The sequence below is a fragment of the Dendrobates tinctorius genome, unplaced genomic scaffold (genome assembly GCF_039654945.1).
Source record: "Dendrobates tinctorius isolate UK_male_01 unplaced genomic scaffold, ASM3965494v1 ptg000028l, whole genome shotgun sequence".
Classification (NCBI taxonomy): Eukaryota; Metazoa; Chordata; class Amphibia; order Anura; family Dendrobatidae; genus Dendrobates; species Dendrobates tinctorius.
The window spans coordinates 48389911-48461999 of NW_027361696.1; the positions used below are offsets into that span (position 1 = coordinate 48389911).

At 46.0% G+C, this 72089-nt stretch overlaps 1 long non-coding RNA gene across 1 annotated transcript; it reads left to right on the top strand.

The window, feature by feature from the left end:
• The first annotated feature begins 14978 nt into the window (after positions 1 to 14978).
• LOC141084916 (uncharacterized) lies at positions 14979 to 46718 on the top strand. The gene is made up of 2 exons (XR_012231168.1): positions 14979 to 15180; positions 46460 to 46718. It is a non-coding gene; the product is annotated as an uncharacterized lncRNA (long non-coding RNA).
• Positions 46719 to 72089: the final 25371 nt, after the last annotated feature.

The following is a 72089-nucleotide window of genomic DNA, read 5'->3' on the forward strand; positions in this document are numbered from 1 at the left end:
ACTCCAAAAAGACATTTTGATCCTCTGACATACAGAGAATTCTCTCTCAAGATCCGGAACACAGTCCGAATATGTTCCACATGAGAATCCCAATCCTTGGAGAAGATCAAAATATCATCCAGATAGATAATCAAAAATTTATCGACAAAGTCTCGGAAAATATCGTTCATGAAGCACTGGAAGACAGAAGGGGCATTAGTGAGCCCAAAAGGCATCACCAGGTACTCAAAATGTCCCTCCGGAGTATTAAATGCCGTCTTCCATTCATCCCCTGCTTAATGCGGATAAGATTATACGCCCCCCTGAGGTCAAGCTTGGTAAACTAGCAAGCACCTCTGACTATAGAGAATAGATCCGAAATCAGGGGTAACGGATACTGATATTTAATAGTAATTTTATTGAGGGCACGATAATCAATACAAGGCCTTAAAGAACCATCCTTCTTGGCCACAAAAAAAAACCGGCACCTAAGGGTGAAGAGGATGGTCTAATATGACCCTTCTCCAACGCCTCCTTAATATAGGACCGCATAGCCTCGTGCTCGGGTACAGATAAATTGAAGAGCCGACCCTTAGGAAATTTACACCCCGGGTTTAGTTCAATAGCACAGTCATAACTTCTATGAGGAGGCAAGGACGCAGACTCATTCTCACTAAATACATCATAGTAGTCCGCCAAATTGTCAGGAACCTCATGCGACTGAGGAGAGGTGGAAAAAAACGGAGCCTCACTAAAGGTACACCGGCAACCCCAACTCACCACAGACACAGACTTCCAATCCAAAACTGGATTATGAATCTGCAACCAGGGAAACCCCAGAACAACGGTATCATGCAGACCATGCATGACCAACTGGGTCCAAAACTAAGGTTTATTTTTAGCCAGAGGGGTAGCATCAATCCCCCTCAAAGGGATAGGCATCTGCAGAGGTGTCAACGGAAATCCACAACGTTTAGCAAAATCCAAGTCCATCAGGTTTAGCGCTGCTCCCGAATCCACAAAAGCCTTGGCGGAAAATGTGGACAGGGAACAGATCAGAGTAATCGCCAAAAGAAACTTAGGCTGAACCCCACCAACAGAAAACATGTGTGCAAAGCGTTTCTCACGTTTAGGACAAACAGAAATAACATGTGAGGCATCTCCACAGAAAAAACACAGCTTATTACGCCTTCTGAATTCCTGACGTTGCGCCTTAGACAAAACTATCACATTGCATAGGTTCAGACGTCTGTTCAACCGGTGGCAACACCTCTCGTGTAATCCTGCGTTCACGTAAATGCCGATCAACCTGAATGGCTAAAGACATAGAATCGTCCAGACCAGAGGGAACAGGAAATCCCACCATAGTATCTTTTACGGCTTCTGACAAACCCTTCCGAAAGAGAGCAGCCAAGGCACTATCATTCCAGGTAGTAAGGACCGCCCACTTTCGGAACTTTTGACAGTACAACTCTGCAGATTCTCGACCCTGGTTCAATGCTAACAGGGTCTTTTCAGCCTGATCAATAGCATTAGATTCGTCGTACAGCAACCCCAAGGCTTGAAAAAATGCGTTCACATTAGTCAGAATAGGGTCATCTGGATTCAAAGAAAATGCCCAATCCTGGGGATCGCCGCGCAGCAAAGAGATGACAATTTTAACCTGCTGCGCGGGGCTCCCTGACGAGTTAGGCTTCAAAGCAAAAAATAATTTACAATTATTTTTGAAACTCAAAAATTTAGATCGATCCCCAAAAAATACATCAGGTGTGGGGATCTTTGGTTCAACAGCATGTGAACGAGCAAGATAGGCGGAAATTCCTCGCACTTCAGCAGCGAGCTGCTCCACACGATCAGACACTTGCTTTATCTCCATTGAGAGAAAAAAAATTCCCCCTACGGCCTCAGAGATATAGAGGAAAGAATATACACACACTTTTTTTTTTTTTAAACACAATTCTTTCCTGCTATTGAGTACCCCAGGATCTGCGGTTGGCGGGTGATTCTGTTATGATTGAGTCACCGTAGGAGGCAAAAACAGAAATGTTAGCTAAGTCCTGAAAACCAGAGAAGTTGGCAACTATCAGATTGCAGACCCCTGAACCTATCAACACAACTAGCAGTAGCCGTGGGGGGTTCCTACGATGACCTAGACCCCTCGATCACAGCCGGAGAGATACATAGGCCTAAAGAAGGAAAGGGGAAATCTAACTGCCCCAGAGCAGACCCCAAAGCAATAGGCAGCCCCCCACATATAATGACGGTGAAGCAAGATGAAAACACAGACAGAAAGACAGGCTAAGCAAAGACGGGCCCAAAAACTACCTAGATAGGAACGGATAGGAAGGCTGCTGTCTGCAATCTGCCAAAACAATATCAGAGACAAAAGCCAACAAGCTGATATAAAAATGGCCCTGAAGCAACTAAGCTTCAAAAACTAAATCAGCACTCAGGTACTTTCAGAAGACAGAGCTCAAGGAACACTGCACACTCCAGCAGGGAGTGGCAGAATCCAAAAAGCAAGAAAAACAAAAACAAATTCTAGATGCAAAAAGGCAAAACAGAAAACTTAGCTTTAGGAGAGCAGGAATCAGACTGGTGTCCCAGAGTCCACAGAGAAATCACCCGCAGGGCAGAAAGGGCGTAGGCTGCCTTAAATCCAGTCAGTGACTCCACTCAGCCAATCGTCTTCTTTAGTCCCAGGTGCCTGATAATCAGGCTCACTACCTTCCTTCACTAGAATAGGGAGTTCACCAGGCCTCAGTGACGGAGGGGAAAATGAACTACAACAGGGATCATTGGTATGGAAGTCAGGGCAAATCCATCCAGCAGTTTGGTTTTGACCCCAGGCCTCTCTTAAAGGGATCATTGGTATGGAAGGTAGGACCGTTCCACTCAGCTCTGTGGTTCTGACCCCAGGGTCTCTTAAAGGGATCATTGGTATGGAAGTCAGGGCAAATCCTCTCTGCACTTTGGTACTGACCCCAGGCCTCTCTTAAAGGGTTCCCCAGTATGGAAGTCAGGGCAATTGCCTTCAAATGCTCTGGTACTGACCCCAGGCCTCTCTTAAAGGGATCTCCTGTATGGAAGTTAGGGCAAATCCCTCAGCGCTCTGATTCTGACCCCAGGGTTCTATTAAAGGGATCATTGGTATGCAAGTCATGGCAAATCCCTCAGCGCTCTGATTCTGACCCCAGGCTCTCTTAATGGGATCCCCGGTATGGAAGTTAGGGCAAATCCAATCAGCACTCTGGTTCTGACCCCAGGCCTCTCTTAAAGGGATCATTGGTATAGAAGTTAGGACTGTTCCACTCAGCTCTGTGGTTCTGACCCCAGGGTCTCTTAAAGGGATCCCCAGTATGGAAGTGAGGGCAAATCCACTCTGCGCTTCGGTACTGACCCCAGGCCTCTCTTAAAGGGATCTTCGGTATGGAAGTTAGGGTAAATCCCTCATTGCTCTGATTCTCACCCCAGGCTTCTATTAAAGGGATCATTGGTATGGAAGTCAGGGCAAATCCACTCAGCGCTCTGGTTCTGACCCCAGGTCTCTCTTAAAGGGATCCCCAGTATGGAAGTTAGGACCGTTCCACTCAGCGCTCTGGTTCTGACCCCAGGCTGACGGGATGATGTGAGATATTAGGGGGAGTAGTCCAGTGGCTGTGATGGGATGATGTGGGATATTAGTGATAGTTGTCCGGTGATATTAGTGGTAGTAGTCTGGTGGCTCTGGCTGACGGGATGATGTGGGATATTATAGTGAATGTGGCTATGAGGAGTGGGCGGGGCTCTACACTCAGCTTTATATATATAGATATAATCATTATAGGTTGTTATAACTAATCGTAGTTACTAACTATGCCCGGGCAGCGCCGGGCTCTTCAGCTAGTATTTCATATAGAAGGATGTCAGTATACTTAATTCATCGGATACCGGTGTGCTGTGTGATCAACTGCTCCTGCTCTTATCAGTAGAAGGTCTGAAGTCATCCATTACATTGCATCCCTATATGGTTCTTTATTGTATAAGAGGGACATACACATTAAAGCAAAGACAATTACATCGCTAGCAACTATTTATTTGGGGGTGTAAGGAAGGACAAGGAGCAAATAAATAATTTTACATTGTTGATATGGGAAGTATAATAAATCACAACCTCCAACCAACTGTCTCCTTCCCCACCATCCTTTAGAATGTAAGCCCACAAGACCAGGGTCCTCTCCCCTCTGTATCAATCTGTCATTAGTTGTTTACTGTAAGTGATATCTGTAATTTATATGTAACCCCTTCTCATGTGCAGCACCATGGAATCAATAGTGCTATATAAATAAATAATAATAATAAATCATAATAATAATAATAACTAACCCATATAGCTTTTATTTGCATCCCTCCCTGTATGACACAGTGGGAAAAAAAGATGTGACAAGGAACAGAGTACATCAAGTGTTTTAATAAGACTTTTTTTTCAAAAAAATTTTGAAAAAGAAAAGAAATTGGTGGATGAGCTAATCAAGTACAATATATATATATATATATATATATATATATATATATATATATATATATATATATATATATATATATATATATATCCCACATAGTTCACATTGAATTACTAGTTGTCCATACAAATCTTCTTGATGTGTGTATATATACATATATATAAGTCCAGAAATAGAAGGCGAGCACCATCACAAAAGTCCACACATCCGAACCATCATGCGTGTATAAAAGAGACGCAGCCGGCAATACAACTGTTTTACCCTTAGGTGCACATTCATGGAAAATAAGCTAATCCGCATAGCAAAAAATAGTAGAAAAGAGCGGCACTCACCGGGTAATGTAGTCAAGGCTTTATTATAAATGCATATCAGCAGATAGCAACGACGATCGTTTCGCACTGCAAAGGCGCTTTCATAGGTTACAACCTACAGTTTTTTGCTATATATACACTCACTGGCCACTTTATTAGGTACACCTGTCCAACTGTGTGTTAAGACTTAATTTCTAATCAGCCAATCACATGGCGGCAACTCAGTGCATTTAGGCATGTAGACATGGTCAAGACAATCTCCTGCAGTTCAAACCGAGCATCAGTATGGGGAAGAAAGGTGATTTGAGTGCCTTTGAACGTGGCATGATTGTTGGTGCCAGAAGGGCTGGTCTGAGAATTTCAGAAACTGCTGATCTACTGGGATTTTCACGCACAACCATCTCTAGGGTTTACAGAGAATGGTCCGAAAAAGAAAAAAAATCCAGTGAGCGGCAGTTCTGTGGCCGGAAATGCCATGTTGATGCCAGAGGTCAGAGGAGAATGGGCAGACTGGTTCGAGCTGATAGAAAGGCAACAGTGACTCAAATTGCCACCCGTTACAACCAAGGTAGGCAGAAGAGCATCTCTGAACGCACAGTGCGTCGAACTTTGAGGCAGATGGGCTACAGCAGCAGAAGACCACACTGGGTACCACTCCTCTCAGCTAAGAACAGGAAACTGAGGCTACAATTTGCACAAGCTCATCGAAATTGGACAGTAGAAGATTGGAAAAACGTTGCCTGGTCTGATGAGTCTCGATTTCTGCTGCGACATTTGGATGGTAGGGTCAGAATTTGGCGTAAACAACATGAAAGCATGGATCCATCCTGCCTTGTATCAACGGTTCAGGCTGGTGGTGGTGGTGTCATGGTGTGGGGAATTTTTTCTGGGCACTCTTTGGGCCCCTTGGTACCAATTGAGCATCGTTGCAACGCCACAGCCTACCTGAGTATTGTTGCTGACCATGTCCATCCCTTTATGACCACAATGTACCCAACATCTGATGGCTACTTTCAGCAGGATAATGCGCCATGTCATAAAGCTCGAATCATCTCAGATTGGTTTCTTGAACATGACAATGAGTTTACTGTACTCAAATGGCCTCCTCAGTCACCAGATCTCAATCCAATAGAGCATCTTTGGGATGTGGTGGAACGGGAGATTCGCATCAGGGATGTGCAGCCGACAAATCTGCGCCAACTGTGTGATGCCATCATGTCAATATGGTCCAAAATCTCTGAGGAATGCTTCCAGCACCTTGTTGAATCTCTGCCACGAAGAATTGAGGCAGTTCTGAAGGCAAAAGGGGGTCCAACCCCTTACTAGCATGGTGTACCTAATAAAGTGGCCAGTGAGTGTATATATATATATATATATATATATATATATATATATATATCAAAAAAAGGGCAGCACTACCAAAATTAAATAGTTGGTGCAAAACCTATTCAGCAGTGTCCCAACAGCCAAATTAACAAAAGTAAAAAAAATAGGCAGCACTCAAATTAAATGTGAAAAAAAAGTGGATACTTTACTGATCCTCAAGTGGCAACGTTTCAACGGTGACCCGTCTTTATCAAGCAATGTGCTCATAGTCAGTACAAACTTAAATAGTAGTAACACATGTGTATACAATTTCAATAATTAATCTGTTTTACATATTCAAAATGGCCATTGCCATAGTAACATTTACAGGTGCTCCATACAACATATGTGCATATGTCCGAAGATCTAGATTACAAAGTGCAACAGTGCATATACAGTGCTTTAAAAAGACTCAGCTTGTCAATAAAAACGATCATGACACAACTTATGAAGGTACTAAGGCTTATATAGTTAAAGAAATGGTATACTTTACTCATATCCATGCAGCTCTCTGTCACTGCTGGCAATTAGCTGTGGTCAGTGTTGTTTGTCGCTGCCCAGCTCCAACATGTGATTCATCACTGCAAGGCCGATCAATGCAGGATGCCTGAGCATGCTCACTAAACATACTGTTCAGAACTGCCATTTTTTTACTTTTGTTAATTTGGCTGTTGGGACACTGCTGAATAGGTTTTGCACCAACTATTTAATTTTGGTAGTGCTGCCCTTTTTTTGATTTATTTATTGTCTTATGGGTTGTGCACACGTTGTTTCAAAATTTTTTTGCAAAAAAAATTTTTGAAAAAAACTTTTTTTAAAAAAATGTAAAAAAAAAATAAAAAAAAATAAATATTTTTTAAAAAAAAATTATTTTTTTTGATTTTGGAGTGGATAATGGAGAATATAAGAGATCCTTTTTCATTTACATACACAGAGGAAGATGGAGACAGGATTGTTGGAGCCATAGGAGGTGATGGGGTTTTTTTGAATACCCCCTCGATTTTGGATCTCAAAAGAGAATATGAGAATGACATGAAAAAAATTGTCACTCAACAATTACATTTAACAACCTTGGGCGAATATTATAAAGTACGTATGATCCCAAGAGGCCTGAGGTCAAACATTAGACCTAATCTCATGATGAATACTGTTCCTTTTTGTACACGGTTTACTCAAATCTCTAACAAATATGCAATGGACACTATGCTATTGTACATGGAGTTTTTACAGGATGAGATCAAACTTTTACAAGAAAAAGTGGATGATGTATGTGCAAAAATCAAAAGTAAAATCAAAGAGGAGGAGTGGAAGGCGTTTTTTGCTGTAATCAAGGGGAGAATTGATAAAATGCGTATAGAACTAGAGGATAATAAACGAAAAAAGTGGATCCGTGACTCTGAAGATTATAAAACAGGAAACATTTATAATTGGCAAAAGGACAATCTAAGATGGAGAAGAAGAGGTCACTGGATTAATAGGACTTATAAAAGACAGTTGATGGGTATAAAAAACGTAACTAATCATAAGTTTATTTCTAGCAGAATTAGATCATCCTCCTCAAGGAAAAGGTCAAAAAGGAGAAGAGGAAGGCTACAATGGAAAAGAGAAAAAAGAGAAAAGAGGCGGAAAACAGAAGAATTACAACCAATCACCGAAACCAGTGACACGATCCAACCACCAGAACTAGTGATTAATTTATCCAAAAAGGTATTGACTGATTCACAACTGTCACTTTTGAATAAGGGTCCCTCTTTTTGTATGAATACACATGTCGATTGGTTTGACTGTAAAGTTGATTTGAATAGGTTTTTTAGAACAGTAAAGTTAAATGAATGGTTTCATAATAAGAGTAAAAATATGATAAGTCAGGAGGCTGAATTATGTATAGCAAAATTGGGTTTGAAAAAGAAAAGTCTATTTGTACCTCCAAATAGCTCTGCAGCAATAGAAACATTTGTTGAAGCAGTTACACGAGATATTGAATCACTGCGGTCAAAAGGAATGGAGTGTTTTACTAAACCAAATTTGAGAACAGAGGAGGTTAAAGCAATGAATGAATTAATCCATGATGAAACAATTATTATAAAAAGGGCAGATAAGGGCGGAGCCCTGGTGATCATGGATAAAGTAAATTATGTGGCTGAAATAATGAGACAGATAGGTGATCAAGATGTATACAGGAAATTATCTCAAGATCCTAAGTTCCAGATTATCAGGAATATTGGGAATATTGTGAAACCTGCTTTAGAGCAAGAATTGATTGACAAAGAGACATTTGATTTTCTGTTACATATTACTCCAACGACACCTATACTTTATATTCTACCGAAAGTGCACAAGTCCATGCGAGACCATCCAGGGCGCCCCATTGTGGCAGGGACTGATTCAGTGCTCAGTCACGTTGGAGTGTACCTGGATAAGATCTTGAATCCATTAGCACAAAGGGCCACTTCTTATGTTAAAGACACCACTGATTTTCTTTTGAAGGTCAAGGAGTTAAAAGTGGGAGAAAGTGATTGGCTAGTATCATTTGATGTAACATCTCTGTATACATCTATTGTTCATAAAGAAGGTTTGGAGGTGGTAAAAGAAGCCTTGTCCAGAACCAATTTTACTAATCAAGCCATAGTGATGATCATGTCCCTCTTGGAATTGGTATTAACAAAAAATTATTTTATGTTCGGTGATGAATATTATGAACAAATAAGGGGTACAGCTATGGGGGCAAATATGGCCCCCTCATATGCAAACCTCATGATGGCCGCTCTGGAACAGAAGTTCGTCTATGTGTCGCCCCATTTCCCCAAAGTAGGGGGATGGTGGCGATACATTGACGATATTTTTCTGACTTGGACTGGATCACGTGAAGAGCTTCAAGAGTTTGACTTTTTGAACTCTATTAATGAAACCATAAAATTTACAATGGAATGCTCCAGAGTAGAGTTGAACTTTTTGGATGTGTTGATAAGGAAGGATGGAGAGAAGTTGGATACTGACCTTTTTTGCAAGAAGACTGATCGAAACAACCTCCTCCATTATTCTAGTCATCACCCACAAAAAATGCTGGATGCAATTCCATATAGTCAATATCTACGTGCTAAGAGAATAGTTAGCAAAGATGAAAAACTAACAGAGACAGTCGACAATATGAGTAAAAAATTCATACAGAGGGGTTACCCCAAAAGTATATTGGCTAAACAAAAAAGGAGACTGGATGAGGTGGAAAGGAGAGATTTGTTTGAGGAAAAAAAACGGGATAATATGAGTAGAATTCCTTTTGTAAGTAATTTCTGTGAAGAAAGTCCACAAATATCTAAAATTATAATGAACCATTGGCCGATTTTGAATAAGGGGTGTCCACAAATAGAGGAATTTAAAAAAAACCCAATTCTTGCATATAGAAAGAGTAGAAGTCTGGGTGACAGATTGATTAAAGCAGACATTGGGTCATTAAAGCAAACTAAGCAGTTGACTCTAACAAATACTCAGCGGAAGGGTTGTTTTCCCTGTTTATCTTGTGTAAACTGCCCATTAACCCCTTCACTACCAAGGGTGGTTTGCACATTAACTACCGGGCCAATTTTTACAATTCTGACCACTGTACCTTTATGAGGTCATAACTCTGGAACGCTTCCATGGATCCCAGTGATTCTGACATTGTTTTCTCGTGACATATTGTACTTCATGTTAGTGGTAAAATTGCATTCAAATAACTTGCGTTTATTTGTGAAAAAAACGGAAATTTGGCGAAAATTTTGAAAATTTCGCAATTTTCCAACTTTGAATTTTTATGCCCTTAAATCACAGAGATACGGCACACAAAAAACTTAATACATAACATTTCCCACATGCTTACTTTACATCAGCACAATTTTGGAACCAAAATTTTTTTTTGTTAGGAAGTTATAAGGGTTAAAAATTGACCAGCGATTTCTCATTTTTGCAACACCATTTTATTTTTAGGGACCACTTCACATTTGAAGCCACTTTGAGGGGTCTATATGATAGAAAATACCCAAAAGTGACATCATTCTAAAAACTGCACCCCTTAAGATGCTTAAAACCACATTCAAGAAGTTTATTAACCCTTTAGGTGCGTCACAGGAATTTTTTGAATATTAAAAAAAAAATGAACATTTAACTTTTTTTCACAAAAAAAATACTTCAGGTTCAATTTTCTTTATTTTACCAAGGGTAACAGGAGAAATTGGACTGCAAAAGTTATTGTGCAATTTGTCCTGAGTACGCTGATACCTGATATGTGGGGGGGAACCACTGTTTCGGCGCATGGCAGACCTCAGTAGGGAAGGAGCGCCGTTTGACTTTTTCAATGCAAAATTGGCTGGAATTCAGATCGGACGCCATGTCGCGTTTGGAGAGCCCCTGATGTACCTAAACAGTGGAAACCCCCCAAGTGACCCCATTTTGGAAACTAGACCCCCCAAGGAACTTATCTAGATATGTGGTGAGAACTTTGAACCCACAAGGGCTTCACAGAAGTTTATAACGTACAGCGGTACAATTAAAAAATCATATTTTTTCCACAAAAATGATCTTTTCACCCCCAATTTTTATTTTTCCAAGGGTAATAGGACCCTAAAAGTTATTGTGCAATTTGTCCTGAGTACGCTGATACCCCATATGTGGGTGTAAATGACTATTTGGGCGCATAGCAGAGCTCGGAAGGGAAGCAGCGCCATTTGACGTTTTTGGCTAGATTTGAGATCGGACACCATGTCGCGATTGGAAAACCCCTGATGTACCAAAACAGTGGAAACCCCCCACAAATGACACCATTTTGGAATCTAGACCCCCCAAGGAACTTATCTAGATGTGTGGTGAGAACTTTGAACCCCCAAGGGCTTCACAGAAGTTTATAACGTACAGCAGTACAATTAAAAAATCATATTTTTTCCACAAAAATGATCTTTTCACCCTCAATTCTTATTTTTCCAAAAGTAACAGGACCCTAAAAGATATTGTGCAATTTATCCTGAGTACGCTGATACCCCACATGTGGGGGTAAACCACTATTTGGGCGCATGGCAGAGCTCGGAAGGGAAGCAGCGCCATTTGACGTTTTTGGCTGGAATTGAGATCGGACACCATGTCGCGTTAGGAGAGCCCCTGATGTACCAAAACAGTAGAAACCCCCCACAAATGACACCATTTTGGAAACTAGACCCCCCAAGGAACTTATCTAGATGTGTGGTGAGCACTTTGAACCCCCCAGTGCTTCACTGAAGTTTATAACGTCCGGGCGTGAAAATAAAAAAATCGTATTTTTTCCACAAACATCATCTTTTAGTCCCCATTTTTTTATTTTCCCAAGGGTAACAGGAGAAATTGGACCCCAAAAGTTGTTGTCCAATTTGTTCTGAGTACGCTGACACCCCATATGTGGGAGATAACTACTGTATGAGGACACGTCGGGGCTCGGAAGGGAAGTAGTGACGTTTTGGAATGCAGACTTTGATGGAATGGTCTGTGGGTGTCATGTTGCCTTTGGAGAGCCCCTAATGTACCTAAACAGTGGAAACCCCCCACAAATGATCCAATTTTGGAAACTAGACCCCCTGAGGAACTTATCTAGATGTGTGGTGAGCACTTTGAACCCCCAAGGGCTTCACAGAAGTTTATAATGCCCAGGCATGAAAATAAAAAAATCGTATTTTTTCCACAAACATGATCAATTAGTCCCCAATTTTTTTATTTTCCCAAGGGTAACAGGAGAAATTGGACCCCAAAAGTTGTTGTCCAATTTGTCCTGAGTACGCTGATACCTCATATGTGGGAGAAAACTACTGTATGGGCACACGTCGGGGCTCGGAAGGGAAGTAGTGACGTTTTGGAATGCAGACTTTGATGGATTGGTCTGCGGGTGTCATGTGCGTTTGGAGAGCCCCTGATGTACCTAAACTATTGAAATTCCCCACAAGTGACCCCATTTTGGAAACTAGACCCCCCACGGAGCTTATCTAGATGTGTGGAGAGCACTTTGAACCCCCAAGTGCTTCACAGAAGTTTATAACGCCTGGGCGTGAAAATAAAAAAAACATTTTTTTCCGCAAAATTATATTTTTGCCCCCAATTTTTTATTTTCCTAAGGGTAACAGGAGAAATTGGACCCCAAAAGTTGTTTTGTAATTTGTCCTGAGTAGGCTGATACCCTACATGTGGGGGTAAAACACTGTTTGGGCGCATGGCAGAGCTTGGAAGGGAAGGAGCACCATTTGACTTTTTCAACGCAGAATTGGCTGGAATTGAGATCAGACGCCATGTTGCCTTTGGAGAGCACCTGATGTGCCCAAACAGTGGAAACCCCCCAATTATAACTCCAACCCTAACCTCAACACACCCCTAACCCTAATCTGAGCCCTAGCCCTAACCCTAGCCCTAACCCTAACCCTAGCCCTAACACTAGCCCTAACCCTAGCCCTAACCCTAGCCCTAGCCCTAACCCTACCCTAACCCTAACCCTAGCGGGAAAATGGAAATAAATACATTTTCTTTTAGTTTTATTATTTTTCCCTAACTAAGGGGGTGATAACGGGGGGTTTGATTTACGATTTATGGCGGTTTTTATGTTTGGTGGCTGTCGCACGCTAAAAGACGCTTTTTATTGTAAAAATAGTTTTTGCATCACCACATATTGAGAGCTATAATTTTTCCGTATTTTGACCCACCGAGTCATGTGAGGTCTTATTTTTTGCGGGACGAGTTGACGTTTTTATTGGTACCATTTTCGGGCACGTGACATTTTTTGATCGCTTTTTATTTCGATTTTTGGGACCCAGAATGAACAAAAACCAGCGTTTCATGAATTTCTTTTGGGGGGGTGCGTTTACACAGTTCCGCGTGCGGTAAAATTGATAAAGTGGTTTTATTCTTCGGGTCAGTAAGGTTACAGCAATACCTCATTTAGGTCGTTTTTTTATGTTTTGTCGGTTTTTTGCAATGAAAACAATTTTATATAAAAAATAATTATTTTTGTTTCGCTTTATTCTGCGAGCTATAACTTTTTTATTTTTTTGCGGATGATGCTGTATGGCGGCTCGTTTTTTGTGGGACATGATGGCGTTTTCAGTGGTACCATGGATATTTATATGCGTCTTTTTGATCGCGCGTTATTGCACTTTTTGTTCGGTGGTATGATAATAAATCATTATTTTTTGCTTTGTTTTTTATTTTTATTTTTTAAGGGGTTTGCTAAAGGGGTTAACTAATGGGACAGTTTTATAGGGCAGGTCATTACAGACGCGGCGATACCAAATATGTGTACTTTTATTGTTTTTGGGTTTTTTTATTTTGAAAAAATGGATTTATTGGGGAATATTTTTTTTTTTTTTTACTAATTTATTTAGCGATTTTTTTTTAATTATTTTTAACACTTTTTTTTTTTTTTTTACTTTATTACCTTGTCCCAGGTGGGACATCACTGTCCTGTGACAGATCGCTGATCTGTCACATCACAGATCACTGTGACAGATCAGCAATCTGTCACAGGCACTGCTGCAGACTTCCTCATGCCTGCGCTTTGCAGGCACTGAGGAAGCCAGCTTCCTCAGGCCCCTGAAGGCCCCCGTCGCCATCCTGGATTCGGGGGCCTGGAGGAAAGGAGCCCCCCGCAGCAGCGCTGCACATTGCGCTGCCGTGGGGGGCTCAGGGAAGCATGGAGGGAGCCCCCTCCCTGCCGATGCTTCCCTTTAACCCCCGGTACACCGCGATCGCGTTTGATCGCGGTGTGCAAGGGGTTAACGTGTCGGGGGCGGTCCGTGACCGCCCCTGACACATTGTGCCGGGTGTCAGCTATGATAATTAGCTGACACTCGGCCGCGATCAGCGGCGCTCACCACGTGGGCGCCGCTGATCGCGATGATGTAATATTCCGTCCATGGTAATTAGGTCCATGGTCACATGGACGGAATATTACGTCAATTGTAGGTAAGGGGTTAATGCTTAAAGGCTCCACATTCCAAAATCCTCGTACAGGACATACATTAAACATCAGACATTTTTTAACGTGCAACACAGATTATGTAATATACATGTTACAATGTCCATGTCCACTTTATTATATTGGAGAAACAACATGTGATCTGAAGACACGGTTAAATCAGCATAGGTGCGACATATGGAAAAAACGCAAAGATCTGCCTGTCCCTAAGCACTTTAATGAACAAGGACATACAGAGAAAGATCTGAGATTTAGAATGATAGATTATGTACTGGTACATAGACGAGGAGGGAACCGTACGGAAGTTTTAAAAAAATTGGAAATGAGATGGATATACGAATTGGGGACATTAAAACCGGCAGGATTAAACGTTGATTTTAAGGTATATATGTATTGAGAAACTTACCTTTTTTGGTTATAACTTTCCATGTAACCTGACTTCTGTGTGATGTATGTGCTATTGATATTTTACTATATATGGATATGTTTATAATTATATCCTTTTTATTTTTTTTCCAGTTCTATGATGCTGTGAAGATAGTGACTACAAGATTATGAAGGGCACTTCATAAAAGGCGTTATGTAAAAATATATATTTTTTCATTTTTCTATAGAATGAGTTTCATGGCCATTTCACTGCAGTGTACTAATGGCTGGTATGTGTGTAATAGAGTGAATGGGAACTGCATAGAGAGTGACATCTGGTGTGAAAGGGTATTCAGGATTGGGTAATGCTGTAAAGAGAGACTATGTGAGGTCGTTATCTCTTGTAAAAACAGCAACACAACCATATTGTCACCTTGGTGGGTGCCTCTAGGGTTTGTGACCATTCCAGTTGTAAATCCGCAACACCAGGCACTAATACATGTATCTACATGGAATCAGCAAAAGGGCTGTGGCGCCCTGAAGGAAAATGGCAGTTCTGAACAGTATGTTTAGTGAGCATGCTCAGGCATCCTGCATTGATCGGCCTTGCAGTGATGAATCACATGTTGGAGCTGGGCAGCGACAAACAACACTGACCACAGCTAATTGCCAGCAGTGACAGAGAGCTGCATGGATATGAGTAAAGTATACCATTTCTTTAACTATATAAGCCTTAGTACCTTCATAAGTTGTGTCATGATCGTTTTTATTGACAAGCTGAGTCTTTTTAAAGCACTGTATATGCACTGTTGCACTTTGTAATCTAGATCTTCGGACATATGCACATATGTTGTATGGAGCACCTGTAAATGTTACTATGGCAATGGCCATTTTGAATATGTAAAACAGATTAATTATTGAAATTGTATACACATGTGTTACTACTATTTAAGTTTGTACTGACTATGAGCACATTGCTTGATAAAGACGGGTCACCGTTGAAACGTTGCCACTTGAGGATCAGTAAAGTATCCACTTTTTTTTCACATTTAATTTGAGTGCTGCCTATTTTTTTTACTTTTATATATATATATAGATATATATATATATATATATATATATATATACACAGTGCCTTGCGAAAGTATTCGGCTCCATGGAACTTTTCAACCTTTTCCCACATATCATGCTTCAAACATAAAGATACCAAATGTAAATTTTTGGTGAAGAATCAACAACAAGTGGAACATAATTGTGAAGTTCAACGAAATTTATTGGTTATTTTAAATTTTTGTGGAAATGCAAAAACTGAAAAGTGGGATGTGCAATATTATACTTAATACTTTGTTGCGCAACCTTTAGCTGCGATTATAGCTGCAAGTCGCTTGGGGTATGTCTCTATCAGCTTTGTACATCGAGAGACTGAATTTCTTGCCCATTCTTCCTTGGCAAACAGCTTGAGCTTCGTGAGGTTTGATGGAGATCGTTTGTGAACAGCAGTTTTCAGCTCTTTCCACAGATTCTCGATTGGATTCAGGTCTGGACTTTGACTTGGCCATTCTAACACCTGGATATGTTTATTTGTGAACCATTTCATTGTAGATTTTGCTTTATGTTAGGGATCATTGTCTTGTTGGAAGACAAATCTCCGTCCCACTCTCAGGTCTTTTGCAGACTCCACCAGGTTTTCTTCAAGAATGGTCCTGTATTTGGCTCTATCCATCTTCCCATCAATTTTAACCATCTTCCCCATTCCTGCTGAAGAAAAGCAGGCCCAAACCATGATGCTGCCACCACCATGTTTGACAGTGGGGATGGTGTGTTCAGGGTGATGAGCTGTGTTGCCTTTACGCCAATCATATTGTTTGGCATTGTTGCCAAAAAGTTCAATTTTGGTTTCATCTGACCAGAGCACCTTCATCCACATGTTTGGTGTATCTCCCAGGTGGTGTCAGGAACACCGCACTGCACTTGCAAACTGAGCCAGTGTGCGTGTCCTGAGTACAAAAACAGTGCCCAAAGATACCTGTGGAGCGGGGCAGCAGCGGGGACAATGCGTGCTTCAGACTAACAGGACCTGAATCATGTGACTGCTGGGGGTGTGGCCTAAGCTCCACAGAGCTAGAAGCTGAGGAAAACTCCTAGAAAGGTAACTACGGGACAAGTTACCAAGGGGCGTAGACAGGGCCGTAAACCAGATCAAGCCGGGGTCAAAGCACGAGATAGCACAACAGTACCAAAGGGTTAGACAGAGCGGATAGTCAGGACGTAGCACTAGATCAGAAAACCAGAATGGGCAATAGATGGTACAATAGGGGCAAACGGTAACAGAGTAATGATAGCCAAGCCAGGAGGTCAGAACCGGAGAAGACAATAGTACCAAAACGTGAGACAGAGAGCAGAGTGAGGGGACAGACCGGGTGTTAGGGTCGGCGGAACGCACCAGATATAAATAATAGGAGGCGCATTCGCCGCCCGGGGTCCACCGTGCGGTAGGTGACAAGACCGCTGCTGGACAATGGCAGATACGCTAGGAGTGCGATACAGCGCTCGGGTTAACGTCACCCGAGAGCCTGAGGGCGGACTCTGTTGAGTCACAGAGATGCCTGAATACACAATAGACGTGAAGGCTGAACCTGTTAGCTGCACAGGTCAGCCGACGTGTGGCGTCGCAGCCGCGAACACCAAAAGCTGCTGCTACTGCAGCGCGGCCGTAACTGAAGCCGCTAAGCGACGGTGTCGGAGGAGCCGGGCGCCGACGGACGCTAGTGTAGGTGAGGAAGGCTCAGTGGCGTGTAGCTTGCCACAATCTGGAGCTGACTAACCCAGCATACTGTCACCATTCGTAATATCCAAGGGAAGGGGTTTCATAATAAGTCAGTCACCAGTCCATGCATCCATCACCATACACACACAGCATAATATGCTACACTAGCGCATGGCCGAGCCGCCATGCGGGCTTTTTATAGCCATGCGCTTCCGGGACCTTCCAGTACCATAGGAAGGACCAATCAGATCCGACATAGGACCTGCACATGTGACCCCTGCTCTCCACTGAGAGGACAAGTTGCGGACATGCCCAGTAGCACGGCACGAGGACTTAGCCTCAGGAGCAGTTCCCTGCAAAGCAGGTTGCGCTATCATTGCTGCACCAGAGGTGGCAGCAACATCCAGGCTCACAGAACGAGTCTGCGGGGAATGCCTGGTTCGCCGAGATTGCTGAGCAGGAGTCCGAGCGGTCAGAGGAGAATGGGAGACCGCAGGATGTCTGGCTCTGGATTCCCGCTGTGCAGTACCAGGAATCCGACGCCTAACATTATCCCCCCTCCTAGGGCCCCCCCCCCCCCCCTGAGCCTCACTGTGCTCAAAGGCCGCGATCAGGAGCGGTGCATGAATGTTTTCCTCCGGCTCCCAGGTCCGAGCCTCGGGCCCATGACCCTTCCAGTCCACCAAATAAAATTTCTTGCCACGGACAAACCTGCGCCCCGCGATGGCGTTAACCTCAAACTTATCAGACGATAAGTCTGATGACCCGGCAGATGACTCAGAAAACCGGACCATGTGAACTGGTTTGAGGAGGGACACATGGAACACGTCCGAAATGGCCAAATGTGGAGGAAGAGCCAGGCGGTAGACCACCGAGCTAAGTCGCTCGAGGACCTTGAATGGTCCAATGTATCGCGGTGCGAACTTGGGAGACTCGACCCGCAGTTTAATGTTTCGGGTGGAGAGCCATACCATGTCGCCATGGGAGAAGCTTGGCGCGGGCCGCCGATGCGTGTCGGCGGACGCCCTCATCCTTTCTTTAGATGCCCGAATAGCATCCTGAGTGCGATCCCAAATGTCCCGGGCCTCCACTGCCCAGTCTGCCACCCTGGAGTCAGTGGAGGACACTGGCATCGGGACAGGGACACGTGGATGTTGACCATAGTTTAGAAGGAAGGGCGTCTGACCAGTGGAATCGGCCACCGCATTGTTTAGGGCAAATTCAGCCCAAGGTAGCAAGGATGCCCAGTCATCCTGCCTGGCAGAGACAAAATGCCGTAAATAGGTGACCAAGGTCTGATTGGCTCTCTCGACCAAGCCATTCGTCTCGGGATGGTAAGCGGAGGATAAATTTAGCTCGATGCTGAGTAAACTGCAGAGCTCTCTCCAAAAACGAGACGCAAACTGGGGACCGCGGTCACTCACAATTTTATCCAGCATGCCATGCAAACGGAATACGTGTTTAATGAACAAGGTGGCCAAACCTCGAGCGGAAGGCAGGCGTGCAAGTGGCACCAGATGCACCATTTTGGAAAAATGGTCGGTGACCACCCAGATGACCGTACTGCCACCAGACTTGGGCAGGCCAACTATGAAGTCCATGCCAACCATCTCCCAAGGTCTATCCGCCACTGGCAGGGGAAACAACAGCCCCGCCGGCCTCTGTCTAGAGGGTCTGTTCCGAGCACACGAAACACACGCTTGCACGTACTCCTTGACATCCCGAGCCATATGTGGCCACCAATATGACCTTGCCAGGAGTTCGGCGGTCCGTTTTTTACCGAAATGGCCACCCACTCTGGAGGCATATGCCCAGGCAAGAACCTCCGGCCGTAGCTGAGGAGGCACCAAGGTCTTGCCCGGTGGTACCGCCTCGAGGGCAACTGGAGCCACGGTCGTAAAACTCTCCGGCGGGAGAATTAACCGAGGCTCCGCTTCTCCTTCTTCCGCTGAGACCACTGAACGTGAGAGAGCATCCGCACGGACGTTCTTCTCTCCAGAGAGGTAGTGGAGAGTAAAGCGGAATCGTGAGAAGAAGAGCGACCACCTGGCCTGACGGGAATTCAGGCGTTGGGCCGTCTGTAGATAGACCAGGTTTTTATGGTCCGTGTATACGAGAAAGGGAAACCGGGCTCCCTCCAGGAGATGTCTCCACTCAGAGAAGGCCAACTTCATGGCTAGCAGCTCCCTGTCGCCGATGGAGTAATTTTTCTCCGCTGGTGAGAAGGTCTTGGAATAGAAGAAGCAGGGGTGCTTCCGACCTTGAGCATCCTTTTGATAAAGGACTGCTCCTGCACCGACGGAAGAAGCGTCTACCTCAAGGATAAACGGCTTATCCACATCGGGACAATGTAATATGGGAGCGCCAGCAAAATGTGATTTTACAGCCGAGAAGGCCTTGGAGACATGTTCTGACCAAGCATTGGGGTTAGCTCCTTTCTTGGTGAGAGCAACTAAAGGACCCACCAGTGTGGAAAAGTGTGGAATGAACTGGCGGTAGTAATTTACGAACCCCAAAAAGCGCTGCACCGCTTTGAGGGAATAGGGTTCCTGCCAGTCCATTACCGCCTGTAGTTTGGCCGGATCCATGGCCAGCCACTGGGCCGAGATGATATAGCCCAGGAACGGCAAGGACTCCTGCTCAAACTGGCACTTCTCCAGCTTGGCAAATAACGAGTTCGCCCGCAGACGGTCAAAGACCCTGCAGACGTCTCTCCGGTGGGTGGTCAAATCTGGCGAAAAGATGAGTATGTCATCCAGATAGACCACCACCGAGGTAGAGAGCATGTCGCGGAAGACGTCGTTGACAAAATCTTGGAAGACAGCTGGCGCATTACAAAGACCAAAGGGCATAACCAGGTATTCGTAATGGCCATCCCTGGTATTAAAAGCTGTCTTCCATTTGTCTCCCTCGCGAATGCGGATCAGGTTGTATGCACCCCGCAGATCTAATTTAGTAAAGATCCGGGCCCCCCGCAACCTGTCAAATAACTCCGAGATCAACGGTAGGGGGTATTTGTTTTTAACCGTGATGGCATTGAGACCTCGGTAGTCGATGCAGGGGCGTAGCTCTCCGTTCTTCTTCTGTAGGAAGAAGAACCCGGCACCAGCTGGTGACACAGATTTTCTGATGAAACCCCTAGCCAGGTTCTCCCGGATATACTGGGACATAGCCTCCGTCTCAGGGAGTGATAAAGGGTAAACACAGCCTCGGGGAGGCTCTGTGCCTGGCAGGAGATCAATCGGGCAATCATAGGAACGGTGCGGCGGGAGCGTCTCCGCAGACTTCTTAGAGAAGACGTCCGCGTACTGGTGGTAGGGTTTGGGGAGCGCGGAGAGATCCGCAGGCACTTCTGTGGAAGCCACCTGAACGCTGCCCCTCAGGCACCTTCCCTCACAGTCCTTGCCCCAGCCCAGTATCCTCCCCGAAGCCCAGTCAATATGAGGGGAGTGGCAACGAAGCCAGGGAACTCCGAGGAGCACCTGATCGATGCCATTGGGCATAATTAGCAGGGACAGAGTCTCCTGGTGTGAGGGTGTAATAGAGAGTCCGAGTGGGACTGTCTGATGGGTCACCTGAGATGGTAACGGTGCCCCATTTACCACCCTGACGGTCAAAGGTTGGGAGAGTAACACCAGAGGGATAGCGTGTCTCTGGGCAAAAGTCGAGGACATAAAGTTCCCCTCGGCCCCGGAATCCAGGGTGACCTCTGCCTCCCAGGAGGAGGACCCACTATCTAATGTACCCCAGAACACCGGTTTGGGTGAAAAGGGTCCCACCTTGGACTGACCACCACCTACGGCTACTGAACGTGGTCGTCTTATCGGCCGCTGAGGGCATGTGCCAGCCGAGTGGCCGAACTGTCGGCACTGATAACAGCGCACAGAGCTCCGCATCGGATGCGACTTAGTGCCGGTGCGAGACACCTCCATAGGCTCAGAGGCAGGGAGCTCCTGTGCTGGATATATCAGCGGCTCAGTAAAGGTGGGAGCCAAATTAACCCTGCGTCTGGATTGCGCTCTTTCCAACCCGCGCTCCGTGAAGCGGAGGTCAATGCGGGTGGAAACGGCGATCAACTCCTCCAGACTGGTGGGAATTTCCCTAGTAGCTAGAGCATCTTTTACGTGCTCAGCCAGGCCTCTCCAAAACACCGGGACCAACACTTTGTCCGGCCACTCTAACCCGGAAGCCAGTGTCCGAAACTGGACAGCATGATGGCTAACCGAAAGTGACCCTTGTGTTAAGGATAAGAGTTGGAGAGCCGTATCGTGTGTGACCCGTGGTCCCAAGAAGACTTGCTTCAGAGCCGCGAGGAACTGAGCAGCCCCCTGTACCACGGGATCATCACGTTCCCACAATGGCGTGGCCCACTGTAGTGCCCGGCCAGACAACAGAGAGACAATAAATCCCACCTTAGCCCGCTCCATAGGAAACCGTGCAGCCAGCAACTCCAGCTGAATGGAGCACTGACTAACGAATCCCCTACAGGAGGCACTATCACCCGAAAACTTATCGGGGAGTGGGAGGCGAGACATTGTCGGCAGGGGCAAAAGTGTGGGCGCACGTGAGACAGCCTCAGCGACTGTCTGAGCAGCAGCCAGCGCAACATTCGCAGCTGAGTTGGTGCTCTCAATAGCCGCCAACCTGCTCTCCAGCTGCCGAATGTAGCGCTGCAGCTGCTGCACGTCTGCCATTGCCAGCCAGACCCTGGCGCTAGTGTAATGTTAGGGTCGGCGGAACGCACCAGATATAAATAATAGGAGGCGCGTTCGCCGCCCGGGGTCCACCGTGCGGTAGGTGACAAGACCGCTGCTGGACAATGGCAGATATGCTAGGAGTGCGATACAGCGCTCGGGTTAACGTCACCCGAGAGCCTGAGGGCGGACTCTGTTGAGTCACAGAGACGCCTGAATACACAATAGACGTGAAGGCTGAACCTGTTAGCTGCACAGGTCAGCCGACGTGTGGCGTCGCAGCCGCGAACACCAAAAGCTGCTGTTACTGCAGCGCGGCCGTAACTGAAGCCGCTAAGCGACGGTGCCGGAGGAGCCGGGCGCCGACGGACGCTAGTGTAGGTGAGGAAGGCTCAGTGGCGTGTAGCTTGCCACAATCTGGAGCTGACTAACCCAGCATACTGTCACCATTCGTAATATCCAAGGGAAGGGGTTTCATAATAAGTCAGTCACCAGTCCATGCATCCATCACCATACACACACAGCATAATATGCTACACTAGCGCATGGCCGAGCCGCCATGCGGGCTTTTTATAGCCATGCGCTTCCGGGACCTTCCAGTACCATAGGAAGGACCAATCAGATCCGACATAGGACCTGCACATGTGACCCCTGCTCTCCACTGAGAGGACAAGTTGTGGACATGCCCAGTAGCACGGCACGAGGACTTAGCCTCAGGAGCAGTTCCCTGCAAAGCAGGTTGCGCTATCATTGCTGCACCAGAGGTGGCAGCAACATCCAGGCTCACAGAACGAGTCTGCGGGGAATGCCTGGTTCGCCGAGATTGCTGAGCAGGAATCCGAGCGGTCAGAGGAGAATGGGAGACCGCAGGATGTCTGCCTCTGGATTCCCGCTGTGCAGTGCCAGGAATCCGACGCCTAACACCGGGTCATACACGGGAATCAAACAAGCAATGCAGTATACAAGCACACCAGGGGTCAGACACACAGCCAGAATAACAGTATAGCTGACAGGGAATCCTAGTCTGGAGTGAGTATAAATACCCCTCCCAGAACCAAAGGGAGGCCAGCAAAATTAACCCTGAGAAAACAGGACATTAACCATGACAGGTGGCTTGTTGCAAACTTTAAATTACACTTTTTATGGATATCTTTGAGAAATGGCTTTCTTCCTGCCACTCTTCCATAAAGGCCAGATTTGTGTAGTGTACGACTGATTGTTGTCCTATGGACAGACTATCCCACCTCAGGTGTAGATCTCTGCAGTTCATCCAGAGTGATCATGGTCCTCTTGGCTGCATCTCTGATCAGTCTTCTCCTTGTTTGAGATGAAAGTTTTGAGGGACAGCCAGGTCTTGGTAGATTTGCAGTGGTATGATACTCCTTCCATTTTAATATGATCGCTTGCACAGTGCTCCTTGGGATATTTAAAATTTTGGAATTCATTTTGTATCCAAATTCGTCTTTAACTTCTCCACAACAGTATCACGGACCTGCCTGTTGTGTTCCTTGGTCTTCATAATGCTATCTGTGCTTCAAACAGAACCCTGAGACTATCACAGAGCAGGTGCATTTATACTGAGACTTGATTACACACAGGTGGATTATGTTTATCATCATTAGTCATTTAGGACAACATTGGATCATTCAGAGATCCACAATGAACTTCTGGAGTGAGTTTGCTGCACTTTTCAGTTTTTGCATTTCCACAAAAATGTAAAATAACCAATACATTTCGTTCAACTTCACAATTGTGTCCCACTTGTTGTTGATTCTTCACCAAAAATTTACATTTAGTATCTTTATGTTTGAAGCATGATATGTGGGAAAAAGTTGAAAAGTTCCAGGGAGCTGAATACTTTCGCAAGGCACTGTATATACTGTATATACACTGTTCAAAAAAATAAAGGCACACTCAGGCACACTCAAATAACACATCCTAGATCTGAATGAATGAAATATTCTCATTGAATACTTTGTTCTGTACAAAGTTGAATGTGCTGACAACAAAATCACACAAAAATCATCAATGGAAATCAAATTTATTAACCAATGGAGGCCTGGATTTGAAGTCACACACAAAATTAAAGTGGAATTTAATGTCCTTAAAACAAGTCAAAATGAGGCTCAGTATTGTGTGTGGCCTCCACGTGCCTGTATGACCTCCCTACTGTACATCGCCTGGGCATGCTCCTGATGAGGTGGTGGAAGGTCTCCTGAGGGATCTCCTCTCAGACCTGGACTAAAGCATCCGCCAACTCCTGAACAGTCTGTGGTGCAACGTGACGATGGTGGATTGAGCGAGACATGATGTCCCAGATGTGCTCAATCGGATTCAGGTCTGGGGATTCAATGCCTTCATCTTGCAGGAACTGCTGACACACTCCAGCCACATGAGGTCTGGCATTGTCATGCATTAGGAGGAACCCAGGGCCAACCGCACCATTACTAACCCACTGCCAGACCAGTCATGCTGAAGGATGTTGCAGGCAGCAAATTGCTTTCCACGGCATCTCCAGACTCTGTCACGTCTGTCACATGTGCTCAGTGTGAACCTGCTTTCATCTGTGAAGAGCACTGGGCACCAGTGGTGAATTTGCCAATCCTGGTGTTCTGTGGCAAATGCCAAGCATCCTGCACAGTGTTGGGCTGTGAGCAAAACTCCCATCTGTGGACATCGGTCACTCAGACCGTCCTCATGGAGTCAGTTTCTAACCATTTGTCCAGACACATGCACATTTGTGGCCCGCTGGAGGTCATTTTGCAGGGCTCTGGCAGTGCTCCTCCTTTTCCTCCTTCACAAAGGCACAGGTAGCGGTCCTGCTGCTGGTTGTTGCCCTCCTATGGCCCTCTCCACATCTCCTGGTGTACTGTCCTGTCTCCTGGTAGCGCCTCAGGCCTCTGGATACTACGCTGACAAACACAGCAAACCTTCTTGCAACAGTTCACATTGATGTGCCATCCTGGATGAGCTGCACTACTTGAGCCACTTGTGTGGGTTGTAGAGTCCGTCTCATGCTACCACGAGTGTGAAAGCACAACCAACATTCAAAAGTGTCCAAAACATCAGCCAGAAAGCATTGGTACTGAGATGTGGTCTGTGGTCCCCACCTGCAGAACCGCTCCTTAATTGAGTGTGTCTTGATAATTGCCAATAATTTCCATCTGTTGTCTATTCCATTTGCACAACAGCATGGGAAATGGATAGTCAATCAGTGTTGCTACCTAAGTGGACAGTTTGATTTCACCGAAGTTTGATTCACTTGGAGTTATATTCTGTTGTTTAAGTGTTCCCTTTATTTTTTTGTGCAGTGTGTCATATATATATATTTATATATATATATATATATATATATACACATCAAGAAGGTTTGTATGGACAACTAGTGATTCAATTGGAAATAAAGTGATATATCAGTTGACATAATTGTTTGCTAAATGCATACAAGTAAAAAAAATCACTTAAGTTAATGACAAAATGAAAGTTAAGAAAATCCCCGCAAAAAAAGCCCCATACATAACAATAATTATGATAACAATTAGGTAGTAAATAATAGGTGCAAATGGGGGAATGTATGCAGGAAGCAAAGAAACAAAAATAGGAATGATTAGCTCACCCACCACGTGCCTGACACACGTTTCGCCACAGCTTCATCAGCTCTAAATATATTGTGTGATATTTGTTTCTAAAGAAAATTATTGACTAAAATTGGTCTTTTATAGAGATGAGCGACTTTGCCTTTTTTAGGGTCGAGTCGGGTTTCATGAAACCAGACTTTCTCAAAAGTCGAGTCGAACGAAATCGGCTGACTATCGTGAAAAGTCGGAGGTCCGACTGAAACACGAAACCCAATGAAAGTCAATGGGGAAGCAAAGTCGGCAGGGAGTGGGGGACAGGAAACACACCTACAGTGTCCATTTCAATGCCAATGACATCAATTCTTATTACTTAGCCTTGTCAACCTTAATTTACTTTATAATAAATAGTTGCGCATTGAAAACTGGGGGTTATTTGGCTAATGTTGTGGGGGGGTAGGGCTTGCTCCAGGTTTTTGTGTGCCCCAGGCGAAAGAGTGTCAGTGGGCCCCTTTAACACCTACCACAATTCATGATGCTCTAATACGGCGGAGAAATATTGGTATAGTGCAATGGAAAATAATTTGCTTCTTACATTACATGACTGATATCTATTTTAAATTCTACAATAGCTCAAAAACCGGACAGTATATTCCTCCATACAGTATTATGGCCACCACATAGTGCGCTATATAGAATAATGAGCCCCATATATTGCTCCATACAGAACGGACTCCATATAATGCTCCATACAGAATAGGCTCCATATGTGCTCCATATAATGCTGCATACCCTATATGATGGCCCATAAATAATGAACCCCATATGATGCTCCAGTACATGATGGGCCCCATGGATGATGCTCCAATGTATGATGGGCCTATATAAAACTCCATATATAATGGGCCCCATATGATGCTCTAGTTTATGATGGGCCCCATATGATGCTCTAGTATATGATGGGCCCTATATGATGCTCCAGCATATGATGGGCCCCATGGATGATGCTCCATTGTATGATGGGCCTATATAATGCTCCATAGATATGGGCCCCATATGATGCTCTAGTATATGATGGGCCCCATATGATGCTGCAGTATATGATGGGCCCCATGGATAATGCTCCATTGTATGATGGGCCTATATAATGCTCAATATATAATGGGCCCCATATGATGCTCTAGTATATGATGGGCCATGCATGATGCTCCAGTGTATGATGTAATTCTGTGTGCAGAATTATAAGGCAAATGAGTATTTTGATCACATCATCCTTTTTATACATGTTGTCCTACTCCAAGCTGTATAGGCTTGAAAGCAAACTGCCAATTATGTAAATCAGGTGATTTGCATCTCTGTATTGAGGAGGGGTGTGGTCTAATGACATCAACACCCTATATAAGGTGTGCTTAATTATTAGGTATTTTCCTTTCCTTTGGCAAAATGGGTCAGAAGAGAGATTTGATGGACTCTGAAAAGTCAAAAATTGTGAGATGCCTTGCAGAGGGATGCAGCAGTCTTGAAATTGCCAAACTTTTGAAGCGTGATCACTGAACAATCAAGCGTTTCATGGCAAATAGCCAAAAGGGTCGCAAGTATCCTGTTAATAGAAAAGGCACCCTTGTTCACCTGATCTGAACCCCATAGAGAACCTGTGGTCCCTCATAAAATGTGAGATCTACAGGGAGTGAAAACATTACACCTCTCGGAACAGTGTCAGGGAGGCTGTGGTGGCTGCTGCACACAATGTTAATCATAAACAGATCAAGCAACTGACAGAATGTATGTATGGAAGGCTTTTGAGTGGCTATGTTGGTCCCTTTTTTTGGTTTGGAATGTCAGAAATGTTTATTTCTATATTTTGTGTTGTTATATTGGTTTCCCTGGTGAAATAAACAAGTGAGATGGGTATATATTTGGTTTTTATTAAGTTGCCTAATAATTCTGCAGAGTAATAGTTGTCTCCACAAACAGATATACTCCTAAGATAGCCAAATTGAAAAAAAACCCACTCCAATTTCCAAAAATATTAAGCTTTGATATTTATGAGTCTTTTTGGTTGATTGAGAACACTGCTCCACTCTAGACTCATCAGCGTCTCCATATTCAAGCTCTCTGCACTTGGACTGTTCAGGCAGAGGGTGTACAGACGTGACGTCAGCGCGCTCTCTGACCTGAATGTCACTGTCAGGAAACACGGAAGAGGTCACAGTGGTGGAGCAGGGAGAGGTAAGTATTGCAAGTGCTGGTGCCCTGAGCAAGCAGGGGGGGCCCACTCGTGGGCGATGGCAGTGGCACAGGGCCCCTCATAGTACGACGGTGTCTGTGAAGGCGAGTGGGACCCCCAACGTCAGATACACTGGCGTACTGTGAGGAGCCCTGTGCCAGTGCCGTTGCCCACAATTGGGCCCCCCCACCTGCTCAGTGCCCCAGGTGCGCCAGGTGCTGAAGCCGGCCCTGGGGGGTACAGCCCAGTTAGGGAGGTGGAAAAAATGGCATATGTTGAGGTGTAGGCTGGACGTTCAGCAGCTGTAAATGGAGGAATTGCAGAAGTCTGAGGAAGAGGAGGACAAAGCGAGTCATTTTGCTGGCAACCTATGTGTCATCAGGGGAAGGTGGTACAAAATCCTTTGAAACCCAGGTATGGTTCATTTTAATGAAGGTGAGGTCACCAACATTTTGGGTCGACAGCCGGGTCCTTCTTTCTTTCAGGATTGATCCAGCAGCACTGAAGACTCTTTCTGATAGCACACTACCAGCAGGGCAAGCGAGCTCCTGTACGGCATATTGTACCAATTCAGGGCAGGTGTCCAGTTTAGAGGCCTAGTAGTCAAAGGGGAATGAACTGTGAGGGAGAACATCGATAGGGGAGGAGAGGTAATTTTGAACCATAGTTGACAACTGCTGTCTCCTGTCTGTTGCAATCGATTCAGTATTAACAGTCGTGTGAGCGGTCCTCGAGAATTCAGTCCACAACATGGTCATGAAACTCCTGTCTCCAACGCCAGTTCGGCTGTGTGCACCATGAACACCTCTTCCATTTGGCCCAGTGGTAGAACCTGCACTGCTGCTGTGTGCTGGGAATGTCTCTAACAAACGGTTTACCAGAGTTGCTTGTTTGTTCGCCAATATTAGCTCTAGGTTCTCCTGTGGCATGATGTTCTGTAATTTGCCTTTATAGCGTGGATCGAGGATGCTGGCTAACCAGTAGTCGTCATCCTTCATAATTTTGGCAATGCGGGGGTCCCTTTCTAGGATCCGCAATACATAATCACACGTGAGAGCCAATGTTCCAGGTGTCAATGATGCACTGACAGTGGTGGGTGGAGGAGCACTTTCTGCCAAATCCATATCCCTCCAGTCACGCACAAACCCTGTACCTGACCCTGGCAAGCCAACATTTTCTCTTGCCCCCCGAGAAGCATCCTACTCCCAAAATAATCATCCCCCTCCTCCTCCTCCTCTTCCTCTTCTTCCTCCACCTCATCCAGGACAGTTCCCTGGGAAGACAATGGGTAGGTTAGGTGTAGGGGAAAATGTGAATCTCCGTATATGTATTTCCGGAGTCACACACAGACGCTGTCTCAGTATAGATTTGACAGTAATCCAAACAGCAGATATACGGTACTGCATCAGAAGCGAACAGCTGAATACGGTGTAGGGGAAAATGTGAATCTCCGTATATGTATTTCCAGAGTCACACACAGACGCTGTCTCAGTATGGATTTGACCGTAATCCAAACAGCAGATATACGGTACTGTATCAGAAGCGGACAGCTGAATACAGTGTAGGGGAAAATTTAAATCTCCGTATATTTATTTCCGGAGTCACACACAGATAGCATGTATTTGTCCATGATACCAACCGGTACATGGTAGTGTGTGAGGAGCGTACAGCTCTATACGGTGTATGGAAAAATGTAAATCTCCGTATATTTATTTCTGGAGTCACACAAAGACGTTGTCTCAGTATGGATTTGACCGTAATCCAAAAAGCAGATATACGGCACTGTATCAGAAGCGGACAGCTGAATACGATGTAGGGGAAAATTTAAATCTCTGTATATTTATTTGCGGAGTCACACACAGATAGCATGTATTTGTCCGTGATACCAGCTGGTACACAGTAGTATGTGAGGAGCGTACAGCTCTATACGGTGTGTAAAAAAATGAACGCTCGGTAACTGTGCAGAAAAAAAGAATAAAAGTATGAGTGCTGTGTAAAAAGCAGTCTGAACAGCAGTGTGTACACAGCAATGCAGCTATCAGGCAGCCTAATAACCAACGCTGCTGCACACAAAAAATATCACTGTCACTTCACACTAACTGTACAGCACAATTGCTATCAGCAGCAGCACAGAATGTTTTTTCTTCCCTGCCTATCTGTTTTCTTTCCTGCCTAACACTCTCCCTATTGAGAACCAGCGGCAGCAACCTCTCCCTATGCTAAGATCGTCAGAAGTAAAATGGCGGTCGGCGGTCAGGGCTTTTATCGCCACTGTGACGCCACACAAAACAAGCCTATCACTTGAATGCCCTTCTCTAAGATCGTGGTGGCTGCTGCCCATGTCATCGCGTTGCCCACAGTGGGCATCCTTGCTCATTGGCTGAGAAAAGGCGCCTGGAAGCATTATGGGAAACGCGACTTTGGCGTTCGGGTCGGCGACCGCATGGCCAAGCTCACGCTATTGTTCGGTTTCGCTCGGCGAAACCCGACTTTGGCGAAAGTCGGCGACTTTTGGATTTGACCGACCCATTTCGCTCAACTCTAGTCTTTTATTAAACCATTTGATGTACTCTGTTCCTTGGCACATCTTTTTCTTTGTTGGTTATTGTTGGTATGGGGAAATATCTGACCACAAATGGAGAATAATAAAGGGGGTTCAAATGTGTTCCCAACTAGTGATGAGCGAGCACTAAAACGATCAAGTGAATAAATTGAGGATGAGCTTGTCTCGAGTAATGAGTATAAAGGAAGTTAATGGGAAGCTTTTTCTGGAAGACCCAACAGGATAGCTGGATGGGGCATTAGAATAGCTGAAATAGATCGAAACAGCACTGAAATAGAATTGAAACAGCATGGGGAAGACCTCTGGACTACTGATGAGCGAGTATACTCGATACTCGAGATTTCCCGAGCAAGTTCGGGTGATCTCTGAGTATTTGGATGTGCTCGGAGATTTAGTTTCTGTCGCCGTAGCTGCATGATTTGCGGCTGCTAGCCAGCCTAAATACATGTGGGGATTGCCTGTTTGTTAGGAAATCCCCACATGTATTCTGGCTTGCTAGCAGCCGCAAATCATGCAGCTACGGCGATAGAAACTAAATCTCCGAGCACATCCAAATACTTGGAGATCATCTGAGCATGCTCGGGAAGTCTCGAGTATCAAGTATACTCGCTCATCACTACTCTGGAAGCATCTCTGACTCCCAGGTCGCTGCTGGGAACAGTGGTGTCAGAGTATTACTCCACTTTTACGGACTGACAATAAAACATACAAAACCAAAGATGAAATGGAGTTTACAGGAAAAAATGTTAGGAAATATTCTTTCTTGTATAATTACCAGTATATAAGGCAAAATTAAAAAGAGAAAAAAAAGCCTCCTCCATTCATTAGTAGCCTATGGTAGATGACATAGTAGAGGGGGGAATATAACTACGCACAGCGGTAGTCACCGGTAAATGCAAATTTAACATTTTGCTACTTTATCTGCCCATGTGGTGTGTGTGACATGGTCAGACACATCCTGTTTAATTTATGAAGGAGGCTCTCTGAAGCTCAAATAGCCTAAGGGGACAATGCAATTACTTGAAAAATTAGAGGGAATATGGACTCCAATACACCCTGTATTGGACACAAAGGAGGGCCTCATACACATTCTGCTAAAATTGTTAAGGAGTAGGACTCCTAGGCTCATAAAGCCTATGCACTAAGTGCAAGGACTAAAAAACATCTATCCCTGATGGACTAAACATATATATGAAAGAGAATTATAGAGGAAAACCTACTACACATCCTGTAAAAATTATGAAGGATGACATCATACACACCCTAGAAAAATTAAGAGCGAGGATCCCATCATGACTCTTTAAAAATCTGGAGCAAGGACAGCATGACCGGTAAATGTAATTTTAACATTTTGCTAACTTTTCTGAGCATGTGGTAAGATACAACCTGTTTTCTTTATGAAAGAGGGTGACTCTGAAATTCGCAAAGCCTATGCGGATAATGCAAGAACTGACAAAAATTAGAAAGAGGGACTGCAATACGCCTTGGAAGACATCAATAAACCTTTTTTTTACCTATTTTTAAAGAGTGGGTCTCCTAGACTGGTAAAGCGTATGCACTAAGTGAAAGAACTGCCAAACATTAGAAGGAAGAGGGACTCCAATACAATCTGTTTTTGACATGAAAAAGGGGATCATACACATTCTGTTAAAATTGTTAGACAGTGGAACTTCTAGACTGATGAAGCCTATGCAGTAAGTGCAAGAGCTTCCAAAATTTAGAAGAAAGAGGGTCTCTGATACACCCTGGAATAGACATAAAGGTGGGTCTCACACACATTCTATTAAAATTGTTAGGTAGTGGAACTCCTTAACTGGTAAAGCCTATACACTAAGTGCAAGGGCTGCAAAAATTAGAAGGAGTGACAGCAACACACTGTGGAGGACGCATAGAGGAGGGACTCAAAGAACATTTTAAAAAAAAAAAAAGTGGGGCTCCTAGACTGGTAAAACCAATGCACTAAGTGCAAGAGCTGAAAACGTTTACCCCTGTAGGTATATATATACATATTTTTATAGGAATTATAGAGATATTCCTCATACACATATACACATCCCGCAAAAGTTATGAGGGATGGCATCATACACAACCTGGAAAAATTAAGAGCGAAGGTTGCATGGTGACCCTCTAAAAAGATTGCGTTAGGGCCGCCTGATGAACCTCTAAAAATTTTGCGTGAGGGCCACCTGTTTACTTCTAAAAATTATGAGTGAGGCCCGGGTCGCCTAATGAACATCTAAAAATTATGGGTGAGGGCCACCTGATGAACTTCTAAACTAAAAAGCTTGAATGAGAACCACCTGATAAACCTCTCAAAATTATTAGTGAGAGACACCTGTTTACCATCTAAAAATTATGAGTGAGGGCCGCATGATGAACCTCAAAATATTATGAGTAAAGGCCGCAAGACAACCCTGTTGATATCGAGGAGGAGAGGGTGCAGAAACAGGTGTAGGAGATGGCGGAAACCCTAAAGAAATTAGTGCCGGCAATCCTCATCATCGGTAGAATGTGTGCCATCCTACAGTCTGACTCGGTCTCGACCTCCACAAGATTCATCCAATGTGCCATCAGGGAAATGTAGCATCCCTGGCCACGAGTACTTGTTCATGTGTTGGTTGTTAAGTGGACCTTACCAGTAACTGAATTGTTCAGGGCACAGATGATACGGGACACATGTTGGTGTAAGATGGGGATGGCACACCGTAAAAAAGTGGCGTCAGGGGACTGAGTACTGAAGGACGGCCGCCGCCATGAGGTTGAGGAAAGCCTCAGTATCCACAAGCCTAAATCTCAACATTTCCAAGGCAAGCAGTCTGGATTTGTATTCTTTTAGTGTTTGGGTCTGTGGGTGAGTGGCTGGTTATTTTTGTTTCCGTTACAAGGCCCGTGGAAGGGATAGCTGTAGTCGCAGTAGCATAACGTGCTGGATCTGTGGACAGCCTTGTATAGAAAACTCACTGACAAGGGGATAAAACGTAACATTTGTTCAAAAATCTTAAATACAATACAGACCAAATACACACAATTCACCCTCTGATGGTTAATCAGAGATTGACTAATAGAAAGACATATTCCCCACATCTCTATATATAGGGTGAGGTGATACACGCACCCTCACTATGAATGTCCTTTGTCGCTATCTTTATTAGGGGAATCACAATCTAAATTCTCTTATCGGTGTTTGGAGTATGGAAAGAATCTGGAGTTGCCAACTTGACTTTTTATTTTTTTAAGACAGTAAAAAAATCATGTACAGACAATGTTTTTTGCAGGCACATTGGAAAACCATAATAAATCACTTTGATTATGAGTGATACATGTCTACAGTCTATAATTCTGATATGGAGACATCAGTTGCAGTTACTGTAAAGTGTAAAATGATGATAATTACAGTCAAAATAATCTATAGAAGTTACTTCAGCTCCCAAAAAAATCACAGGGTGCCTAAAAAAATTTTGCGAATTAGTGAAAAAATTGGCACTGTTGTAGGGAAGGTGACCTGACGGACGGAGGGACTTGTCAGAATAGAGAAAGGAAGATTTTCACAGTTTAGACAGGTGTCAGTTACTACAGTGGGGAAACAGCTGAGAAAGTGTAGTGGACGTGCAGTACCTTGGGTTGACCATTAGAGGGCAGGGAGGAGTGTGAGCAAAGGACTTGACATCAGCTTAGGGCTTAGGAAACCGTTGGTCATGGGGGCGGAGATACAGGGAGCCGGGAATGATATAAATTTGACAGGAGGGTTCCAGAAAGTTCCAGTCCCCAGGGGGAGCTCCAGTGACAGGAGGACTACGTCAGTTTGTGCACTGTGAGGAAAACCAATCCAGGGGGACTGAGGAGAGAGAAAGTCAGGGGGGTGGTCCTGACACAAGAGTACCGCAGTATAGACGAGGCACTGAGGTAAAGCATACCGTATTGAGAGAGAGACAACTGATCAGTAAAAGTGCTGTTGGTTTACGGGTCTAAGGCGGCCACAGTGACGGATCTGACAGGAGCGTCAAAGAGTGAAGATGGGACGGTGCGTAAATGTACGTCCCCGGTGTAAAGTACGGTGTGCGGGAAGCGGCCCTGGAAACGGAGGGCAGATAAGTGAAGTGAAGTAAATTGAAGTGCGGTGTACTTCGGAGGCTGTCAGGCGGACGGCAAGAGAATAAACTTGGACCTGTTGTACCCGAAACTTGCCTCATCTTGTGTCTGTATGTCACTGCGCGGTATATCGAGGGACCACCCCCCCTGTCCGGCCTGCGACCCCACACTGTACTGACGTTTTTTGACAGTTTACAACCCTGAATAGAGTATCCAGAGGAAAACCATGAAAACTTCTTGGTGAGATTTGAACCCAGGACCTCAGTGCTTCAGAGCAAGAGTATGAGCCACCAAGCTGCCCATAATAGTACATGATGTGTTGTGTGCAGGTCTGAGGCTTATCTGGGGGGACCGCTGGGGAATTTGTCCTGGGTGCAGCCGGCAGGTGGGCACAGTCAGGCCATCTAATGCAGCTGACAGCTGACAGCTGACAGCCAGTACAGAGAATCTGAAGTGTGCCGGCTCCCAGTGATCAATTGTATTTGCATCTTAGACGCGAATACAATTAAAGCTCTGATCGCTAGTTCAGAGTGATGCCAGCAGCATGATCATGTCATGTGATCACGCTGCTGATGTCACTAGCCTGCGCTGGATGGGTGGTAAGTACATTGGGGGAAAATTAATTGTGTGGGTGGAGATTGGAGGGGTATTTGGAGTGGGGATGGGGGGATTTAATGTGTGTGGGGAGATTTGGAGGGGGATGGGGGTGTTTAGTGTGTGTTGGGAGATTTGGAGTGGGGATGGTGGATTTTAAATGTGTGGGGAGTTTTTGAGGGGGATGGTGGATTTAATGTGGGTGGCGAGATTTGGAGGGGGATGGGGGATTTAACGTGTGTGGGGAGAATTGGAGAGGGGATGAGGGATTTAATGAGTGGGGGGAGATTTGGAGTGGGGATGGGGGTGTTTAATGTGTGTGGGAAGATTTGGAGGGGGATGGGGGATTTAATGTGTGGGGGAGATTTGGAGTGGGAATATTGAATATAATGTGTGGGGGGAGATTTGGAGTGGGGATGGGGGTGTTTAATGTGTGGGGAGATTTGGAGTGGGGTTGGGAGTATTTAATGTGGAGGGAGATTTGGAATGGGGATGTGGTTTAATGTGTGGGGGGAGATTTGAGGACACAAAATGAGAAGCAAAGAGAGAGATGCAGGGCAAGTATGAGGAAACAATACAGGGGAATGGGGGCATGTATGAGGAAACAGTACAGGAGAATGGGAGGCATGTATAAGGAGACTGTACGGGGGAATGGGGGGCATGTACGAGGAAACAGTATGGGAGCATGATGAGGAAACAGTACTGAGTTATAGGGAGCATGTACAAGGAAATAGTATGGGGGAATGGGGGGCATATATGAGGAAACAGTATGGAGGAAAGGGGACATGTATGAGGAAACAATACCGGGGAATGGGGTCATGCACAAGGAAACAGCATGGGGGAATGGGTGGCATATATGAGGAAACAGTATGAGGGGATGGGTGCAGACACAGTATGGTGAGTGGAGATGGGTGCAGACAATATGGGGAGCAAACGGGGAATGTATGCGGACACAGTATGAGTAGCGATGTGAAAATGTATGTAGACAGAGTACAGGGAATGAGGGTGATGGGATGTGTGTAGACATAGAGGGGGTGTGTGTGAGGGGTATGTTTGAGCAGTCAGTATAGAAAGTGAGGGGGTAAATATATGAGGAGACAGTATAGTGAACAGGGGGGATGTGAGAGGAGACAGTATAAGGAAGGAGGAGTCCCATAAGAGGGACAGGGTGGGGGTCATATTTTATGCAGACAATATAGTGAGGGGCAATTTTTTATTCAGGAGCATTATAATGGCACTTCTATTTTTTAAGGGCATCATGTGGAGATTTGCTGCAGAAGACCGGAGAAGATGGAAGTCTACAGAGATGAGCTGTGGATGAGAAAACTCATCATGGAGTCTGGACAAGATGAAGAAAAGAAAAAGAACGACTCCAGAAACGACGTCATCAATAAGGTACCTGGATGTAAATATTATTTGTGATACTGACTAACTCTCATGTTTTTATTTATGTTAGGAGCATTAGGGGTATGTTAGGGGTTGCCCAGGTTTGTGATGAGTCTGCAGTCATTCTTTGTGACTGCAGACTCTTGAATTCTCACAGTGCTCACTGCACGTTGTCAGGATTCTCTGGTATTGGCAATATACTTACATGCGGTCACATGTTGACTAGACATGTGTGGTCTCACTCAATGAAAATGAACTGAGTGAGGTTGGGCACGTCTAGTCGGAATGTGGCCAGAAGTATACAAATCACACACTTGTGCTGACAAGACTGTCCATCGTGAAGGGAAAATCCTAAAAGTGTGCAGTGCATTGGTTGTGAGAATTCAGAAGCCTGTAATGTCAGGATTCAGCTCTGCAGGTTCCAGCAGTCATCACATGGACACTTCACTCTTGTGCAGTTTTCATACTTATGGTCAGCGCTGCCACTAGGAATTTCGGGGCCTCATACTGGCAAAATTTTCGGGGGCCCCTTGAGAATCTGCCCAGGCTCCACTCCAGCCCTGCCTCCACCCCTTGAATTGTCCACAGTCCCACTGCTCTCTCTTGGAAAAAACTCCACTTCTCACCAGTCACACATTAACAGTTTCCATCACCAGGTCACACATAGCCAGCCAGCAGTAGAACACTACTCTACTCTTACCTATTAAACATTTGTTAAAATATGCAATACAATTTATGTATATTTTTATTTATTTTTCAATGTTTAAAAGGACCAATAATATCACATAAAAGGGACAAATACCACCATACCATGACCAGACACCGTATTATCACCACATAGTGACCTATAATACCATCTACAAGGAACAAATACCACCACACAATGTCCAGACCACATATTACCACCACAGTAACCGAACAATATCACATACAAGGGACAAATACCACCACACCATGACCAGACACCATATTATCACCACATAGTGACCTATAATACCATCTACAAGGAAAAAATACCACCACACCATGTCCAGACCTCATATTACCACCACAGTAACCGATCAATATCACATACAAGGGACAAATACCACCACACCATGGCCAGACACCATATTACCACCACATAGTGACATATAATACTGTCTACATGGAACAAATGCCACCACACCATGTCCACACTAAATATTACCACCACAGTGACCGAACAATATCACATACAAGGGACAAACACCACCGCACCATGTCCAGACCACATATTACAACCACAAAGTGACCAACTACATACAAGGAACAAATACCAACACAACATGACCAGACCACATATTACCACCACACAGTGACCAAATAATAGCACTTGCAAGGAGCAAATACTGCCATACCATGGTCGGACAACACATTACCTCCACATAGTGACTGAATACTGCAATACGGATCATTAAAAAAAAAATACTATCACTGTAAGTGCCATTATACACAGGAGATCTGTACTTAGTATGCAATGTCTGTGTGCAGGTAATACAGTGATCACTGGTGCCATTTTACACAGGAGCTCTGCATATAGTGTCATTGTACAGGTAATACAGTGATCCCCAGTGACATTATTCATTTGGTACTCCCATACTGTTTGTTTATGCATTGACTGCAAGGCCTGCCCTTCACCAAAGTAACACACACCCCAATAACTCTTTTTGTACTTGAGGGCCTCATGACAAAAAAGTTCCCATTCGAAGAAAGTGTGTCTCCCATACTGTTAGCTTATGCATTGAATGTAAAGCCTGTCCTGCACCAAAGTTACACGCACCCCAATAAGTCTTAGAACCCACGTACTGGATGGCCACAGGAAAACCCACTTCACATTATTCATTTGGTACTCCCATACTGTTTGCTTATGCATTGACTGCAAGGCCTGCCCTGCACCAAAGTTACACGCACCACAATAAGCCTTTGAACATGCGTACTGGATGGCCACATAAAACCAAAGTTCACATTATTCTGATTTTTTTAAGTCACCTAATCATCTAAAGTTTGCCTATGAAGTGAATACAAGGTCTGCCCAAAATTTGCACACACTCCAATCCCTCAAGGAAGAAAGGTGGAGGATGGTGTCTGCAAAATGTTTTCCCAGTTTACAGGAGCGGGTCTTGTATACTTGTAATGCCCATACACTAAGCGAATGAGCTGACAAACATTTCCCCCTGGAGGTACACATCAACCTACTGTGTAAACATTTTTTTAACGGCCATCATAAACACCTTTGCAAAAAAGTATAGTGGCTGTTGCATCATGGACCACGATTACTCTGGTGATCTAGTGGTGGTGTCGGAAGAGACGTGGAGGATGGCCTACTAAAACTGTTTTCCCAGTTTACAGTTTTCTCCTATACTTGTAATACCCATACACTAAGTGTATAGGCTGAAAAACATTTTCCCCTGGGGGGGGCACCTCAAGCTACAGTGTAAACATTTTTGGAATGGTCATCATAAACACCCTTGAAAAAAATTACTTGGCTGTTGCATAACGGAACACGTTCACGCTGGTGATATAGTGGTGGTGTTGGAAGAGATGTGGAGTATGGCCTCCGAAAAATGTTTTCCCAGTTTAAAGGAGCAGGTCTCCTATACTTGTAATGCCCATACACTAAGTATATAGGCTGACAATCATTTTCCCTTAGGGGGGGACACCTCAACATAGAGTGTAAACATTTTTGGAGCAATCATCATAAACACCCTTGCAAAAATTTCTAGTGGCTGCTGCATCACGGACCACGGTCACCATGGTGATCTAGTGGTGGTGGATGATGAGGATGAGGAGAAGGAGGAAAACAGCAAATATCTATAATCCAGTTTGTGTGGGTGTGAAGAGGTGCATGGGTATATACCTCACAAAAAAGACACTGGATTTGAGGTTAGGTTTCACTGTTATCATGTGGTGGTGTACAGAAGTCTGCCCCATTCCAGCCCGTGTTCATTTTTATGAGTCAGCGTGTCCGCATTTTCAGTTGACAGGCGGATGCGCTTATCAGTTATAATTTCAACAGTGGCACTAAAAACGCGCTCTGACAAAACGTTAGCGGCAAGACAGGCCTGGACCTCCAAGGCGTAGAGAGCCAGTTCATGCCACGTATTCAGCTTTGAGACCTAATTATTAAATGCATAGAGGAATCTTGGAGGACGTTGGTATGGTCAGCAATGTACTCACTCACCATCTTACAAAACTTTGCACTCCTTGTGAGAGTACACCGTGCATCAAGGCCACTGCGATGAGAGGGTTTGAGAAAACTCTCCCAGAACATTGCCAGTGTTCCCCTGCCTCTGCTGGATTGGAGTTTTGTCTCTTTCGCCTGTACTCCTTGGTTGTCCAACAAACTGTGACCTCTGCCGCGAGCATTTTCAGATGGGATTTTTTTTAATAATTCCACCACAAGGGCCTTCTGGTACTGTGTCTAAGAAGTGTCACCAACCAGTAATAACTGTCAGCCAAAATTTTGACAATACGAGAGTCACGGGAAAGGCAGAACAACATAAAGTCAGCCATGTGTGGTAGACTGCTAACAGGCAAGACTTCAGTGTCCTCACCAAGAGGACGACTGACCATGCTCTCCTCCTCCCTGTTCTCAGGTCATCCACGGTGAACAGATAGTATGACAGTTGTGATGTAGTACCGTCTATAGCGTATGAAAGTAGCTCTGTTGGTTGACAATGAGGAAGAGGAGGTGGAGGAACCTCCTCCTCTTCCTCATTGTCAACGAATCCACGTTGGGATGACACGAGACTGTGCTGTGTGTAATCACTCTGTATGCTTCCTTGCTCCATTTCATCAAGTTCAGCCTGCAATGCCACCTCTTTGATTGTGAACAGAGAATGTTTCAGTAGACAGAGAAGCGGGATGGTGATGCTAGTTATGACGTCATCTCCGTTCACCATCTTAGTGGACTCCTCAAAGTTTTGTAGGATGGTACATAGGTGTGATATCCATGTCCACTCCTGAGGTCTTATGTGTGGATTCTGAACTGAATACCGATGGCCTTGTTGATGCTGGTAGTCAAAACTGCCCTCTTCTGCTCACAAACATGTGCAGTGTTGAGTTCCAACCCTGCAAATGCTGCTGAAGCATAGCAAGGGTGGCTGAAGCTGGAGTTGACTTTCTAAAATGGGCACACAGGTGGTGTACTTTGACAAGCAGATCCGGCAGCTCCAGGTAGCTTTTGAGAAACGGTTGAACCATGAGGTTAAGCACAAGGACCAGGCATGGTACACTGCTATGGTTTCAATAGTGATGTCTTGCTGCAGGCCCCTAGTAATTGGGTCATGAAGTTCAGGCGAGAAGATGTGGGTGTTTGTTGTGGCACAATTTCAGCTTGCCCACGGCCTCGCGTCTGCATGCACCATCACCATCACGTCCACTTCCCCATCCCTTGCCACGTGCCTTGCCCATTTTAAATGGATTACAATATTTCCCATATTCAGTACAAATGGCTGAATTGGGAGCTAACTCGCACGTGATCCGTGTGCTGGAAAACCACACTTTAAAATATCTGGACTGTAGGTAAAAATGTATTTTTGGTTATCAAACTGGTGTCAATAACTAGGGTAAGACACAGCAAAACAGTAGAATGTAGGCTTGAAATGCCACAATTTGTAGCCCACAGATAGATCAAGCTTCTGACAGAGATAACACACTGTTCAATATGTGGCCTGTATGTATTTATTTTTTGACCCAAAATATTGTATAGACGTAGGGTAACAGACATCAAATACAGTATAATGGAGGTGTGAAATGCCACAATTTGTAGCCCACAGATAGATCAGGCATCTGATGGAGAAACCACACTGTTCAATATGTGGCCTGTATGTTTGTTTTTTAAGAGAAAAATACTGTATAGAATTACGGTAAGACACAGCCAAAAAAGGAGAATGGAGGCCTGAAATGCTACAATTTGTTGCCCACAGATAGATCAGACATCTGACGGAGATACCAGACTGTTCAATATCTGCCCTGTATTTTTTTATTTTTTTTGCCCAGCTAAATTGTGTCAACAAGTAGGCTAAGATAAGACACAACGAAAAAATTCTATGGAGGCCTGAAATGGCACAATTTTGAGCTCAATGATATGCTTTCCGTTTGGCGGACAAAACACCGTGTAAAATATCTGCCCTGTAGCTAAGTATTTTTTGGCAGCGAAGTATTTTTTGGGCAGCAAAATGGTGTCAAGAAATTCTGTAAGACACTCCCAAATAATTAACAGTATCACAAAATTGTCAGAAATTTCTGCGCACTCAGACGTGATGGCTGGAATGGGCAACCCCATTTAAAATAGCTGGATTTTCACGCTGTACTTTGAAAAGGCTCTGGCTGTACACTGCGTGCAGAATTATTAGGCAAGTTGTATTTGAGAGAATTCTTTTTTATTATTGAACAGCAACTATGTTCTCAATAAACCCAAAAGACACATAAATATCAAAGCTTAATCATTTTGGAAGTTGGAGTGAGTTTTTATTAGATTTGGCTATCTTAGGAGGATTTCTGTTTTTTCAGGTAACTATTACTGTGCAGAATTATTAGGCAACTTAATAAAAACCAAATATATACCCATCTCACTTGTTTATTTTCACCAGGTAAACCAATATAACAACACAAAATTTATAAATAAACATTTTTGACATTCAAAAACAAAAAAAAAATAATCAGTGACCAATATAGCCACCTTTCTTTATGATGACACTCAAAAGCCTTCCATCAATAGATTCTGTCAGTTGCTTGATCTTTTTACGATCAACATTGCGTGCAGCAGCCACCACAGCCTCCCAGACACTGTTCCGAGAGGTGTACTGTTTTCCCTCCCTGTAGATCTCACATTTTATGAGGGACCACAGGTTCTCTATGGGGTTCAGATCAGGTGAACAAGGGGGCCATGTCATTATTTTTTCTTCTTTTAGACCTTTACTGGCCAGCCACGCTGTGGAGTATTTGGATGCATGTGATGGAGCATTGCCCTGCATGAAAATCATGTTTTTCTTGAACGATACCCACTTCTTCCTGTACCACTGCTTGAAGAAGGTGTCTTCCAGAAACTGGCAGTAGGTCAGGGAGTTGAGCTTCACTCCATCCTCAACCCGAAAAGGTCCCACAAGTTCATCTTTGATGATACCAGCCCATACCAGTACGCCACCTCCACCTTGTTGGTGTCTGACTCGGAGTGGAGCTCTCTGCCTTTTACTGATCCAGCCTCGGGCCCATCCATCTGGCCCATCAAGAGTCACTCTCATTTCATCAGTCCATAAAACCTTAGAAAAATCAGTCTTAAGATATTTCTTGGCCCAGTCTTGACGTTTTATCTTATGTATCTTGTTCAAAGGTGGTCGTTTTTCAGCCTTCCTTACCTTGGCCATGTCCCTGAGTGTGGCACACCTTGTGCTTTTTGATACTCCAGTAATGTTGCAGCTCTGAAATAGGGCAGAACTGGTGGCAAATGGCATCTTGGCAGCTTGACGCTTGATTTTACTCAATTCATGGGCAGTTATTTTGCGCCTTTTTTATCAACAAGTTTCTTGCGACCCTGTTGGCTATTTGCCATGAAACGCTTGATTGTTCGGTCATCACGCTTCAAAAGTTTGGCAATTTCAAGACTGCTGCATCCCTCTGCAAGACATCTCACAATTTTTGACTTTTCAGAGTCCGTCAAATCTTTCTTCTGACCCATTTTGCCAAAGGAAAGGAAGTTGCCTAATAATTAAGCACACCTTATATAGGGTGTTGATGTCATTAGACCACACCCCTCGTCAGTACAGAGATGCAAATCACCTGATTTACATAATTGGCAGTTGGCTTTCAAGCCTATACAGCTTGCAGTAGGACAACATGTATAAAAAGGATGATGTGATCAAAATACTCATTTGCCTAATGATTCTGCAGACAGTGTATTTGGAGAGCCCTGCAGGGCCGGGGATTACTCGGTACTGGGCTGTTCAGGCTCTTTTAAAGGGGAAGTGTAATGGCTGCAGCGACCCGGTCCATGGCTCTGGGTGTCCAGTGGTGATGATGGAAGTTGTGTGGCATTTAAGTGTGACGCCACCCGTGGTGTTCGGCAATTAATGGCTGACGCTGCGGTTTTTGGTCCCCTGGGGCTGGTGGTAACGCAGCCAAGATGGTTCAGCTACCCATGGGTAGAACGGGGGCCCCAGGGCCAATTTATTTGATTAATAGTTCAGATGGCGGTGAATGTTGGGGTGCAGAGAAATAAGAGAAGGACACAGAAAGGTGCAATTTCTTTACCTTTTACTTGCAAGTGGTTGCAATCCGGAGTACCACATTCAGGTGATGGATTGAGTCCGGCTCACCTGAAGGCATTCAGGGGATCCACCCTGCCAGGTGGGGGTTTGGGACCTTCCTTCTGCGCTTTGTGTGCGGGTCTCTGCTATTTGTAACTAAGCTGCGACCCTCTATTGCGTGATGGGTTCTCTAACCTGTACGGCTGTCAGCGTGAGCCTATTCCACGGGTACTGTCCTTCTCACTGTCAGCCCCGGGCTCCTGATCTGCTGCCGTGCCTTCAGGTGTTCAATATCGCTCAGGAACTTGCAGTCCCCTGTACTTCCAGATTCGGCGGTCAGGACATACAGCTCCTGCCCAGCCCAGGACTCTGGCATCCCATTTTCTCTGTTAGCGCTTCGCTCTGGGGTCTGCTATATGCAGTTTTTAGCTTCCCCGGAGCCTCTTGTCTCTGCTCCTGTCCTTTCCCTCCTCACAGATCAGCTCCCCGTCTTCAACTCACTAACCGTCCTGTCATGAGCTCCACTGCTCCTGTTTCCATGACAATCCCCTTTGCTTTCTCTCAGCTCACTACTTGCTGACTCACTAACCCCATCGGCCGGCCAGAATTTATAAGACAGCTCCCCTTTCTGACCTGCAGCTGGAATTGTAATGTAATCTGTGACCTGGCATGAGGGCCCCCCCTCCTGCCTCCAGGCATGACTTTACCCATTAGAGGGAGGCAATGTCACTGTGACAACCGGACTCTGGGGTGTCACATATTCTGCTGTGTCAACAAGCAAATGGAGAAAAAATAACAGGGAGCTCTGGATTGCTTTGGAATAAATTAATCAGGGTTAAGATGCCAAAAAAATTATTCCTGCCCACTGATACTTAGGGCTAGATACAGTACTAGCTGAAGAGCCCGGCGCTGCCTGGGCATAGTAACTAACTGTGGTTAGTTGTAGAAAATTATAATTATCCTCCATCCCATAGTCCCGTGCCCATATACCCATCACACATCCTCCATCCCATAGTCCCATGCCCATATACCCATCACACATCCTCCATCCCATAGTCCCATGCCCATACACCCATCATACATATTCGCCAACCCATAGTCGAGTGCCCATATACCCATCATACATATCCGCCATCCCATAGGCCCATGCCCATATACCCATCATACATATCCTCCATCCCATAGTCCAGTGCCCATATACCCATCACACATTCTCCATCCCATAGTCCCATGCCCATATACCCATCATACATATTCACCATCCCATAGTCGAGTGCCCATATACCCATCACACATCCTTCATCTCATAGTCCCATGCCCATATACCCATCATACATATCCTCCATCCCATAGTCCCATGCCCATATACCTATCATACATATCCGCCATCTCATAGTCCCATGCCCATATACCCGTCATACATATCCTCCATCCCATAGTCCAATGCCCATATACCCATCACACATCCTCCATCTCATAGTCCCGTGCCCATATACATATCCGTCATCCCATAGTCCCGTGCCCATATACCTGTCAAACATATCCTCCATCCCATAGTCAAGTGCCCATATACCCATCACACATCCTCCATCCCATAGTCCAGTGCCCATATACATATCTGCCATCCCATAGTCCCGTGCCCATATACCCGTCATACATATCCTCCATCCCATAGTCCAGTGCCCATATACCCATCACACATCCTCCATCCCATAGTCAATTGTGACATCAAAATGAGCGGCGGCGGGGCTTGCGACCTATGATGACATCAGCGTCGCCATGGCAACCGTTGTGACATCATAATGAGGGGCGGGGCTTGATACGCACACACTGCTTCCCCAGTATGTAGATAGGGGCAAAATTGTTTGGTGAATTGGAATGCGCGGGGTTAAAATTTCGCCTCACAACATAGCTTAGGACGCTCTCGGGGTCCAGAAGTGTGACTGTGCCAAATTTTGTGGCTGTAGCTGCGACGGTGCAGATGCCTATCCGGGCATACACATACACACATACATATACACATACATACACACTTTGAGCTTTATATATTAGAAGATATACGGTCAATAAATGCAATAGGCAGCAGCATCAGACAGTAATGGAATGGACCCTCTTGATGTATGCAATGATATCTATATACCCATATACAGTGCCTGCATGCCTTGCACCGATGTGTATATAGCCTTATACACTCCCTGCCTACCTAGCACTGCAATCTATATACCCCGTAATTAGTCCTTAGGTTGGAGTCACACTAGAGAGAAATATGGACAAGTTCTATGCGAGAAAAAAAAATCGCATAGCACTAGTCCCAATGTTAACCTATGGGGCAGCTCCCATCATCCATTTTTTCCTCGCCCATATTATACGTGCTGGTGAAATCGCAGCATGCTGTGATCTGCACTGTATTACGTCCAAGACTCGCCAATGCAAGTCTATGGGTGCGAGAAAGAAACGGATTACACACGGACCATGCGTGTGACTTGCGAGAAATACGCACCAATGTCCTTTAGAAAAGCCGTAAGGATATAAAGTTATTCTCGGGCTTACTGTGCGCTGCTTGACCGGAATGAAATCACCACAATATGAGAAATTTGACCATTTATTTCCCTACGCGTTTCAAAGTGTGAACCACTTCTTCAGGGGTTGACATAAGGGGAACTGATACAGCGGCTTCTGGTTAAATACATGCAATATTTGAACTTTGGCGCCAAGAGCACAGGGAACAAGAGTCAGAGTTCAGAGGTTAAAATTGCGCAGGAGCAAAGTTAAAATCATTATAATCATTTTAATCATTTTTCTTCTAATGTTTGCAGGGAATATCTTAAAAGAGATTTATGGAAGAAAAGGGAAAGGAGATGAGGAAGAATGAAATTCTCCCAAAAGGACATGAGAATGATGTAAAACGAACCCGTCAAGAAAGGGGAAAAAAAGGGGAGATGAAGGTCTAGAGCCAGAAACACTGGACTAGAGAAGAAACACCCTTGGGAGAGGGGGATTTATACCATGTTTCTAAAATTATCTAAACATATTGGTAAAATGGATAAAAATGAATAAAAATGTGTATATATTGAATTGTCTTTTGTATAAAATCGTATATAAAAAATCGTATATAAAAAATGGTATATGAAAAATATATATACCGTATTTTTCGCTTTATAAGACGCACCTGATTATAAGACGCACCCCCAAATGTGGTGAAGGAATAGAGAATTTTTTAATAAATGGGGTCCGTCTTATAATGCCAGTGTCCGTCTAACAAATCATATAGGGTATATGTCCCTCATAGCCCCCCCACCCTAAAATTAGCCCCCTTAATCTGGATATGGCCACCTTGTATTGAATATAGCCCCCTTGTGCTGGCACACGGGCCCCCTGTGGCTGGCACACATCACCCTGTGGCTGGCACACTGGCCCCTGTGGCTGGCACACATCACCCTGTGGCTGGCACACTGGCCCCCTGTGGCTGGCACACATCACCCTGTGGCTGGCACACTGGCCCCCCTGTGGCTGGCACACTGGCCCCCCTGTGGCTGGCACACATCACCCTGTGGCTGGCACACGGCCCCCAGTGGCTGGCACACATCACCCTGTGGCTGGCACACTGGCCCCCCTGTGGCTGGCACACTGACCCCCCTGTGGCTGGCACACATCACCCTGTGGCTGGCACACATCACCCTGTGGCTGGCACACATCACCCTGTGGCTGGCACACGGCCCCCAGTGGCTGGCACACATCACCCTGTGGCTGGCACACTGGCCCCCTGTGGCTGGCACACTGGCCCCCTGTGGCTGGCACACTGGCCCCCCTGTGGCTGGCACACTGGCCCCCCTGTGGCTGGCACACATCACCCTGTGGCTGGCACACTGGCCCCCCTGTGGCTGGCACACATCACCCTGTGGCTGGCACACTGGCCCCCCTGTGGCTGGCACACATCACCCTGTGGCTGGCACACTGGCCCCTGTGGCTGGCACACATCACCCTGTGGCTGGCACACTGGCCCCCTGTGGCTGGCACACATCACCCTGTGGCTGGCACACTGGCCCCCCTGTGGCTGGCACACTGGCCCCCCTGTGGCTGCCACACATCACCCTGTGTTAGATATCGCCTCCATGCTGCTGCTTTTAGTAAAATAAACTCTTTCCTTACCTTCTCAGCGCTGTCCCTCCTCGTGTCTCCCTCAGTGTGGTTGAGCTCCTCCTCCACTTCCTGGTTCTCAGAGCCGGTCATGTGATCAGCACAGCAGAGTGCTGATGACAGCAGCAGCAGAGACACCGGGAGATCAGCGCTGGAGGAGGTAAGGAAAGAGTTTTTTATTTTACTATGGGCAGCAGCATGGGGGCGATATCTAACACAGGGGATCATGTGCGATCAAAGGAGGGCGCAGGCAGCTATAATATGCACCGCTCCCCCAGCCAGTCACCGTGGTGCGGTTTCAGCACCATGGTGATGGACAGCGGCAGTGCATATTATATGAGCGGGAGCAGGAGATCAAAGGCTCCCTTCGGCAGCTTTTACCAGCTCACAGCACCGCTCCAAAGCTGCCCCCACCTCCCCTGGACCCTGCAGTACATATATATATATACACCCCCTCCCCCGTATATTCGGATTATAAGACGCACCCCCTACTTTCCCCCAAAATTTGGGGGAACAAAAGTGCGTCTTATAAAGCGAAAAATACGGTATATAAAATTTCAATAGGCGCGAGGTGAAGGAAAAAATGCGGCAAAGCCGCTTGTGCATATCAGAAAGGAAAGAACCCATCCATCAGGAGGGAAAAAAAGGGGGCTCAAGTCCAGGGTGGAAACCGCTGAGCTAGAATGAAACACGTCTGGGGGAGGTGAAAAATCTTACATAATAATTATTCGATTAAAATACACTTTATTGAATAATTGAGAATTAAAAAATGATATAAAAAGGATGTATTAAAATATATAAGAAGAGGAATTGTCTCTGCTGGGGAGTGTAACTCCTAAGAATATCGCTTGGAAATGGTAAAAGGGATAAATGATGGGAGGCTCTGGGAATAGACGCGCAGTTAGGAAAAACTCATTTATAAGAAATGTTGTTAACGATGTGAGGGAAGGTTTGCCTGTGAGGGATGTGGTTCTTGAAAATGATTGTGGAAGAAAGCACGGGAAGGTTTGGCACGGGGAACAGGGAAAAGGTCCGTAGTTCAGTATTCTGAAATCTCTCCGTGGGAGCAGGATCGCTGCCCAGGAGAGAAAAAAAGTTTTTTTGAGGGGAAATAGAGATAAGTGTAGTGGATGGCGACCGTAGTGGGTTAATCTGGAATTAGAGAGTATGGCTCGCTAGGGGATAGAAGGTAAGTCGGTAGGGCACCAGGAGCAGACAGAAAAAATCTGATTTATCTCCGTAACACTTGGAGAAGAATAAACCGGAGTTGATATGAAAACAGAAATTACATAGTGTATTACAACTCAACACATATTAATCCCCCTTGATAAAATAGAGGCACTCTATTGTCTTATAAAGAATATGTAAAGAGAAAGGAAATTATATGAAAAATTATATAAAAGAATGACTTTGAAGGGATTATTGCAGAAAAAATACATTATTGAAAAACAATTACAAAGTAATGGAATTATAAAAAGACTTCCGTGATTTCATTGGGACCGTTAGGTTTCAGTGTATTTAGTCTATAGATCCAGAAGCTCTCTTTGCGATTTAGTTGTCCTATTCTATCAGAATGATCGATAGGTATATGTTCAATCGGAGTTAGTTTGAATCCATTCTGATTATTATTGTGTTTCAGAGCAAAGTGTCTGGATAACCCATGTTGTAGGAAACCTATTTTAATGTTATGCCTGTGAGAATTAACCCTTCGATGTAGGGGTTGCGTGGTTCTCCCCACATATTGTTTCTTACAATCACATTCTATCACATATATCACGAATTCTGTGGAACAATTGAGAAAACTTTTTACAGAGAAACATTCATTAGTAGAAGTTGATGTGAAAGTATTTATGTTGTGAGAGATGGATTTACAGCACAGGCAATTTATTTTGCCACATTTATAAATTCCCATTGTGGGATTTTGTGGAGAAAACGGAGTTTCTGTTTTCAGGCGACTGGGGGCCACTATATTTTTAATTGTGGGTGCTCTTCGGAAAGTAATCCCAGGATTTTTTGGAATGATTTTAGATAAAACCGGGTCATTTAATAAAATATGCCAATTCCGTGTCAAGATCTCTCTGATTTTCAAATTCTTAGCACAGTACTGTGTGATAAAATTACTTGTAAAATTCTTGTTATCCGTTTTGACAATCTTGGATCCATTGATTAGGGAGTTTTGAGAGAGATTTTTACATTTCTTATAAGCTTCTTGGACCAAATCCGCAGGATATTTCTTATCTAAAAAACGATTTCTTAAAATTTCTGCCTGATTTTCAAAGTCCCTCACATCGGTACAGTTTTTTCTGATTCTTTTATACTGATTATCTGGTATGTTTCTCAACCACTTACCAAAGTGCCCACTGTTAAAAGGTATGTAACTATTTTTATCCACATCTTTAAAATAAGTTTTGGTTAAAATATTGTTGTTTTGAATAAAAATGGTTAAATCTAAAAAATTGATAGTAGAAGGATCATATGTTGAGGAGAAGGACAGGCCCCAGTGATTCTTATTTATGTCCTTAATGAATTGATCAATGTCATTATTTGAGTTGTCCCATATGAGGAATAAATCATCAATGAATCTTTTGTAGATAATGATATTATGCTGTAATGGGGAATTAAAAATGTAAAAGTCCTCAAATACACCCATAAAGATGTTTGCATATGTAGGTGCGACCTGGGACCCCATTGCAGTCCCAAGTCGCTGGTGATACAAATTCCCATCAAAAGTGAAATAGTTGTTTTTTAGAATAAATTCCATACCCTTCAATAGGAACCTCTTTTGGGTCGTGGACAGTCTTTTGTCATTCAGTAAAACCTTGTAAAAACAGGCTAGTCCCAAATCATGTGAAATATTTGAATATAGGGAGGATACATCCAAAGTTACAAGAACATATTGAGATTTCCATTTGATAGACTGCAAGATTTGAATGAGATGTGTAGAGTCTCTGATGAAGCTTTTGAGTGTAGGCACATATGTTACCATAATTCGGTCGATATAATGAGATAAATTACTAGTGATTGAACCAATGCTGGAAATAATGGGTCTGCCTGGAGGGTTATCTGGATTTTTGTGGATTTTCGGTAAATGATAAAAGAACGGAATGCGGGGGTTAGATACACAAAGGAATTTTAGTTCATCTTTGTCGAAAATGTTGTTATTTTTTCCTTCAGAGATCAATTTATCATAGTTTTCTTTGACAGTTGGTATTATATTAAATGTGGTTGTCACGGCCCCCGATCCCCCTGTCACGCTCCCAGCCCTGCGCCCCCGTGCGCGCAGCGATACTCACCTCGCCCGGCAGCCGCGCTCCCTCCAGCAGCCTCGCTTCCTCCAGCCCCGGCGTCGGCCTCTCTCTTCCTCCGGCCCACGGCTGGTGACGTCACCGCGGGTCCCGCGCATGCGCAGTAGGTCGCGGCCGGTCCTCCGCCGCTAAGCTGGTCTCCGGCGGTGCCCTGCCCCAATTGCACCGCCGGACCAATGGGGGCATAGCAGCAGCCATATCAGGCCGCCCTCCCTTAGTGGAGGCGCCTGACCATGGTTGTTTCCTTCTGCGCCTCAGGCCCTGTGTACTCCGCTGGAATCCGGCTCTCTGCCTAATCCCTGTGCTTGCTTCCAGCCCTGCTCCAGTCCTGTGTCCGTGCCTGTTCCAGTCCTGTCTCCGTGCCTGTTCCAGTCCTGTGTCCGTGCCTGCTCCACTCCTGTCTCCGTGCCTGTTCCAGTCCTGTCTCCGTGCCAGCTCCAGTCCTGTGTCCGTGCCTGCTCCAGTCCTGTGTCCGTGCCTGCTCCAGTCCTGTCTCCGTGCCTGCTCCAGTCCTGTCTCCGTGCCAGCTCCAGTCCTGTCTCCGTGCCTGCTCCAGTCCTGTCTCCGTGCCTGCTCCAGTCCTGTCTCCATGCCTGTTCCAGTCCTGTGTCCGCGCCTGCTCCAGTCCTGTCTCCGTGCCTGTTCCAGTCCTGTGTCCGTGCCTGTTCCAGTCCTGTGTCCGTGCCTGTTCCAGTCCTGTCTCCGTGCCGGTTCCAGTCCTGTGTCCGTGCCTGCTCTAGTCCGGTATCCGTGCCTGTTCAAGTCCTGTGTCTGTTCCTGCTCACGCCCTGTGAACCATTCCGAGCCGCCCCTCTTGGTTCCGGCTGCCGTGGCATTCGAGTCTCTGGTCTTGCGCCTAACGATCCCTGTATAGGGGTCGGTCACACCTGGTTGCTCGTCCGGGGCCCCTCGGTGCCACGGTCCAGAGGGTCCACTCCAGGGTATTCCTCCTCACAATCTGCGGCCCTAACAGTACGGTCAGGCCATGGATCCCGCCGGTGCTGCCGCTCCCGGTCAAAAGGAGCTCCTCTTTTTACGGGAGAACCAGGGGCGCATTATGTCGGTCATGAAGGCCATGGAGTCCCGCTTGTCCGCTCTTCAGGCGGCCGATCCGGGGAATGCCGCACAGCTGGCCGGCCTCCAGCAGGAGTTGAGCCAGCAGCGGGACGCCCAGTCCCATATTTTGTCGTATATGGCCTCGGTAGATAGCCGTCTGGGAGATCTCCAGTCCGCCGCTGCGGCCTCGGCCGCCATCCCCAGTCCCACTCCGTTCCCCTCTCCTCGCCTTGCCAAACCACCCCGATACGCTGGGGACCCCAGACAGTGTAGAGGGTTCCTAAACCAGTGTGGCTTGCATTTTGAGCTTCAGCCTCATCAGTATCCCTCCGATCGGGCCAAGGTGGCCTTTATCATGTCCCATCTGGAGGGAGAGGCCTTATCTTGGTTAAATCCGCTCTGGGAGAGGGACGATCCTATAGTCTCTAACATCCCGCTCTTCTTGGACACCTTTCGTAAGGTGTTCGATGAGCCTGGACGGGTAGCCTCGCTTACCGAATCTCTTTTCAACCTACACCAGGGCTCCCTGACTGTTGGTCAATACGCCATTCGGTTCCGCACCATGTCCTCCGAATTGGGTTGGAATAACGCGGCATTGGTTGGGGCCTTTTGGCGTGGGTTGTCGGGCAGAATTAAGGATGAGTTGGCGGGGCGTGATACTCCCACCACCCTCGAGAACCTCATCTCCCTGGCCACTCGAATTGACCTCCGGTTCCAGGAGCGCGCCCGGGAAACGGTGAGGGATAGGAGGCCCATTAGGCCGGCCCTGATCGCTAGCCGGTCCTTTAATCCTCGTCCGCCTGGTCCTGTACCTACTCCGCCCCCTGAGCCCATGCAGGTAGATCGGGTCCGGATGGCTGAGAGACGTCAGAGGGAGAGACGGGAGCAAGGGCTTTGTCTTTATTGTGGAGGGGCATCCCACTTCATCCGCTCTTGTCCTGAGAGACCGGGAAACTCTTCCACCTAGGCCAGGTAAGAGAGGCCTTCCTAGGTGATTATGATTCCTCTCAGGCCCTCACACTTTCTGTTCTTCTGCTTTCAGGGGAGAGGCGTGGGTCCGAGGTGGCCTATGTGGATTCGGGCTCAGCAGGCAACTTCATCCGGCGTGAAGTTGTGGAGAAATATTGGATTCCCGTGGTCACCCTGAAGAACCCCCCGGATTATCGCTTCCGTTGATGGCCGACCGTTATTGGAATCCATCACCGCGGTCACAGAAGAGGTAATCTTGCAAGTCGGTGCCCTCCACCGTGAAAAAGTAGCCTTCTACGTGCTGCCCGACTTGTCTCATGCAATTCTCCTCGGTCTCCCGTGGTTACGGACACACCAGCCGGTACTCAACTGGTCGACCGGGGAGGTCTTGCGCTGGGGAGACCCGTGTCATGGTCGCTGTCTGAACCCCATTCAGCCAGTGGTTCCCGTTCGCCCCGTTGGCTTAAGAGCCATTCAACGTTTCTTGGGCTTCGCGAACTACTATCAGCAGTTCATTCCGCACTTCTCCTCGCTCTCCAGGCCGATCTCGGCCCTTACCCGAAAGGGGATCTCTGCCAACTCCTGGACACCCGAAGCCGAAGAGGCCTTCCAGTTGCTAAAACAAGCTTTTTCCACGGCTTCCGTATTGATCCGTCCTGAGAGCGGCAAGCCTTTTGTGCTGGAGGTGGATGCTTCCTCGACTGGCGCCGGGGCTGTCTTGTCCCAGAGGACCGGTTCGGGCCGCCTACGCCCTTGTGGCTTTTTCTCCAGAGCCTTTTCGCCGGCTGAGTGTAACTATTCGATTGGCGACCGTGAGCTTCTGGCCATGAAATTGGCATTGGAGGAGTGGCGTCACCTTCTGGAAGGAGCAGTTCACCCTTTTATTGTTTACTCTGACCACAAAAATCTAGCCTACCTCCAGACCGCCCAGAGACTCAATCCTCGACAGGCTAGATGGTCTCTGTTTTTTGCCCGCTTTGATTTCGAGCTGCACTTCCGCCCTGGAGACAAGAACGCTAAAGCCGATGCTCTATCCAGAGTCTTTCAACCAACTGAACCTGGGGAGGAGCCTTCCCATGTTATCGAGCCTACAAGGATAATCACAGTGGCTCCGTTGTCTCTGCTTTCTCCACCTCCGGGCAAGACTCTCGTACCAGAGGACGTCAAGAGGAGAGTTCTTCTGTGGGGGCATTCCTCCAAACTGGCTGGTCATGCCGGAATTGGGAAGACCCTGGCCCTCATAACGCGGTATTATTGGTGGCCCACGCTTCGTCAAGATGTGGCAGACTTCGTCGCCTCCTGTTCCTCCTGTGCTAGGAATAAGACACCCCGTCGTCCTCCATTTGGCCTGCTGCTTCCCTTGCCGGTACCGAAGTCGCCTTGGGAGAATATCGCCATGGACTTTATCACGGATCTGCCCCGCTCGTCTGGCTGTACGGTGATTCTTGTGGTAGTGGACCGCTTTTCTAAAATGGCGCATTTCATTCCGCTAAGCGGCCTCCCTTCCGCACCCGGATTAGCCAACATCTTCGTCCATCAGATTTTCAGACTACATGGTCTACCTGAACGAATTGTCTCAGATCGTGGGGTACAGTTTACGGCTAAATTTTGGAGAGCACTTTGCAAACTTCTGGATATTTCCTTGGATTTTTCTTCTGCCTATCATCCACAAACCAATGGGCAAGCGGAACGAACTAACCAGATCCTGACTGCATACCTTCGGCATTTTTCCAACGGCCACCAGGATAATTGGGCTGATCTGCTTCCTTGGTCGGAATTCGCCTACAACAATCATGCCAGCGAATCCTCTACTAAATCGCCCTTTTTTGTGGTATTCGGCAAACACCCTAACATACCTCTTCCTGTCGCTCCAACCTCCGAAGTACCGGCAGCCAACTCCTTGTTCCAGGAATTCTCTGAAATCTGGTCCGAGACCAACTCCGCTCTCAAAAGGGCCAGTGAGCGAATGAAGAACCACGCAGACAAGAGGAGGCTGGATCCTCCACCGTTTCACATTGGGGACAAGGTCTGGCTCTCATCCAAGTACATCCGACTGAAACTACCCTCTTACAAGCTGGGCCCCGGTACATAGGTCCTTTTGAGGTCCTGGATCGAGTCAACGAAGTCGCCTACAAATTGAGGTTGCCTGCTTCGCTCCGTATCCCGAACACCTTCCACGTCTCCCTCCTGAAACCTGTGGTGCTGAATCAATTGCATCCTTCACCCACTCCAGCCCCTCAGCCAGTGGGCTCGGATGATACTTTCGAGGTGAGGGATATTCTCGCCATGAGGAGAGTTAGAGGGAGGACCTTTTTCCTTGTTGACTGGGAGGGGTTTGGTCCTGAGGAGAGATCCTGGGAGCCCCGGGAGAACATCAACGCCCCCCACATTCTCATGAAATTTTTTGCCAACCGCAGCAGGGGGCGGCTTAAGGGGGGGGTACTGTCACGGCCCCTGATCCCCCTGTCACGCTCCCAGCCCTGCGCCCCCGTGCGCGCAGCGATACTCACCTCGCCCGGCAGCCGCGCTCCCTCCAGCAGCCTCGCTTCCTCCAGCCCTGGCGTCGGCCTCTCTCTTCCTCCGGCCCACGGCTGGTGACGTCACCGCGGGTCCCGCGCATGCGCAGTAGGTCACGGCCGGTCCTCCGCCGCTAAGCTGGTCTCCGGCGGTGCCCTGCCCCAATTGCACCGCCGGACCAATGGGGGCATAGCAGCAGCCATATCAGGCCGCCCTCCCTTAGTGGAGGTGCCTGACCGTGGTTGTTTCCTTCTGCGCCTCAGGCCCTGTGTACTCCGCTGGAATCCGGCTCTCTGCCTAATCCCTGTGCTTGCTTCCAGCCCTGCTCCAGTCCTGTGACCGTGCCTGTTCCAGTCCTGTCTCCGTGCCTGTTCCAGTCCTGTGTCCGTGCCTGCTCCAGTCCTGTCTCCATGCCTGTTCCAGTCCTGTTTCCGTGCCAGCTCCAGTCCTGTGTCCGTGCCTGCTCCAGTCCTGTCTCCGTGCCTGCTCCAGTCCTGTCTCCATGCCTGTTCCAGTCCTGTCTCTGTGCCAGCTCCAGTCCTGTCTCCGTGCCTGCTCCAGTCCTGTCTCCGTGCCTGTTCCAGTCCTGTGTCCGCGCCTGCTCCAGTCCTGTCTCCGTGCCTGTTCCAGTCCTGTGTCCTTGCCTGTTCCAGTCCTGTGTCCGTGCCTGTTCCAGTCCTGTGTCCGTGCCTGTTCCAGTCCTGTGTCCGTGCCTGCTCCAGTCCTGTGTCCGTGCCTGCTCCAGTCCTGTGTCCGTGCCGGTTCCAGTCCTGTGTCCGTGCCTGCTCCAGTCCGGTATCCGTGCCTGTTCAAGTCCTGTGTCTGTTCCTGCTCACGCCCTGTGAACCATTCCGAGCCGCCCCTCTTGGTTCCGGCTGCCGTGGCATTCGAGTCTCTGGTCTTGCGCCTAACGATCCCTGTATAGGGGTCGGTCACACCTGGTTGCTCGTCCGGGGCCCCTCGGTGCCACGGTCCAGAGGGTCCACTCCAGGGTATTCCTCCTCACAGTCTGCGGCCCTAACAGTGGTTTTAACATAATATTTTTTATCTGATAAAATTTTAAAGGCTTCATCACAATAGTCTTTATGATCTTGGATGACTATACCTCCTCCCTTATCCGCTGGGCGGATTACAATATCTGTTTTCGATTTTAACCTTTTGAGTGCTGTTTTTTCGTTTTTCGTTAAATTGCACTTGTAATTATTTTTCTTTTGGACCAGGTATTTAAATTCTTCCTGTACCATATCGTTGAATACATTCAAATGGTGTCCCTTACTGTCCAAAGGATAGAAATTGGATTTTTTTGGAACCTCTAGATGAAAACCAGAGGGCGATGTGTCAAATGGAATTTTGGGTTCTGCATCATTGCTTTTTAGCTGATCATTTTCCTTTATCGCAAAGTGTCTTTTGAGAGTGAGTTTTAGAGTTGAGCGACTTTTGGTTTTTTAGGGTCGCGTTTTCCAAAAGTCGGGTCAAGCAAGATCGTCCGATTATAGGGAAAAGTCGGGGTCGTCCCGAAACACGAAACCCAATGTAAGTCAATGGGGAATAAAAGTCGGCAGTGAGAGGAGGACAGGAAACACACCTACAGTGCCCATTTGAATGCCAAAAGCATCAATTCTTCTTACTTAAGCTTGTCAACCTTAATTAACTTCATAATACAAGTTACGCACTGAAAAATGGGGGTTATATTTGGCTAAAGTTGTGGGGGGGGAGGGCTGGCTGCAGGTTTTCATGTGCCCTGGGCGAAAGAGCGCCCCTTTAACACATACCACAACTCATCGTGCTCCGATACGGCAGATAAATAGCGGTATAGTACAATGAAAAATACCTCACTTTTTACATCTCATGACGAGGCCCATCTATTTCTCCATACAGAATCATTGGTCCCACATAATGTTTGAAACAGTATATGATGAGCTCCACATAATGCTACAGTATATGTTGGTCCCCATGGATGAAGCTCCACTGTCTTATGGGCCCAAATAATGCTCCAAACATAATGGGCCCCATTTCTAATGCTCTAGTGTATAATGGGCCCTGTAAATGCTGCTCCAGTGTCTGATGTCCACCTTTGGAATGTTCCAGTGTATGGTGGGCCCCATCTATCATTCTCCAGAGTATAGTGCTCCCCAAAAATTGCTGTCCCAACATTGAAAACAATCAAATAAGTCTCCTCGCTAGGGAATCCCTGTACTTGTCTGGACAGGTGCTGTAGCTTGCTTAACAGCTCGCCAGCCGTTCTCACGCCCAGTGTGGATTGCACGTGATTGCACAAAGGTTAGAAAGGGTACCGTATCCCTGGATAACATGTATGGATAGCGTACACATTCAAAATATATGTCTCAGGAGGCAGGCTCAGACGGTGTTAGGCCCAGTATGGATTGCATGTGATTGCACAAAGGTTAGAAAGGGTACCGTATCCCTGGATAACATGTATGGATAGCGTACACATTCAAAATATATGTCTCAGGAGGTAGGCTCAGACGGTGTTAGGCCCAGTATGGATTGCACGTGATTGCACAAAGGTTAGAAAGGGTACCGTATCCCTGGATAACATGTATGGATAGCGTACACATTCAAAATATATGTCTCAGGAGGCAGGCTCAGACGGTGTCAGGCCCAGTATGGATTGCACGTGATTGCACAAAGGATAGAAAGGGTACCGTATCCCTGGATAACATGTATGGATAGCGTACACATTCAAAATATATGTCTCAGGAGGCAGGCTCAGACGGTGTCAGGCACAGTATGGATTGCAAGTGATTGCACAAAGGTTAGAAAGGGTACCGTATCCCCGGATAACATGTATGGATAGCGTACACATTCAAAATATATGTATCAGGAGGCAGGCTCAGACGGTGTTAGGCCCAGTATGGATTGCACGTGATTGCACAAAGGTTAGAAAGGGTACCGTATCCCCGGATAACATGTATGGATAGCGTACACATTCAAAATATATGTATCAGGAGGCAGGCTCAGACGGTGTTAGGCCCAGTATGGATTGCACGTGATTGCACAAAGGTTAGAAAGGGTACCGTATCCCCGGATAACATGTATGGATAGCGTACACATTCAAAATATATGTCTCAGGAGGCAGGCTCAGACGGTGTTAGGCCCAGTATGGATTGCACGTGATTGCACAAAGGTTAGAAAGGGTACCGTATCCCCGGATAACATGTATGGATAGCGTACACATTCAAAATATATGTCTCAGGAGGCAGGTTCAGACGGTGTTAGGCCCAGTATGGATTGCACGTGATTGCACAAAGGTTAGAAAGGGTACCGTATCCCCGGATAACATGTATGGATAGCGTACACATTCAAAATATATGTCTCAGGAGGCAGGCTCAGACGGTGTTAGGCCCAGTATGGATTGCACGTGATTGCACAAAGGTTAGAAAGGGTACCGTATCCCTGGATAACATGTATGGATAGCGTGCACATTCAAAATATATGTCTCAGGAGGCAGGCTCAGACGGTGGTAGGCCCAGTATGGATTGCACGTGATTGCACAAAGGTTAGAAAGGGTACCGTATCCCTGGATAACATGTATGGATAGCGTACACATTCAAAATATATGTCTCAGGAGGCAGGCTCAGACGGTGTCAGGCCCAGTATGGATTGCACGTGATTGCACAAAGGTTAGAAAGAGTACCGTATCCCTGGATGACATGTATGGATAGCGTACACATTCAAAATATATGTCTCAGGAGGCAGGCTCAGACGGTGTCAGGCCCAGTATGGATTGCACAAAGGTTAGAAAGGGTACCGTATCCCTGGATAACATGTATGGATAGCGTACACATTCAAAATATATGTCTCAGGAGGCAGGCTCAGACGGTGTCAGGCACAGTATGGATTGCACGTGATTGCACAAAGGTTAGAAAGGGTACCGTATCCCCGGATAACATGTATGGATAGCGTACACATTCAAAATATATGTCTCAGGAGGCAGGCTCAGACGGTGTTAGGCCCAGTATGGATTGCACGTGATTGCACAAAGGTTAGAAAGGGTACCGTATCCCCGGATAACATGTATGGATAGCGTACACATTCAAAATATATGTCTCAGGAGGCAGGCTCAGACGGTGTTAGGCCCAGTATGGATTGCACGTGATTGCACAAAGGTTAGAAAGGGTACCGTATCCCTGGATAACATGTATGGATAGCGTGCACATTCAAAATATATGTCTCAGGAGGCAGGCTCAGACGGTGGTAGGCCCAGTATGGATTGCACGTGATTGCACAAAGGTTAGAAAGGGTACCGTATCCCTGGATAACATGTATGGATAGCGTACACATTCAAAATATATGTCTCAGGAGGCAGGCTCAGACGGTGTCAGGCCCAGTATGGATTGCACGTGATTGCACAAAGGTTAGAAAGGGTACCGTATCCCTGGATAACATGTATGGATAGCGTACACATTCAAAATATATGTCTCAGCAGGAGGCAGGCTCAGACGGTGTCAGGCACAGTATGGATTGCACGTGATTGCACAAAGGTTAGAAAGGGTACCGTATCCCCGGATAACATGTATGGATAGCGTACACATTCAAAATATATGTCTCAGGAGGCAGGCTCAGACGGTGTCAGGCACAGTATGGATTTGACGGCCCAGATTACACAGCGGAGGAGCAGGGAGAGGTAAAGATTGCAAATGCTGGGGCCCTGCCCAAGCAAGGGGGGCCCACTCGTGGGCGTCGGTACTGGCACTGGGCCCCTCATAGTACAGCGGTGTGTCTGACGGCGGGTGTGCACCACCACCGTCAGAGACACTTGATTGCACTATGAGGGACCCTGTGCCAGTGCCCGCGCCCAAGAGTCGGCCTACCCACCTGTCCAGGGCAACGGCACTCGCACGGTGTCGTGCGCAAGGTGGTGACCCCGGCCATGGGGGGGGAGGCAGCACAGTTAGGGAGTTTTAGAAAGTGGCATATGTTGATGTTGGACATTCAGCTGATGCAAAAGGCGAAATAGGTCAAGTTCCAGGAAGAGGTGGACCAAAGCAAGCCATTTTTCTGTCACCCTATGTGTCATCAGGGGAAGGTGGGACAAAATCCTTGGAAACCCATGCATGGTTCATTTTAATGAAGGTTAGATCATCCACATTTTGGGTTGACAGACGGGTCCTTTTTTCTGTCAGGATTGATCCAGCTGCACTGAAGACTCTTTCCGATAGCACACTTGCAGCTGGGCAAGCGAGCTCCTGTAAGGCATATTGGGCCAATTCAGGCCAGGTGTCCAGTTTAGCGGCCCAATAGTCAAAGGGGAATGACCTGTGTGGGAGAACATCGATATGGGAGGAAAAGTAGTTTGTAACCATGGTTGATAACTGCTGTCTCCTGTCACTTTCCATCGATGCAGTATTACCAGTTGTGTGAGCGGTATTTGAAAAATCAGTCCACAACATTGTCATGAAACCCCTGTCTCCAACGCCACTTCTGCTGTGTGCACCACGAACACCTCTGCCAAGCTGCCCCCGGCCCGTACGGCTCGTGTGAGAACCATCACCGCTGCTGTGTGCTGGGAATGCCTCAAGCAACCGATTTACCAGAGTTGCTTGTTTATTAGCCAATATTAGGTCAAGGTTCTCCTGTGGCATGATGTTTTGTAATTTGCCCTTATAGCGTGGATCCAGGATGCTGGCCAACCAGTAGTCGTCATCGTTCATCATTTTGGCAATGCGGGGGTCCCTTTTTAGGATCCGCAAGGCATAATCTGACATGTGGGCCAATGTTCCCGGTGTCAATGATGCACTGCGAGTGCTGGTTGGAGGAGCACTTTCTGGCAAATCCACATCCCTCCAGTCACGCACAAACCCTTTACCAGACCTTGCCACGCCAACATTTTCACTTGGCCCACGAGATGCATCCTCCTCCCCTAAGTAATCATCCCCATCATCCTCCTCCTCCTCCTCTTCTTCCTCCACCTCGTCCAGGAGAGGTCCCTGAGCAGACAATGGCTGAATGTCATCAAGGATTCCCTCCTCCTCTTCCTCCTCATCAACATTGGCTGCAGACGCCTGCTCCTTAAGGTGCATCAAAGTTTGCATGAGCAGACGCATAAGTGGGATGCTCATGCTTAGGATGGCGTCGTCTGCGCTTACCAGCCGTGTGCATTCCTCAAAACACTGAAGGACTTTACAGAGGTCTTTCAGCTTCGACCACTGCACACCTGTCAACTCCATGTCTGCTCTCAAAGTGCCTGGCCGTGTATCCTCCCACAAATGCATTATGGCCTGCCTCTGCTCGCACAGCCGCTCCACCATGTGCAGGGTGGAGTTCCACCTTGTTGCAATGTCGATAATGAGGCGGTGGTTGGGAAGGTGGAGCAATCGCTGCAGCTTCTGCATACGAACGGAGTGTACAGGCGACCGGCGGATGTGCGCGCACAGTCTTCGCACCTTCTGGAGCAGGGCTGTTAACTGCGGATAATTTTTCAGGAAGCACTGCACCACCAGGTTCAAGGTGTGAGCCAAGCAAGGTATGTGGCTGAGTTTTGAAAGGGCTATGGCTGCCACAAAATTAAGGCCGTTATCACTAACTACCTTGCCTGCCTCAAGATGTACACTGCCCAGCCATGACTCAGTTTGTCGCTTCAAGTACTCGGCCAGCACCTTGGCGGTATGTCTGTCGCCCAAACACATCATCTGCAACACAGCCTGCTGACGCTTTCCACTAGCTGCTCGATAGGGGGACACATCCTGTGCAACAGTGGCAGCTGCAGATGGAGTGCTCGTACGACTGCGCTCTGTGGACGAGCTTTCGCTTCTGGAGGAGGAGGAGGAGGAGGAGGAGGGTGGAACACCTACAGCCAACTGTTTCCTATACCGTGGGCTAGGCAGCACTGTCCCACCACCGCTGTCCCCTGTGGACCCTGCATCCACCACATTAACCCAGTGCGCAGTGATGGACACGTAACGGCCCTGGCCATGCCGACTGGACCATGCATCAGTTGTGAGGTGCACCTTTCCGCTCACTGACTGCTTGAGTGCATGGACAATGCGGTCTTTCACATGATGGTGGAGGGTTGGGATGGCTTTGCGAGAGAAGAAGTGGCGACTGGGTAGGTCATAGCGTGGTACTGCATAGGCCATGAGTTCGCGGAAAGCTGTGCTTTCCACCAACCGAAAGGGCATCATCTCAAACGAGATTAGTTTGGCAATGTGGGCGTTCAAACCCAGTGTACGCGGATGAGAGACTGAGTACTTTCTTGACCTACTCATAGTGTCTGGGAGGGTGAGCTGGACTTGAGAGCTGCATATGGTGGAAGTAGCAGTGGACAGGGCGGACTGAGAGAGGGTTGATGATGGTGATGGAGTTGGTGTTCTTTCTGATGGCCTAGAATCAGTCTTTCGTTGATATAACAGTGGGATTCCCTGACTGCTGTGGCGTTGCAACGACACCTCAACATTTGCTGCTGTGCTAACCGGTGGGCTTACAGTGGGGGAAACAATGTAGCGTTGCTGACTACCTTCGTTGTGATCAGTTGCACATGTGGCACTTGAGGTTTGGTATTGTGTCCACGCTTGCAAGTGCATGCTGGTTAAATGTCTAAGCATGCAACTGGTATTCAAATTTTTCAGATTTTTCCCTCGGCTAAAGGTCTTTGCGCACTTTTTACAGATAACCTTGGCCTGATCATGAGGATTTTGTTCAAAAAAGTGCCACACTGCACTCTTCCTACTTTGGCAGACATTTTGCGGCCTAGCACGCTGTGATCTTTTGACCCTCTGGACAAGCTGTCCAGCAACTCTTTTGATGTTTGGAACCTGTCTTTGGAGTGCTCCGGGCCTGCCAGATAACAGCTGTTGCGATATCGATGTCTGCTGTGGATGCTCCTCATCTGAGCTATTGGAAGCAGCACCCTCTTCCCCCAATGGATGCCAATCTGGGTCAACAACTGGGTCATCCATCACCTCCTCTTCTATGTCATGTGCACCTTCCTCTGTGTCACCGTGTATGGTGGTATAGTGTGCGGGAAGGGGCACCTGAGTCTCATCAGGGTCAAAATCTGGCTCTGTACACTGCGAGGACAATGTAGTGCTCTGAGTGAATGTACCAGCAGAATCATCCATCAGCGGCTGTGCATCAGTGCACTCCATGTCAGATTCATCTTGGCCTGGGTAATTCACCATTTGACTTGATAATCCAGGCATGGTATGTGAAAACAGCTCCATGGAGTAATCAGTAGTATGGCCTGCGTCATCCTTCAATCTTGGTTGGGGTGAAGGACACAAGGAAAGGTGTGGTTCATGAACATGAGCCTCCAATGACGACTCAGTGCTTTTACTTTTTACAACTGAAGAAGAGGAGGCGATAGAGCTGGAGGCTGAGTCAGCAATGTAAGACAAAACTTTTTCCTGATGCTCTGGCTTTAAAAGCGGTTTGCCAACTCCTAGAAAACTAAGCGTTCGAAGCCTTATGTAGCCAGACGATGACGCAGGCTCAACACCTCCTGCATTCGGTCCTATTTTGCTCTTGCCACTACCATCAGATCCACCACCAACACCATCATTACCAGCTGCCAACCCCCGCCCAATTCCACGGCCTCTTCCACCAGCCTTCCTCATTTTTGGTAGAAATGTAGACAAAATCCAACAAACTATATAGTATGTAAAACAAGGTACAAGGTGTCTATAGGACAGGGGAGATTTTGAATTTCTGCACACACTTTTGGACACTGGACACTTTTGGATTGTGTGAGGCCCACTGATATCTGAGCGCTATGTGACAGGCTTGATGGCACAGCTGTGACCTAAGTGACTAGAGAATAAGTGAGATTTTGAATCTCTGCACACACTTTTGGACACTGGACACTTTTGGATTGTGTGAGGCCCAATGAATATCTGAGCGCTATGTGACAGGCTTGATGGCACAGCTGTGACCTAAGTGACTAGAGGATAAGTGAGATTTTGAATCTCTGCACACACTTTTGGACACTGGACACTTTTGGATTGTGTGAGGCCCACTGATATCTGAGCGCTATGTGACAGGCTTGATGGCACAGCTGTGACCTAAGTGACTAGAGGATAAGTGAGATTTTGAATCTCTGCACACACTTTTGGACACTGGACACTTTTGGATTGTGTGAGGCCCACTGATATCTGAGCGCTATGTGACAGGCTCGATGGCACAGCTGTGACCAAAGTGACTAGAGGATAAGGGAGATTGGATTGCTTTTAAAAAAGCAGTTTGCGGAGCAGTGGGTAAACAGCAATGCCAGCCTGTCAGGAAGCCTTAAAAGGCAGCCCAACAACCAACACCACTGATACACCACTATATAGCCTCCCCTTGCACTGCACACAGTGACTGGTGTGTTGTGCAGGCCAAATTGCTATCAGCAGCCGAAGCAGTTTTTTTTTCTTCTCAGCAGGACAAAAAAAAAAAATTGGGATTGCTTTTAAAAAAGCAGATTGAGGCCCAATGAATATCTGAGCGCTATGTGACAGGCTCGATGGCACAGCTGTGACCAAAGTGACTAGAGGATAAGGGAGATTGGATTGCTTTTAAAAAAGCAGTTTGCGGAGCAGTGGGTAAACAGCAATGCCAGCCTGTCAGGAAGCCTTAGAAGGCAGCCCAACAACCAACACCACTGATACACCACTATATAGCCTCCCCTTGCACTGCACACACAGTGACTGGTGTGTTGTGCAGGCCAAATCGCTAGCAGCAGAAGCAGTTTTTTGGTCTTCTTCCCTGCCTAACGCTCTCCCTACAGAATCAGCAGCAACCTCTCCCTATACTGAGATCGGCAGAAGTAAGATGGCGGTCGGCGTGCACGCCTTTTATACCCCCTGTGACGCCCACCAAAGCAAGCCAATCACTTGCATGCCCTTCTGAAAGATGGTGGTGACCCGTGCCTATGTCATCACGTTGCCCACTGTGTCCGTGGATCCTGATTGGCTGAAAAAGAGCGCAAAACAAACTTTTGAAACGCAACTTTGGCGCGTAAGTCGCCGACCTCGTGGCCCACCTCATCCTAGGGTCGGGTTTTGTTTCATGAAACCCGACTTTGCCAAAAGTCGGCGACTTTTGAAATTGTTCGACCCGTTTCGCTCAACTCTAGAGATAAGTGTAGTAGATGGCGACCGGTTAATCTGGAATTAGAGAGTATGGCTCGCTAGGGGATAGAAGGTCAGTCGGTAGGGCACCAGGAGCAGACAGAGAAAATCTGATTTATCTCCGTAACACTTGGAGAAGAATAAACCGGAGTTGATATGAAAACAGAAATTACATAGTGTATTACAACTCAACACATATTAATCCCCCTTGATAAAATAGAGGCACTCTATTGTCTTATAAAGAATATGTAAAGAGAAAGGAAATTATATGAAAAATTATATAAAAGAATGACTTTGAAGGGATTATTGCAGAAAAAATACATTATTGAAAAACAATTACAAAGTAATGGAATTATAAATAGACTTCCGTGATTTCATTGAGACCGTTAGGTTTCAGTGTATTTAGTCTATAGATCCAGAAGATCTCTTTGCGATTTAGTTGTCCTATTCTATCAGAATGATCAATAGGTATATTGTTTCTTACAATCACATTCTATCACATATATCACGAATTCTGTGGAACAATTGAGAAAACTTCGCCGCATTTTTTCCTTCACCTCGCGCCTATTGAAATTTATATATTTTTCATATACCATTTTTTATATACGATTTTATACAAAAGACAATTCAATATATACACATTTTTATTCATTTTTATCCATTTTACCAATATGTTTAGATAATTTTAGAAACATGGTATAAATCCCCCTCTCCCAAGCGTGTTTCTTCTCTAGTCCAGTGTTTCTGGCTCTAGACCTTCATCTCCCCTTTTTTTCCCCTTTCTTGACGGGTTCGTTTTACATCATTCTCATGTCCTTTTGGGAGAATTTCATTCTTCAAAAATAAATATCAAATGTAAAGGGTCTCAGAGCAAAAAATCATATGAAAAAACCTTAAAACGATGCTTTATTATTAAAAGACCAAAGGTCACACCACAAAGTGAACAGAACAAAAAAACAACGTGTCCAATTATTCCCGAAATACAAAAAACATGTAATGGGGGTTCCTAGGAGTCCCTATTTAACGTCTAATGCTCAATCCTTCCTTGCCGCGGAGGTTGGCACCCTAGGGGGAACGTTGTGGCGCCCCCGCTCAACGGTGGCTGTCCCTATGGACCCTGATGAACCCTACAGCCACTAGGGATCCCTTCCCCGGTGCTAAAGGGGCCCCTATCATTAGACAGAGATCAACTATAGTAAAGAGGACCCTAATCCCCAAAAAAGGTTAAAAACAAAAGAACACATTAATGTACTGGCATTAAGGTGATGGCATCTCAGTGACAAAAGTCACATAGATACAACAGATACATCGGATAAATCCCACAGCATATAGAGTATCCAATATCATTTATATGAGGTTAGATCAAAATGGCACAAAAATGCAAACTCCACAAATGATCAATCACTCAATAGCCAAAGATTTGCATACACAGTGACAATGAACATGCCACCTGACTAGAAATACAGTGCCAATAAATGATCAATGCTGCAGATACTCATCATGTCAAACGCCTTCTGCCATGTACGTGAAGCGCCTCGACGCGTTTCGCCCCATCTGGGCTCATCAGGAGGGCCGGTCTCAGTAAAAATAGTGTCCTGATGTGGTATAGTAGATGTGCTGGCATGATAACCCTTATTTTATAGTTACCGCCACAGCGTTCGCCAGCTCCGGACGCTATGAAGGGACACACCCCCTTAACACTACTGCGCATGTCCCGACTAACAAAGAGACTCGCCCATTGGTTATAGAGTGTCTCATTCATTTCCTCACATCAAGTTCGCCTGTCATGATTTAGGTAGTGCCCCTGTCACGGATAAGAAAACAATCCCACCCTACCCCCGTATTATACTGCGTTTGATGATAGACGCGCAAAGTACCGGGGGGGTATGTGTTAATAAGAACATGTATTGATATTCAGTGTGACCTAGTTCATAAACGCATGTCGCTCATCAATATATCACAGCAAAGGGGCTTGCGTGTATACAGCCCGGAACTGTTTGTATTACTTCCGGATAGGTCAAAGGTGGATCTCACCGTGCAGAACCACGGTCTCTCAAAAGCGCATTCACTGCATCAATAGCTCAAAAGGGTCCACCAGGAAGGTTCCAACTAGGGAACAACACCATCAAGAATCCTTATTACTGCGCATGTCCCCCCTCGGCCATTCAAAGCCCGCATACGTAGCGGGTACATAGCACTCAATGGAGGCCGGCAGCAAGCATCCCAAACAGAGGCACAATGGAAACAGATGAACCCGATCCTCCACACCAAGAGAACAGGGGCAATATGTAGCGCTGGCACCATAACAAACAACCCATGTTCGTTTCTTTGTTTATACTACGATATCAAACACATTCAATGTAGATGGAAATCATCATGTTAGTAGGGGCATTCTGTCCTCTATTCATATATAAATATCTTTGGCCACTATGTAAATCTATATTTAAACGCGATATTTTATATTAGCAGAGAAAGGCAATATATACTCCTATCCTCATGGGTGAACATGTATTTTAATGCCCATGTTCATCTCTTAAATATGGTGCCAAATAAGACACCCTGTTTGTAGGTGCGTTAAATGCTTTATTAGTATATATTGCGCCAACACATAAATCTGTAATTGGCCAGTAACTAAATCATCTGGGTGGTCTCAAGGCGGGAAGTCAAGTCCCTAGTGGTGTAAGGGGGAAATTTGAGTCATCAAGATAATTTGTCATGGTAGATCCATGTAGGTCTTAAACCTAGACCTTAACAAGAATTTGGAAAACAGTCCAGTCTTACAATTGGTCCATATAGGAATCATGTCTGGGTTTAATGCAAAATTTGATATATAACAGACCCATGACCAAGGATGAAGAATCACAAAAAAATCACAAAAAACAGGCAAAGGATAGTTGTTCATTTAGTCCCCTTGGTTCACGGCTCTCCATCCTGAATATCCATTCACACTCTCTTTTTAGGATGGTTTTATCTGTGTTGCCTCCTCTAGGGTTAATGTTCACTACCTCAATAATCGTGAACCTGACATCAGCAAGGGAATTGTTGTGAACTAATAGCATGTGCTTAGCCAAAGGGGTGTCTCTCCCGTTCCTGATATCTCCCATATGCTCGCCTACTCTACGTCTGAATTCCCTCTTCGTCTTCCCTATATAATCCTTAGGGCAAGAGCAAGTGGCTAGATAGATCACTCCAGTGGTCTTACAGTTTGAGAAATTGCGTTGGTAGAAGGTTTTCCCCGTGGCAGCACTACAAAAGAATTTATTGGGTTTCATACATCTACAAAGGCTACAGTCCCCACACTTGAAGAAACCAATAGGTTTCCTCTCAAGCCAAGTGCCCTTCGGTTCAGGCCTCTTGTATTGACTATGTACTAACATGTCTCTAATGGACTTTCCTTTCCTAAATGTGATGTTGGGGCGTTCGCCTATCAGACTTCCAATATCTGGATCTAATCTAAGAATATCCCAGTGTCTTGTAATAATTCTCCTAACTTCTTGATGTTTATCATCAAATGTACCAATGATTCTGACTATTTCAGATGTATCCCTTTCCGTACGTTTCTGTAGGAGTTTCTGCCTATCCGCTCTTTCAGCAAAGTTTAATGCTGTATCTAAGACATGTGTCGGATATCCCTTTTCCCTGAATCTGTTATACATGTCACCAGCCTGACTATAAAAGAGATCCTTTCTCGAACAGTTTCTCCTCAGTCTAAGGAACTGGCTTTTAGGGATTCCTCTCTTGAGAGGGACAGGATGATGACTCTGCCAGTGAAGCAGACTGTTGGTGCTAGTGGGTTTACGATGGATCCTAGTTGAGATGTTCCCAAAAGATTCTCTCCTGATTTTAATATCAAGGAAGGCCAGTTCTTGCTTCTCAATTTCAAAAGTGAATCTAAGATTAATAGCATTATGGTTAAGCTCATTGACGAACATCTCAAATTGTTGTTTCGATCCCGACCATACAACAAAGACATCATCTATATAGCGATACCACATAGAGATGTGTTGCTGCCACCATTTTGTGTCACCTCCGAACACAATAGTCTCCTCCCACCAGCCCAGGAACAGATTTGCATACGACGGGGCGCAGGGGCTCCCCATCGCAGTGCCCCTGAGCTGGTGGAGAAACCCACCGTCGAAGGTGAAAACATTGCGTGTAAGGGTGAAATTGAGAAGAGATGATACAAAGCTATTGTGCTTTCTACAAGCAATTGACCTTTGTTGTAAATAATGTTCAACACTGCTGATCCCTTCCTGGTGTGGGATACTACTGTATAATGCTTCTATATCAATAGAACCCAGCCAAGTACCTTCCTCAAGATGGATACCTTCCAGTTTTAATAATAGGTCTGATGTATCCCTCAGATATGAGGGAAGTGAGGTCACAAATGGACGCAAAATTTGATCTACATATATCCCACAATTTTGTGTCAGGGAGTCCACCCCTGAGACAATTGGGCGTCCTTTCAGAGGATCTATACCCTTATGTACTTTTGGAAGTGCATAGAAGGTCGCCATCATTGGAAACTTGGGTACAAGGAAGTCAGATTCAGTTTTGGAAATTAATTTATTCAAGAGGGCCTCATCGACTAGGGATCTAAGTTCTGCCTTATAATCCAATAATGGACTTACCTTCAGGACCTCATAGGTAGAAGCGTCCTGCAGAATATTTAGACACATCTTGCGATATTCTAAATGATTCATAATCACAAGGTTACCACCTTTGTCAGATGATTTAATAATCAAATGGTCATTTCTCTTTAGACTCAGGAGGGCATCCCGTTCCCCTATTGCCAGATTCTCCTCATCATCCCAGTTAGTTCTTTTCATAATCCTTTTGAGATCTCTCTCAACTAGTGATGCAAAAATGTCAATGTTCTTAGTATCCCCTGGAGGTGGCATCTTTTCACTCTTATTTTTGAGTTTAGTAAAGGGACCTTTACCATCCACTGGGAGATTCTCATTCTCTCTGAGGAGACCCATGAGTGCTTGATAACTCTCAATGTCCTCATCACTGAGGCCTTGTCTAAAGCACTCCTCCCGGTCATTATGTCTAAAGAATTTTTTCCATTTTAGTTTTCTGCAGAACAAATTGAGGTCCTTTACCCACTCAAAACAATTGTAGCTGTTCGTGGGGACAAAATTCAGTCCTCTTGACAGCACAATAGATTCTTCTTTACTTAGGGTGTGCGAGGATAGATTTATAATTTGACCCCTAGTTAGTTGAACCGGGTTCTTAGATGATAGCCTGCCCTCGCACCCCGCTCCAAAAAAGAGGACGAAGAGGATAAGGGTGTAATAGAGGAGGGGGTATTCAAGGAAGACGGTCCCGCAGGTACTGATGACATATTTACTTTTGAGTAAGATACTTCTTGTCTCATACTGCCCCTGTATGACCCTCTTCCCCTTCTTCTCCCCCTTCCACCCTGCCATCTTTGTTTCGGAAAAGAACCTCTGAATAATGGTACACTATCTGCTCTTTCTGTATCTGAGGCTTCTAAGTCAGACGACGATGCCTCTGACTTAGAAGCCTCTGTGTTTGATATCGTAGTATAAACAAAGAAACGAACATGGGTTGTTTGTTATGGTGCCAGCGCTACATATTGCCCCTGTTCTCTTGGTGTGGAGGATCGGGTTCATCTGTTTCCATTGTGCCTCTGTTTGGGATGCTTGCTGCCGGCCTCCATTGAGTGCTATGTACCCGCTACGTATGCGGGCTTTGAATGGCCGAGGGGGGACATGCGCAGTAATAAGGATTCTTGATGGTGTTGTTCCCTAGTTGGAACCTTCCTGGTGGACCCTTTTGAGCTATTGATGCAGTGAATGCGCTTTTGAGAGACCGTGGTTCTGCACGGTGAGATCCACCTTTGACCTATCCGGAAGTAATACAAACAGTTCCGGGCTGTATACACGCAAGCCCCTTTGCTGTGATATATTGATGAGCGACATGCGTTTATGAACTAGGTCACACTGAATATCAATACATGTTCTTATTAACACATACCCCCCCGGTACTTTGCGCGTCTATCATCAAACGCAGTATAATACGGGGGTAGGGTGGGATTGTTTTCTTATCCGTGACAGGGGCGTTACCTAAATCATGACAGGCGCACTTGATGTGAGGAAATGAATGAGACACTCTATAACCAATGGGCGAGTCTCTTTGTTAGTCGGGACATGCGCAGTAGTGTTAAGGGGGTGTGTCCCTTCATAGCGTCCGGAGCTGGCGAACGCTGTGGCGGTAACTATAAAATAAGGGTTATCATGCCAGCACATCTACTATACCACATCAGGACACTATTTTTACTGAGACCGGCCCTCCTGATGAGCCCAGATGGGGCGAAACGCGTCGAGGCGCTTCACGTACATGGCAGAAGGCGTTTGACATGATGAGTA